We start from the raw sequence: 60,948 nt of genomic DNA, 5'->3' as shown, positions 1-60,948 counted from the left end.
CTTGCAATGCGTAATAAAATACGGAAAATTTTAACCATATTTATCAGCACACTAGCACCGCGCAACGGGGGCATAACGATATACTTCAAAATGGCCAGTACAAACATTAACACAACCACGCAAATGAAGATGAACGTCTGTTCTCTGTGCTCCAGGTTCACCAGTTACAACGGATTACGATAGGTCCGCAATGTGTCATGCCGGTTGAACGATTGAAAACTCTGCCAGAATGAACCCGCGAGCAGAAAGTACGTTCAAATGTGCTGCTAGCTCGGATTTAAAATAAAAACGAGGAAATAAAAACAATGCATTTGAACACACAGCCTACTTTTCAATGGTTATAGGTTGCCGTAGCAACCCACGCTATGATTCACGTTTGATGGCATCTATAAATCTAATCGGAAAAGTAGTGGGGTGAAAACAGCCGGCCATCATTTAATGTAGGGTAAGTGTACCCGGTTTGGCCACCTTAGTGCCTAAATTGGCCAACCCTAAAAAATGAGCATTTTCCAAAAAATGTCGATCAGTTTTAACAGCGAAGAAAGATAAGTGTAGCGAACAAAATTTTTCGGTAACGCGTCGAGGTTTGAAAATTGTGGAATTCAAGCACCTCTATGAAAAACCAGAGGTCAATGTATTGAAACCATCACATTAAGTCAACATCGGAAGACATCTGCACACATTCCTGCCAAGTCGTGCGAAAAACAAAAATCATGCAGCATGCAACACAGTTAGCCAATAACGTTTTCAAACAATTCCATGTGAAATAAAAATTCTAACGTCACTCGAAATACGGGAGTAGATCCACAAACTTAGCAACTGCTGCCAGTCCTTTAAAAATAGTAAATGAGAAAATAAAACACAAATATACGCTTCAATACAGGTTATATTTCTTCCTGAGTGATTAGGGTCGGTGACGATATAGTGCAGAAAAGGGAGTAGCATAAACAGATTTAAGGCATAGGAATGATTTGAAGCAAGAAAGGAAATTGTAAATATTTTGGACAGTTGTATCGGTAAACCTAGATTTTGTTTAGTCAGTCAATATAACACTTTTTTGTTGTGTTTTGTATATCTGTAGAGAATTGAGAGATTTTTGTTACATGATTGATACTCGTTTATTTTTGCCTCATGCAGCACCTTAAATGTGTGGTCGATACATAGTTCACAAAATTTAACATATCCGAAAGCTAATATTTTGTTTGACGAAACAACAGTACGTTGCATTCTATGAGTTGAATTTAATTCTATCTTTACAAGATGGACCAATATTTACTTCCAGTTCAGGAACTTTACACAACCGACGCGAAATGCATTTTCTACGATCTTAAGCTATTTACATTTGAAAGAAACTTGAAGAATGCCGTCTAAAAAGAGCAAATATTTTACCAAGAAATCACACCAACACGAGGTACGATGCTTACTTGCAAAGAATACAATCCATAAAGTGCTTGAGAATGAGACGATTTACTTTTTGAAATGCCGCTGAAATCTTATTTCCAGTTCGTGCAATTATTCTGTTGACTCATACAGCAAGATAACTATATCAACCGAAAATATAACAGAAAATATCACTACTCGTATAATCGATTTCCCCAGTTTAGAAAACCACTTAGAAGCAGACAACCGACTCAATCTTGTAGTGGAAAATCGGCATCATTTCTCGTATGTAGTAGTCGTACAAACCACTGATAAAGCCCGCAAAACACCCACAACAGTGCAACATCAGTAGCGTCATCCCTACGTACCCATCGCAAAAAAAATATATTCACCTAAGTCACGCGTGTAAATGTAAATATATAAAACAGAAAATCCAAAAAAACATTTCTTGCCTTCAAAACCAACAACACAAGTATGTATGCTAAAAATATAAAAGACATGGAAGAAATAGTTGTAGCAACAAAAGTATATTTATAACACGTAAGAGCAAAACAAATATTATTTTCATCTAGGAGCTTTTTGTGACATGTTAGTGAACGCAAGCAGAATCTTGAAGGGGATCGGAAACCAAAAAGAAAGGAATGCGTTTTATTTTTTATTGACAGCGGGGGGAAAGAAAAGGCGAGGCGTTATGGTCACCCCGAATCCAGTGATATTTCGTATCAATTGCTTTGTTAAACCAAGCACGATTTTGTTATGGGCGCTTTGTTCGAAGATCAACCGGGAGAATGATAATCTCACGTTGACATAGTTGGGATAACAGGCACAGATAGCAGATTAAACAAATCGCAATGTTAAATATAATGCAACCCTCGAAGGCGCGGGAAGAAAACCAAGTAAAAAGCAACGCTGAAGCTGAAGTAAACCAATGATCACAAATTCGCTAAAGGCAAAACGAACAGCATTATGTAATCCTACCAAATCAGTAAACTAACTACGTATGGCTTGCTTCTTGCACTTGTGCACAATTATAATCAGACTAACAAAACAAACCAAAATACCGAAGCAAATCTTAACAAAATCGCTGCTACAGCAAAACGCTTGAAGTAAAGTATTGAGAGAAAAAAAAAAATAAAAGCTAAGATGTTTAATGAATGCAAACGATACAAACCACAAAACACACAAAGGATTGTTTTGCTCTACTGCGGAGGATTGCCTTATGCTTACGGTATGATATCCATTCTCGGTCGATTGTGTGTCGATTGAAAAAACGTTTGAATGATTGACCGAAAAATGGGCAATATGCTAATATTGACTGTATCAGTGAGTTCATTTTTCCATTTTAAACTTAATTGAATTGTTTCAGTAAATTCCTTATTTCTTATATTACTGTAAAAAAGCTATACAGTCAGTATGAACTATTATTTAAGTAGGTGATAATTATATGAGCTCGTAGGTAGACCTCTATGACATAGTTTTTGTGTTTGTATCGAAAAGGTTGATTCGACCAAATGACCATTCAGCCAAACGTTTGCAAACTGATAATCTATAATGGAGAACAACAGATTACCATACAAATTTAATACAAATACTAAAAAACATAGCACTCAAAGCACTATTAGTGTGCCACAATTGATAACTGACTGCGTTCAATTAGTGGTGGATAACAGCCATGGCCGTTCCAGTTGAGTAGCCCTTTGTTCGGGTTTGACTGTTGTTGATTGATTATAGATTTGCAATCGACAATGCTTCAGCGTACCGAGAACTGATGTGCATCGTTAAGTAGCTAGGTGATCTTCTAGCGGTTGGAAGAGAAATGTGTGCTGCGATGAGGAAAAAAATACTCACAGCACGATAATAAGCGGCTTCGGCTACATTGAGCTAAAGTGAGAACAGAACGTTAAAAAATAGTTGAAAGCAAAACTATAATAAAACAAGAAAATGACTGCATCGCTTTTGATTACTATGTAAATTGTAAAAAAATATATATGAAAAATTAAAAAAAAGTGCAATCTTATCATTGAATATCACAATCAATCAGTGCAAATCATCTCATGTCATGTTTGCTTAGTTTAGTTTAGCTTAGACTGACTGTACATATCAATGGTTGCTATTCCGTGATTGATCAGAACTGGTGCAAATTGCACTACGATCCAAGTGAGCAGTGGTTGGGATTTACCATCTATTCTCGAAGTGCACGTTTCAGCAGCTCGCAAATGGCGCCGGTCAAATCCTTACAGATAGTTAGATAAGGGAGGGAATGTTAATGTGTGGTTATTGTTGCTACTAGAGACCGAGAATACCTCTGCATCTCCACAATTCCTACGGGAAGAAAGTTGTGTTAGTTGGGAGGGGTTATCAGTAACATAGATCGGGATTCACAATGCAAAGTGATGTGACCTATGCAACTTCTATACAACTGTATTAGCATTTTCTTATTATTATTGTCAGACTAAGACCGGAGTGGCCTGTGCAGTGCATAGAAGTCTTTTCCATTCAACTCGGTCCATAGCTACACGTCGCCAACCACGCAGTCTGCGGAGGGACCGCAAATCGTCCTCCACCTGATTGATCCACCTTGGTCACTGTGCACCTCGCCTTCTTGTTCCCGTCGGATCGTTGTCGAGAACCATTTTCTATCTTGTTCAATTGTTCATCTTTCGCGAGGATAAACATTCAATCGCTTAAAGTGAGCAGAGGATTATCCTGGTGCAAAGTTTATCAAGAGACCCGACGACGATGCGGATCAAGAATTCATTCTAGAGATTCATTCTACATCCTAAATAACAAAATCCTACGAAAACAAAGAATCTAATGAAGGAATGGATGGAGCATGACAAAATCCGACGGTGGATCTCCATTATAAACAACAACGGATCCACAAGTTCTACCCACTTCTCTCAAAGAACTGGCATTTAACAGCTAAGTGATTACTTTTTATTTGATTTGTTTTTTAGCTGATTTTCTTGAAGAATACTGGAAAAGGACCATTTCTAAACCTTCTCTAATCTCTCATTTCAACACGATTATTATGGACGGAAGACTGAAAAAGTGCTCTTTCGGGGAAAGATGTGCTCTTTTGCAGGGGTGTGGGACTGCCTACTAAGGGTATGCGATAACACATTTTTTCCTAACGAAACGAAACGAAACGAAATTTAAAATGTATGTGTTGATTCGGATCGAAACGAAACGAAATATAGATTTCTTTCGAGAATTTGGAACAATACGAAATCAAGGTTCATTTAATTCGAAATTTTTCGAAACGAAACGGAATATTTTTTTCCGCGGAATTTTTATTAAATTGGTTTTGTACGCAATTCTGATTTCACTTTTTCGAAGTCGAATAACTGTTTTGCGACCAAAAGAGTTATAATAACAGAAGCGGCAATCTGTGATAAATCGCCACATTCTCGCCGCATATACCATTGGCGATAAGGCAATACCCCAACATTTGTGCCGCTTTCAAAGGAATTCATCGTGGAGCGTGTGCTCCCGAATCTGATCAATTTTATATCAGATTTATTTCAGGGCCCTTCTTAGCCGTGCGGTAAGACGCGCTACTACAAAGCAAGACCATGCTAAGGGTGGCTGGGTTCGATTCCCGGTGACGGTCTAGGCAATTTTCGGTTTGGAAATTGTCTCGACTTCCTTGGGCATAAAAGTATCATCGTGCTAGCCTCATGATATACGAATGCAAAAATGGTAACTTGGCTTAGAAACCTCGCAGGTAATAACTGTGGAAGTGCTTAATGAACACTAAGCTGCGAGGCGGCTCTGTCCCAGTGTGGGGATGTAATGCCAATAAGAAGAAGAAGAAGTTATATCAGTGTTCTTGGGCTCACTGGTGACTGCCGAAAATGATACCAGCAGAGAAATTCGGAGACGCATAGTGGCTGGAAATGGTACATACTTTGGACTCCGCAAGACGCTCCGATCGAATGCGAACTCTATTCGCCGTACCAAACTGACAATCTACAAAACGCTCATTAGACCGGTAGTCCTCTACGGACACGAGACCTGGACGATGCTCGCGGAGGACCAACGCGCACTCGGAGTTTTCGAAAGGAAAGTGCTGCGTACCATCTATGGTGGGGTGCAGATGGCGGACGGTACGTGGAGGAGGCGAATGAACCACGAGTTGCATCAGCTGTTGGGAGAACCATCCATCGTTCACACCGCGAAAATCGGACGACTGCGGTGGGCCGGGCACGTAGCCAGAATCTTGGACAGTAATCAGGTGAAAATGGTTCTCGACAACGATCCGACGGGCCCAAGAAGGCGAGGTGCGCAGCGGACAAGGTGGATCGATCAGGTGGAAGATGACTTGCGGACCCTCCGTAGACTGCGTGGTTGGCGACGTGTAGCCATGGACCGAGCCGAATGAAGAAGACTCTTATATACCCCAGGTTTTTTTTACGCGGTTGAATTTCTTTAATTTCTCGGTTAACCCGAACTTTCACAGCTTTTTAAATACCACCTGAATTTTCTTTGATTTTTTATGAATTTTTTCGTGGGGTTAACTCATTGTTTCATTGACGCTGAAGGTCTTAAACGACTTAAACCAAACCGTGTAAAAAAAAACCTGGGTGTACCGCACAGGCCACTTCGGCCTTAGTCTGAATAAATAATGATAAAATAATTATATCAGTAAGTATATAAAAATAAAGAAATTGTGAGATTTTTCATATACGGATTCAAATTTCGTTGAAAACCTTAGTTCACTTAAGAATTAGCGTGGTTTTACAGTATTGACTTAGTCAAAATTAGAAAATGAATGTCTAGATTTTTTTATTTAGTTAGGACTCAATTACGTATCCTCTGCCAGGCTTATAAGCAGTTAGAGAATTGATATTACTGGATCAACATTTGAAAAGGACGTATCAGCCAAAATTTATTCCTTCTTATTCTTTGTCTACATATATGGCATACATTTGCTCACTAGAAGAATCCTGTGCACCGTTCTGAAATGCACAAAGATATGTATTTCAGATTGAATTTCACAGACCCATAGTCTTATATACAATCAGCTCGACAAACTAAGCTATTGTCTGTGTGTCCTTGGCATATGAGAATAGCTGTTATGGTCAGCAATCAAAAGTACCTAAAGAACTTTCAGAAATTTATTTTATTTTTTTGTATTTTTTTTTTGCAAATTCCATTCCATCTCGAAATACCCACAAATCTGCAATGTTCCTTACATATTGTACAAATAGTCAAAGAAAAGCTTATTAGCTTGATTAATTATACTACACATCGTAGTTGCTAATCATGATTGGCCGAGAAAAAACAAATATGCACAGCACATTAATTAAATAATATTCTTGGGATACCAAAAAGTTATTTTTATTGTATACTAGCAGACCCGACGAACTTTGTTTCGCCTTAAATTGATTTATTCTCTGCTTAGTTCTCGTGTTGTGTAGAAATTTCTGTTTCATTTGTATGGGAGCCCCCCTTTCCAAAGGAGGGATGGGTCTCGAAACATCTTAAGAACATTCCCTGGTCCCAAAAACCTCTGCATACAAATTTTCACGCCGATCGGTTCAGTAGTTTCGGAGTCTATAAGGTTCAGACAGACCGAAATTCATTTTTATGTATATAGAAGAAGAAGAAGATTGCTTCGGAGTTTCAAATTCATGGCCAATAACGATTAGGAGAGGAAAATTAGTTTAATACTCATTGTTATAAGAGACCGAGGAATGCTCTGCATCTGCGTGAGCGTTACGGGAAAGGAATCATTGGTTAGTTGAGAAGGTAATTCATTTGAAACCTCGTGGTAATGGTAAGCGACAAAATATTTATTGTATACGAAGTTATTTTGAAAACAAGAAAAGAAAACTGTGTTTCAAATCAATCTAACGCAAGATCAATGTGCTTCGTTTAATAATCTACGATAAACACGATCGATTCCGCACTAAATAATTTTAAGCTCTTCGATGCAGACATTAGTTTTATCACTTCTCGTTTTCCCACACTAGCTGGCGTGATTAGCATCAACACGATCGATTGCACACTGGTTAAACAAATGTCTGCTACGACAGGCAGATTTTTTTCACTTCGCGTTCTCCTGGACTAGCTGCCGTCTCATAACCAGCAGCAACACGATCGATTCCGCATTCATATTGTGCAAATGCAAACAAATATCACAAAATTTAAATTTGGATCATGGAAACACTGAAGACGTTTTATAGAAGAAAACTACATACGTCTTTGTCGATTAAGAATGGAATTATGTAGTAAGCGTTAATAGAAAAAAATGTATAACCAAAAGTTTTGAAAACAACTTTACGATTTTGTTTAGCGGTGCAGCCAAAATTTTTGATAATATAAAATATGGTTTAAGTTTAAATTTGTTTCGAAATTTCGCGGAATTCCGTTAAATTTCGTTAGAAGCTAGTTTTTCCTGGCGAAATTTTTGTAATATTACGAAACGAAACGAAATCAAGAAATCAGATTTCGCCATGCTCAAATTCCGCGAAATTCCGCGGAATTTCGTTTCGAACCACCTGAAACGAAATTTTTCGAAATACCGCATATGCTTACTGCCTACAGGGGGTAGGATTTAATGCATAAATGCATAGTATTTACACATTTTCCCGTTGCTGTTTATTAAAATAAGTCATTTGTGAATCATATTTTCGCATAATATTTGTGCCTTTTTGTGAGTGTAATCGTTATCTCACAAATAACCGTATTTTGGAGTCATAATTGAGTAGTTTTTAGTCACAGGAGAAAACTTTAGTGGCTTCAGTGTGATTTTTTCCAATTTGGGGCATAAAAACGAATCACCCTACTTATCAATGTGTCACGTGACTCACGGATGTTCCGGATAATTCAGCATCACTTTAAGGAATCCAAGTTTCAAAGTGCTCGCGTTTTCGGGGTCACAACACTCGATACGGAAGAAACGTACATTTTTCTATTTTCACGCATGCTGCGACGCAGCAAAGCTAAATCAACAAAAATGACAGTTGTGCACCGCCTCCGTATCGAGTGAGTGGTGTGCCCCCAAAAACGCGAGCACTTTGAAACTTGGATTCCGTCAGGAGTGAAAAGTATTACTCATATTAAATTTCAGCACACTGCCTTTCAATCGATAAATAGCTGGAGGCTTAAAAAATATGGATTTTTTAGGACAGATTTAATATCAAAATCTTAATGCAACTCAAATGAGATAAATATCGTTCTTGCTTTTATTACGCATATCTGTTCCAATTATATTTCCGAATACCAGCATGGATTCCTGACAACGAGATCAACTTGCACAAATCTCGTATCTTATACTTCGTTCAGCAGGGACTATGTCCAAGGGCTTGACGATCCCTCCCCAGGCCATCTGCGAGCTGTGGGGCTTGCCTAGGATGTGGTGGGGTTTGACAGTGGGCCCTGTTAAATTCCTATAAAAAGCAGCATGTATCCGCAAGTAGACCCCACCAAAGTGACCGTGTGCCGCTCAAAGCGCACAAGCCCAAGTCCTGGTGTTAGGTGGGACGCTAAACAGCCCTGACACGATGAATTACATCCCCGCAACTTCGACGTCGTGTCGCTGCAGGATGTTTGCTGGACAGGACAGAAAGTGTGGAAAAGCGGGCATCGAGCGGCTACCTTCTATCAAAGCTGTGGCACCACTCATAGTCAGCTGGGTAAGATTCGCAGCATCATAGTGCTGGGTAAGATTCGCCATCGTGTGATTGGGTAGCAGTCAATCAACGCAAGGATGTGCAAGCTGAGGATTAAAGGCCGTTTCTTCAACTATAACATCATCAACGTGCACTGCCCACACGAAGGCGACGAGAAAGAAGCGTTCTACGCACAGCTGGAGCAGACATATGACGGATGCCCAATGCGGGACGTCAAAATCGTCATCGGTGACATGAACGCACAGGTAGGAAAGGAGGAAATGTATAGACCGGTCATCGGACCGGATCCCGCGGAATGGTAGTCCGAAGCACCTTCTTTCCCCGCAAAAATATCCACAAGGCCACATGGAGATCACCTAACCAAGAAACGGAAAACCAAATCGACGGTAAATTCTTCTCCGACATCACGAACGTCCGCACTTACCGCAGTGCGAATATTGAATCTGACCACTGCCTCGTTGCAGTATGCCTGCGCTCAAAACTCTCGACGGTGTACAACACGCGTCGAAGTCGGACGCCGCGGCTTAACATTGGGCGGCTACAAGACGGTGGACTAGCCCAAGAATACGCGCAGCAGCTGGAAGTGACACTCCCAACGGAAGAGCAGCTAGGCGCAGCGTCTCTTGAAGATGGCTGGAGAGATATTCGATCCGCCATTGGTAGCACCGCAACCACTGCACTTGGCACGGTGCCCCCGGATCAGAGAAACGACTGGTATGACGGCGAATGTGAGCAGTAAGTGGAAGAGAAGAATGCAGCATGGGCGAGATTGCTGCAACACCGCACGAGGGCGAACGAGGCACGATGTAAACAGGCGCGACCAGACAAAACTCGATTTTCCGCAGGAAAAAGCGCCAGCAGGAAGATCGAGACCGTGAAGAGACAGAGGAACTGTACCGCGCTAATAACACATGAAAGTTCTATGAGAAGTTAAACCGTTCACGTAAGGGCCACGTACCACAACCTTTGAATTGTTAAGGACATAAACGGGAACCTTCTTACGACCGAGCGTGAGGTGATCCAAAGGTGGCGGCAGCACTACGAGAGCACCTGAATGGCGATGTAGCAGACGAAGATGGCGGTATGGTGATGGACCGGGAGAACGCGCGCAGGACATAATTTTATCGGCTCCGGATCTCCAGGAAATCCAGGAGGAGATTGGCCGGCTGAAGAACAACAAAGCCCCTGGGGTTGACCAACTACCAGGAGAGCTATTTAAACACGCTGTTGAGGCCCTAGCTAGAGCGCTGCACTGGGTCATTACCAAGATTTGGGAGAAGGAAGTTTTGCCGCAGGAGTGAATGGAAGGTGTCGTGTGTCCCATCTACAAAAAGGGCGATGAACTGGATTGTAGCAACTACCGCGCAATCACATTGCTGAACTCTCCCAAATTTTATGCCGTCGACTAGCACCAATTTCAAGGGAGTTCATGGGGCAGTACCAGGCGGGTTTTATGGGCGAACGCTCCACCACGGACCAGGTGTTCGCCATTCGCCAAGTACTGCAGAAATGCCACGAATACAACGTGCCCACACATCATCTATTCATCGACTTCAAAGCCGCATATGATACAGCTATGGCAGCTAATGCACGAAAACGGATTTCAGGATAAACTGACACGGTTGATCAAAGCGACGATGGATCGGGTGATGTACGTAGTTCGAATTTCAGGGACATTCTCGCGTCCCTTCAAAACCCGCAGAGGGTTACGGCAAGGTGATGGTCTTTCGTGTCTGCTATTCAACATCGCTTTGGAAGGGGTAATACGAAGAGCAGGGATTGACACGAGTGGTACAATTTTCAATAAGTCCGTCCAGCTATTTGGCTTCGCCGGCGACATAGATACTATCGCACATAACTTTGAGAAGATGGAGGAAGCCTACATCAGACTGATGAGGGAAGCCAAGCAGATCGGACTAGTCATCAACACGTCGAAGACGAAGTACATAATAGGAAGAGGTTCAAGAGAAGACAATGTGAGCCACCCACCGCGAGTTTGCATCAGTGGTGACGACATCGAGGTGTTAGAAGAATGTCTGTACTTGGGCTCACTGGTGACTGCCGAAAATGATACCAGCAGAAAAATTCGGAGACGCATAGTGGCTGGAAATCGTACGTACTGTGGACTCCACAAGACGCCTCGATCGAATAGAGTTCGCCGCCGTACCAAACTTACAATCTACAAAACGCTCATTAGACCGGTAGTCCTCTACGGGCACGAGACCTGGACGATGCTCGTGGAGGACCAACGCGCACTTGGAGTTTTCGAAAGAAAGTGCTGCGTACCATCTATGGTGGGGTGCAGATGGCGGACAGTACGTGGAGGAGGCGAATGAACCACGAGTTGCATCAGCTGTTGGGAGAACCATCCATCGTTCACACCGCGAAAATCGGAAGACTGCGGTGGGCCGGGCACGTAGCCAGAATGTCGGACAGTAATCAGGTGAAAATGGTTCTCGACAATGATCCAACGGGAACAAGAAGGCGAGGTGCACAACTATTAACTTATAGCATAGCATAGCATAGCATAGCATATGTGATTGTACAAATCGTGGGTGGCTATACAATGCTCAATTGAGCAATCTACTGTATATTGTCGCCAATTGGTACTTGAGATTAGTACCTTTTCCTATACAGTAGCAGTTGTATACCTGGCCACGTCCTTACAATCACGGAAGGAAGGGAAGGAATGTTAGTTCAACATCTACTAGTGAAGATGCGGGGAACCCATACTACCTTCATAGATGTCTCGGGAAGGAAAATTTGTGTTAGTGGGTAGGGTGAATAATAGGGAGCTCTATTCGACAATTTAGAGCGTTTGTCAATAACAGTATATGCTGAAAAAATATTAAAATATATTTATCAATTTACTTACGAACCGTCCAAAAGAGGACAAAGTAAACTGGATTTTACAAATGTTCGCATTATATACAAAACACGTTCAACCGCACACTTATTCACCGAACATTAAAATCAGAACCAAAAACTCGGATTTTACGAATGTTCTAAATCCTACCTGAAACACGTCCGATCACGCACCAATTGTTTACTCGCTCGGCCGCGCGAACTATCTGCTTACTGAGCAGAAGCACGACAAAACAGGCACTGACGGCCGCGCAATGCAGAACACAATATTTCGGCCCATCGCGCGATCGTTCTGCCGTCCGAAACAAGAGCCAACACGCACTGAACTAATTAACTTTATTACCGGCCGCGCAATGCAAAACACAAAATTCCTGTAAATCGCGCGATCGTTCTGCCGTCTGAAACAAGAGCCAACACGCACTGAACTAGGTGCACAACTATTAACTTATATACTGAAAATATGAAAGGTTGAAATACTGATAGATTGGAGAGCTGGAAGTCTGGAAGTTTGAATTATTGTAAAACTGAAAGATTGAAAAACCAATTACTGAAAGACTGAAAGTCTGAAAGATTAAAAGATTCAAGGATTGTAAAACTGAAAGTTTCAAAGACTGAAAGAAATGAAAGATTGAAAGACTGAAACATCAAAAAAATATAATTCAAAAAAACAGAAAAGACTGAAAAACTGAACAACTGAAAATCTGAAAGATTAGAAGACAAAAAACTGAAAGATTGAAGGACTGAAATTCGAAAAGATTGAAAGACTGAGAGACTGAGAGTCTGAAGGACTTAAGGACTGCAGGACTGAAAACTGAAATACCGAAAGAGTCTAAGAGTCTAAGAGGTGAATGAATAAGAAATTAGTTTAAAGCCTCCTAAATAAACAAAAAAAAAATACTGAAAGACTAGAGACTGAAAGTATGAAGGACTGAGAGACGAAAGATCAAAAGACCGAAAGACTGGAAAACTTAGAAAACGGAAAATAGAAAACTGAAAGAAAGAAGTGAAGAATTGAAAGACTTAAATACTTCAATATTGAAAAAGCGAAAAACTGAATAACTGAAACGCTGAAGCACTGATAAACCGAAAGAAATACAGAAGAACTTGTTCGCTAAAATTCTAACTAAAAATACTGTAGTATGAAGAAGCTTTCATACTTTCCTATATGTGTAACTCTCAAAGAACTGTTCATCCATAACACGAATCCCCATCAAAAGAATTATTTCTTCTTGACGTGAGGTAGTTGTTGCTTCAATCCAAAACCCCCTTCTCTGTCCACAGCTAAACACATCGCATCAAAATCACAACATATCTACACGCTGTCACCCAACTGCCAAGGTCTCTCATGTTTTAATGCAAAAGAAAAAAGTGGGATTTTTTTTTGAATAGCCTTTTGGTCGGGGTAACGGTTCGGCACTTCATCCCAAAGCTTTATTTCCATCCCTTCAAAAACAAAGCAATGAAAAGGAATTTGGTTTGTTTATTATTTTTATGTTTTTTTCACCAGTGAGCACGCGTGTTAGCAAAATGAAGTGACGAGATTGGTGCTGTATTTCTTTGTTTTGTGATGACATGAATATATATTCAGTGAGATGGAAAACGGAACAGATCCCCTATTACATTGTTCTAAAGAAAATTCTCTCAGATTACATAATCACCATTATTTTTGTTTACGTTCGAACGCTTATTCTATGGAAAGTTGATGCGCATTTCCGCCAGCAAAATCGAATGTTGGAACGAATTGCATAAAATGAATACCGTCTACGGGGGTGTCATTGGGCCAAAATGTGGTTTGCTCCAAGTAAATGTTACAAAGATCTAGTAGTTAATATTGGAATGAAGTTGTTATTAGTAAGGTACAAGCTTGAACAATAAATTTACCACTGTGTGGGGAAAAAATAATAAATGAAAGAAATTCTCCAAAGTTATATGTTGTTGAAAATTGGCCCATTCTCACCTCTCACAGGGGGTGACATTGGGACACATACAATAAAGTTCAGCGGTAGGTACATTGATCCCAGCCGTCAATTTGACAACAAAAAAAAAAAAAAAAAGTTCAGCTGTGACGATGCAACGATTCAATCGTTCAATAAAAATAATTGCCTACATTACGGCTTTTACCAACTATGTATGGCAAATCAACCAAAGGCTTAGCCCATTCTCACCCCTTTTTAGCATGCATTGCTCGTTGCTACGAAAAAGCAAGACCGCTAAATAAATATTCATAAAATTCGATAAAACAACAAACAGATTATCGTAACATGATCACCAGGTATCCATCCATCTAAAATTTAGTTATGTAGGGGAAAGTGGGGTAATATGCACCCCCGGGGCAAAACGACCCTTTGGCATTTTTGAGTACATTTTCGGCAGTTTTTCGATAGTATTTACTACAGAGCATCTAGTTCGGATCTCGAACTACCAACTCAGTAGTAAACATTCTTGAAAATATTCCTGAAACACCGCTAAAAGAGCCAAAAGGTCATTTTGCCCCGGGGGTGCATATTACCCCAGTTTACCCTAATATAATTGTGGGTATTACTGACACTATTTTAATACGGGTTCATTCGATCAATAGTTTTACATTCAAATTCCAAGCATTATGGTACGAGCACAATTAATCCTTTGAATTTGTTTTGTGATTTCCTAGACGTGAATTTCAATATATTTTCGAACCGTTTGAAGTTTTCATCAAAATTCGTAACAGTTTCTGAGATATTAGGAGTTGAAACATTTTTCGTTTTTGGCCCAATCTTACCCACTAGGCCCAATGTCACCCCGAACGACGGTATATCGAAAATCGTTAATTACTCATAATATTTGTTGTTCCAGGAGAGACCCGTTTTGCGTTAATATAAAACAAAATTGTGTTCATCATTTTAAACGTGTGTACTCTTAAGCCATCACGAGATCGCTTGGCGAATGATCCGGTGAGAGAAGATGTTGAACCAGATCGCATGACAACTCCTCCATTGTACAACATTTCGGTGGATTGACAAGCAATTATTGATACAGAATGAGGTATACTAGAGCTATTGTTTACTGACAAAATTGATTTTCAAATTACATTTCTACAGAGTTCTTTGAAAGTAATATCCCATTATCCACTGCTCTAGGAAGCTCTATTTATTGAATTGGTATGTTTCACGGATCCAACGGAATAATTTTACAATCCGAAAAATAAAAGATTTAACTGCGAACACTACGTAGCTTAAGTAGTGTCGCACATCCCTTCAGAGCTGATACTTGACACAATGATACTTGATGCCCTGGGACGTCTTAAATCGGGCCGGGGATTCAATCCAGCCACCTTCAGCATGGACCTGCATTGTAGCTACGAATCTTACCGCACAGCTAAGGAAGGCCCCGACTTTTCTAAAGTATACAATACATAATTTGTTGTACGTTTTTCGCTTTATGTTACCATCAAAATAAGCTTTTTTGCATCATACCATCTTAACTATGTGAATCGTGCCTTTAGTATATCCGTGCCCACCAGAAGTTATATATAGCCGATTAGAATCCTTGTCCCAGGTTTAGTCTCACTTCCATTGCGGTCGACACAGCACCTATGCACTACTAAGTGCACTTACGCGCGCGCACCATCCTACCATCCCAATGTTCGACGCGTTGTTTCGCGGCCGGCGAAATGACCGCCGTGCTCGCGAAATTGCCTGCATTGGCGAGTACGAATCCCGTGCGGCAGAAGTACTGGAGCGGAACGCGCATGACTTCTTCCGCAGCGGTGCCGGTTGTGAGCAGACGATGCGCTTGAACAGATCGTGCTTCGAAAAGATACGGATCAGACCTCGGTGCCTGGCGCGGGTCGGAAATCGCAGTTTAACGGTCAACGCAATGGGATCCACCTTCGCCATGCCGATCGGAATTGGGCCGGTGGCCCTGGCCAAGTTGGCGCACAGCGATGGCGAGAAGGCTTTGGCCCGTGCTGCAAGATCGATGGGGGTGCCGTTTGTGATTAGTGCATTGTCGAGTGTTTCGCTGGAGGATGTGGCGGAAGCTGTACCGAGAAGTCCGAAATGGTTTCAGTTGTTCATATTTAAAGATCGAGAAATGACTGAAAACTTGGTGCGAAGAGCCGAGCGTGCTCGTTACAGGGCCATAGTGGTGACAGTTGATTCGCCGGTAATTGGGCTGAGAAGGGCAGAACTGAAAAACCCTACAAATTTGCCATCCAAAGTAACATTGGCGAACTTTTGCCCCCCTCATAATAATGTGTGCTCGAAGAATTTAACCGAATACGTGAGAAATCAATTTGATCCAACCGTGGGATGGGATTCACTGCGATGGTTATTGAGTATAACCGATCTTCCTGTCATATTGAAGGGTGTTTTGACCCGAGAGGATGCTCTGATGGCTGCCGATTTAGGTGTACAAGGAATTATAGTATCCAATCATGGAGGAAGGCAGCTTGATTGTGCTCCAGCAACGGTATGTAGATTCGGGGAGCTGAATGTCATATATGAATCATTTGGCGCGATAAATTGAGGTGCTATCAATATGGGCGAGTAGTTATTTAAGTATATGTGATAGTATCAGAAGGAGTTTAAATGTGTAAATGTTTAAATGTTTGCGGTTTCAGGCAGTTAAAAATTCAAAGAAGATCGGAAAATTGATTTATTTATTTATTACCACCGGCTAGAAAGTATTAACAATTATTCTAGTTTTAGGCTAATGTGTATTATCCTTAACCTAAAGCCCTAATCCATATTTTAACCTTATGTTTGGATATATTAAATCATGACATGACTGTGAACCAAACAGAGACATTTATCGAATGTGTTGTTGAATTGTTGAAATTCCCTGGGCTATGGATTATAATTCTTCAGGAGACGCATATGGTGGAAATCATTCCGTGTTACAGTCGGTCTCGTGGGGATGTAATGCCAATAAGAAGAAGAGTCGGTCTCGTGGGTAATTGAAGTTCAGGCAAAGAAATTTGTTTTAAACATCTTCAACATGATCTTCAGTAGCTTTATGGTGATTGAGTAATGCAGAGTGGTTCATCGGCATGGTTTTGCTTCGGGAGCATGTAATCCTTTGGTGGTAGGATTGTACGAACTGGGCTTAATTGGAACGCATCTAGTACCGTAGATGGAATAAAGCTGTGTAAATTTGAAAATTACATTGTTCGTAACGGGTGGCAACTAAAAAGTTGGAATGAAAAGAATGGCTCGGGATAAAAAATACAAAGAAGTACAGTTCAATCTGATATATGTTATACAAAGAGTTGTCTTTAGTCTCCAAACTTAGACTAATGAATATTGGCATATGGTCCGTGGTTCGCTTCGTGGCTTTGGCCTTACAATTACAAGACTGCAAACGACATTTTCAAGAAACTCATCGTCGAGATGAAACCGGGCGGTTTATCGTTCAATTGCCTTTGAAAAAGGATGTTGCTGAGTTAAGTGGTTCCCGTTCGATGGCTCTTAAAAGATTTTACATTCTGGAAAGCAGACTCGAACAAGATCCTGAGTTGAAACGACAGTATGCCGAGTTTATGGAAGACTACGAGCGGCTCGGCCACTGTGAAGAGATTAAGGAAGGCGATGATCCCGAAGGTGTTATTTGGTACCTGCCACATCACGCCATCTTACGTCCGTCGAATACCACCACTAAATGCCGAGTGGTATTTGATGCATCCGCTAAAGTGAAGGGCTTATCATTAAATGACATCATGATTATAGGATCTTTTAATCAGTGTAAATTGGACGAGACGTAGCAAAAATGTATCGTCAGGTGATTCTGGAGAAGGAACATAGGCGTCTGCAAAGAATATTCTTTCGCCTGAATCCATCGGACCCGCTTAGAGTGTTGGAGTTAAAAACTGTTACGTATGGTACAGCTTCGGCACCATTCCTTGCAACCGGAGTGATGCTACAGTTGGCACAAATATCCACTTGCGGCAGAAATCGTAAAACGTTGCTTTTACGTGGATAACGTGTGTGTGTGTGTGTGTGTGTGTGTGTGTGTGTGTGTGTTTTTTTTTTTTTTAGTAGGGTTAAAGGCCATCAAAAATCTGCGCGACAGACACCTCGAGCATCCACACTATGCTCGAAGGCGAACAGGGATGGGCTCCTCCCGACCTGCTAAAAATGTGTCTCCCGGATAAACCGGGTCCCTTATCCTCCTTGCCTCGATCCCCCCGGGACCACTGGATGCTGCGACTACTTCGGGTCTGTGCTCATGCACTTCTTCTAAAATTCCGGCCCCTAGCTTAGGCTAGTTCGCCGACTGGCTTGCTGAGATCCACTGCTACGTTGTCTCGATCCCTCGGCGGTCGTGCCGCAAACTTCCTCACTCGAATCCTCCTCCTGACTTCCCCGGCGTCGAGGGTGGTCCACCAGTTCCGGTGAAGGAAACTTCCGCACTGATGGTGCCCTGACTACCGGCGGCTATCGCAGGACGCTTTCGCGCGCATTGCGCCGACTTCGTCTTCGGGTTGCAGAGGTGGTCCGACAGTTCCGGTGGTGGATAACGTCCGCACTGGCGGTGCCCTACATACCCGAAGCACTTCCTTCTTCTTTCTTCTTTCTTCAGCAGGTTGACTGATCGAGTGCCGAAGTCGGTCCGACGATTCCGGTTGTGCAGATATTGGCGGAAACAACCGTGTCCGGATAGGAACTGAGTGAGGTGAAAGTTCACCTCTCCATGCTCCCTGTTCACCCACGTCGACACATTGGGGATGAGCCGGTGGGTCCACCTTCCATTGTCTGCATTGTCCCACTCCTGCTGCCACTTCACCATTGAGTCCAGTCTCATCGTCTCCCTCACATTTCTGGTACCTCTCCGTTGGTAGCACTCGATATCCTCTGCTAAGGTTATGCAGATTGGAATCATCCCTGCGATAACGCAAACTGCCTCTGACGAAATTGTTCGGTACGCACTCGCCACTCGAATGGCCATTAGACGAAACACGCTATTCAACTTCCTGCGATTACGTTTCGTCTTGAGCGCAGCTCCCCAGGCTGGAACGCCGTACCTAAGTATTGAGGATGATACGGTCGCCAGAAGACGCCTACAGCTGCCTCTCGGTCCGCCAACGTTCGGCATGATCCGAGCAAGCGCACTGACCATCTTTGCCGCCTTCTCGCAGGAATAGTCGACATGGGTGTTGAAATTCAAACGGTCGTCGATCATCACTCCTAGATGTCTCAAAGCCCGCACGGACGGTATGTCGTGCTCTCCGACGATAATCTGCATTCGCTGTATGATTCGGCAGTTGCTGACCAGCATCACTTCCGTTTTGTGGTGAGCAAGCTGCAGCTTGACCCCATACATCCAGTTTTCAACTGCGTCGGTCGTCTCCGCCACCAGCATATCTACCTCTTCCAGCGACTCTCCGGTTATCGTTAGAACGACATCATCCGCGAATCCGAAGATCTGCACGCCTTCGGGCAACTTCAGCTTTAGCACTCCGTTGTACATAACATTCCACAGCATTGGGCCAAGTATGGAGCCTTGCGGAACACCCGCCGTAACCCTAATCGACTTCTGCCCCGAGTTCGTATCGTAGACCAGAATCCGGTTTTCGAAGTAGCTCTTAAGGATTCTACACAAATAGCCAGGAACCCGCATTCCATGCAGCGCTACGGCGATGGCCTCCCAGCTGGCACTGTTGAACGCGTTTTTGACGTCAATTGTTACTACGGCGCAGAACCGATTGCCGCACCTCTTTTCTTGGATGCTTTCTGCAACTTCAACGACCGCCTTAATTGCATCCACCGTCGATCTGCCTTTCGGAATCCAAACTGCTTCTCCGACAAGCCGATCTCACCCTCCGTGAACTGCGTCAGCCTGTTAAGGATAATCCTTTCCAGAAGCTTCCCAGTGTATCCAGCAGGCATATGGGCCTATACGAAGCTGGACTCCCCAACGGTTTTCCTGGTTTCGGCAGTAACACCAGTTTCTGAATCTTCCACTTATTCGGAAAGTAACCATCTGCTAGGCATTTCTGCAGCACCCTCCTGAACAAATCTGGAAACGCCAGTATCGCAGTTTTAAAGCCACGTTTGGAATTCCATCCGACCCGGAGCTTTCTTCTTCTTCAGACCTTTCGCCACTGATGACAGCTCGTCGTTGGAGACTTGCATACCTGCAATGGTGACACGGTCTTCATCTTCGTACGGTGCAGGCGGCCACATCGTAGAATCATGTTGCGGGAAAAGACCGTCCACGATGATCTTCAGCTTGTCCGGACACATCTCCGTTGGCGTCGCTGGACCCTTGATTTTCGTTATTGCCACCCGATAAGCATTGCCCCAAGGATCAGCGTCAGCTTCTTGGCACAACTGCTTGAAGCAGTTGGACTTGCTGACTTTGATCTCCCGTTTGAAAGCCGCTCTAGCTTCCCGGAAAACTATCTTACGTTCTTCTCTTACCGTTTCAGACCTTGCCCTCTGAAAACGTCTCCTGGCCCTGAGACAGGCAGCACGAAGATTGGCAAGAGATTCGTTCCACCAGTAATTTGGGCGTCGGCTGTCTAATGGCTCCAGTTTTCTTGGCATCGACGCATCGCAAGCCCTCGCTAACGTTTCCGTCAGTTCATCTGCTTCCAGATTTATTGCGCCGCTGTCAACTCGAAGTGCTTCGATGAAAAGCTCCTTGTCAAACCCATATATCGCGAGTTTCCAAACTATTTGTCATTTTATCTTAACGACATTGTTCTAAAATTGTGTTTATCTCTTCACTGTGGATCCACAGAAGGGCACTAAATATATTTTGTTGGTAAAAGTTGGAAATTTAAGGGATTTTGGGGTCAAATAAGCATCAAAGTGCATTTTATGTGCAATTTTCATGTATTCTGTAAAAAATAGTAATATTTACAGATAAGTGTTGATATTATTGTCTCAAAGTGTTGAACAGATATTGACAAACGTTTGCCGAACAAAAATTAATGAAATAAATCGTTGCACAAATGTTTTATTTGGTTATTTATTGAGTAAAAAATGATTCTTAAAAACTTTTGAATAGCACCGATGCCAAACATTTCCAAACCATACCCGATCGCACAACTAGACAAGAATAGTCATATGTTATGAGTCTTGATGTGATTATAGATAGGAGGTGATGGGAGATACACTTTTTTTTACCTTTTTGCCCAAATTCCCCTATGAAGCAATATAACTCAATGATTTTGAGCAAGGAAATGATGTAGTATTGTTAATTTAATTGATATTTTCCAATGTTATAATTAAAATAACAAATAATCATATAATTCATTAAAAATATTGAATTATAGGGGATTTAGGGGTCATACAGCTCATTCAATGTAATTTTTTATTCAAAATAGCATAACATTTTTCACAGACGATGCACATAGAAGATAAAGGGCTTATTCGAGAGGGAGTTTTCCAAGAAATTCAGTGAGACATCTTTTATAGACGTGAGACACTTCTGTATGTAGTTATTAAGCTAGTTTTGCCCCAATGTCCCATACATCACAGTTTATCAAATTTTTCGTGCTTTTATCTTCCATGTATTGTACTAAAGATGTGTTCTCCTCTCCATTATAGATCAATATAAAAGCACTATACATGCTTTGTTGGTAAAAGTTGAAAATTTAAAGGATTTTGGGGTCAAATAAATATTAAATTGCACTTTACGTGAATTTTTCATTTTTCAATTACTAATGTAGTAAATCATTTCGCAACTGTTTTGTTTTGTGATTTATTGGGTAAACCCCGATTTTTTAAATGCCATACCAAACCATACCCGTTTGCACAACTAGATAACAACTAGATTTTTAAATACATAATTAATTAATTTTTTCACTTATTTGTCCCAAAATGCCTTATAAATGTATTTTAATGTAATATATTGATATTTGTTTTTTTTATGGTATCAATTTCTGTTTAAAAAAATGTATGATTATAATATTAACTATTATCTGTAAATATCTGAATAATCAATAGGCTATAGATTTCGCCAAAATTGACCATATGTAGAGCTACATCAATGCTTACAAGTTTTTAAATCACCGTAAATTAACCCTAAATGATCATTCGACGTAATATAGTGCAAATGACTTTTTGGGTATTATTATTTTTTACAGAGTACATGAAAAATTCACATAGATGCAGTTTGATGATTATTTGACTCCAAAATCCCTTAAATTTACAACTTTTTCCAACAGAATATGTATAGTGCTTTTCTATTGATCTATAATGAAGAGGAGAACACATCTTTAGTACAATACTTGGAAGATAAAAGCACGAAGAATTTGATAAACTGTGATGTATGGGACATTGGGGCAAAACTAGCTTAATAACTACATACAGAAGTGTCTCACGTCTATAAAAGATGTCTCACTGAATTTCTTGGAAAACTCCCTCCTGAATAAGCCCTTTATCTCCTATGTTCGTCGTCTGTGAAAAATGTTATGCTATTTTGAATAAAAAATTACATTGAATGAGCTGTATGACCCCTAAATCCCCTATAATTCAATATTTTAATGAATTATATGATTATTTGTTATTTTAATTATATCATTGGAAAACATCAATTAAATTAACAATACTACATCATTTCCTTGCTCAAAATCATTGAGTTATATTGCTTCATAGGGAATTTGGGCAAAAGGTAAAAAAGTGTATCTCCCATCACCTCCTATCTATGATCAAATCAAGACTCATAACATATGACTATTCTTGTCTAGTTGTGCGATCGGGTATGGTTTGGAAATGTTTGGCATCGGTGCTATTCAAAAGTTTTTAAAAATCGTTTTTTACTCAATAAATAACCAAATAAAACATTTGTGCAACGATTTATTTCATTAATTTTTGTTCGGCAAACGTTTGTCAATATCTGTTCAACACTTTGAGACAATAATATCAACACTTATCTGTAAATATTACTATTTTTCACAGAATACATGAAAATTGCACATAAAATGCACTTTAATGCTTATTTGACCCCAAAATCCCTTAAATTTCCAACTTTTACCAACAAAATATATTTAGTGCGCTTCTGTGGATCCACAGTGAAAAGATAAACACAATTTTAGAACAATGTCTTAAAGATAAAATGACAAATAGTTTGGAAACTCGCGATATATGGGGCATTAGGGCAAAACGAGCTCGATAACTACATACAGAAGCGTTCCACGTCCATGAAACAGCACTCACTGAATTCTTTGCAAAATTCCCTTTCGAATAAGCTCTTGATCTCTTCTGTAAGTTGTTCGTGAAGAAAGTTATCATTTTTTTCCACCTTTGGAATCGAATTTCCCCATTGTACGATGGGTCCACCTACCGTTCTGTGCATTATCCCACTGCTGTTGCCATCTACTTATCGTTTCAGTTCTTTTTCTATTTCGAACACCTCTGACGCCTCGATCTACAAAGCATTCGCTATCCTCCTCTAGTAACAGAACAATTGGAATCATACCTGCTATCACGCATGCAGCTTCCGACGATATTGTTCGATAAGCACTCGTGACCCTCATGGCCATTAGTCTGTACGTACTGCTTAATCGAAGTCTGTTCCTCTGCGTCTTCAACGCTGTTATCCAGACAGGGCTCGCGTATCGCAGGATGGACGTGGACACACTTGCAAGCAGCTGTCTCTTACTACTGGTTATAGCTCAATTGTTCGTCATGATCCTTGAGAGTGACTTGATGACCTTTGATGCCTTCTCGCAAGCATATTCCACATGACTATTAAAACTAAGCCTATCGTCGATAATTACACCTAAGTGTTTCACCGATCGCTTCGAATCAATAGTGCACTCTCCGACTGTGATACAAACCTGCTTTACTGTTTTGCAGTTGCTTATTAACACCATTTCGGTTTTGCTATGGGCTATTGCCAGCTTCTTCTCAAGCATCCATCTTTCCACTGTTGCAACGGCTTCTGTTGCAAGGATTTCTATCTCATCCTGTGACTCGCCCTTTACAAGCAGCTCAATGTCGTCAGCAAACCCGACGATCCTTACTCCGCTGGGAAGAGCTAGCTTCAAAACCCCATCATACATAGCGTTCCAGAGCGTCGGACCAAGTATGGACCCCTGTGGAACACCTGATGTAACCGATTTCCACTTTTGGCCTTCACTGGTATCGTAGATAAGTGTCCGGTTTTCGAAATAACTTTTAAGCATTCTGCACAGATAGTCAGGTACCTTCAATTCGTGTAGCGATTTAGCAATTGCTACCCAACTTGCACTGTTGAAAGCGTTTCTTACGTCGATTGTGACGATGGCGCAATAACGTTTTCCTCGTCTCTTCGTTGTTCTTGCTTCTTCAGCTGTGTCAACGACGACTTTAATGGCATCGACCGTCGACTTGCCTTTTCTGAATCCAAATTGCATATTCGATAGCCCTTGTTCGCACTCCGTGAAGGTGGACAGCCTGTTGAGAATAACTCGCTCCAAAAGCTTTCCGATGGTGTCCAGCAGGCAAATAGGCCTGTAAGAACTTGGATCTCCCAGTGGTTTGCCCGGTTTTGGAAGCAATATAAGCTTTTGTCTCTTCCACTGCGGCGGAAATATTCCATCATCCAAGCATTTCTGTAACGACGTCCTGAATATGGTGGGGTTCGCCGCTATTGCTGCTTTCAGCGCTACATTGGGAATCCCATCTGGACCACATGCTTTCTTCGTCTTCAACGTTTGGGCAACCGCCAAAAGCTCCTCGTTAGTAATCGATATCCTTACTTCATCTTCTTGGTAGTCTGGCGTTGGAGGCCAGACAGTTGGGTCGTGTTGCGGGAATAACCCCTCGACGATAGCTTCCAGTTTTTTTGGACACATTTCGGAAGGCAGTACTGGACCTCTAACTCTTGCCATAGCGACTTTATATGCACCTCCCCATGGATCTGCATTTGCTTCTTGGCAAAGCTCCTTGAAGCACTCTTTTTTGCGCAAGTATATTTCTTTCTTCAAAGCGGCTTTAGCGGCTCTGAAAATTATATTACGCTCTTCTCTAACGTCAACGTTTCTTGCTCTTTGCATTCTTCTCCTTGCCTTAAGGCATTTAGCACGGAGAGTACCAATAGTTTCAGTCCACCAGTACACTGGTCGACGTCTATGCTTCGGCTCCACTTTCCGTGGCATCGTGGTATCGCATGCGCGTACCATCATATCCGTTAGATCCTGTGGACTAAGAATCAAGGCCGGATTTTCCCTTTGGAGTGCTTCGACAAAGAGTTCTTTGCTGAACAATTTTGTCTGCCACTTTCGCTCTTGTGGGCCTCTTCCACGTTGCCGGTTTACGATGTGTGGGCCTATAGTATACCTGACTGCTTGGTGGTCACTATAAGTGAACCCTTCACACACTCTCCAGTTCATGCCGGCTGTCAACCCTGGGCTGCAAAAAGTAACGTCAATGACTGATTCTCGACCGTCCCTGCGAAAAGTACTAGTTGAACCTTCATTAGCGATTTCTACGTTGAGCCTTGCCAGTAGGCTACGCCCCCGTGGATTGGTGGAACGACTACCCCATTCAACTGCCCAGGCATTAAAGTCGCCGGCTATGACAACAGGTCTCCGATCAGTTATATCGTTTGTTAGCTTGTCCAACATCTGGTTAAACTGCTCTATCGTCCATCTAGGAGGTGCGTAGCAACTGCATATAAAGACGTCTTTTATTTTGACTATAACGAAACCTTCATTTGAATGAGACACAATTTCTTGGACAGGGTATTTTCCTGTCGTCCATATTGCTGCTGTTTTGGTACTATCGGCGATCCAATTACCGTTTCCAGGGGGGATACGATACGGCTCTGCGATAATAGCTACATCACACTTCATCTCCGTTACAGATTGCCACAACAGTTGTTGTGCCACCTCACAGTGATTGAGGTTTATTTGTGTTACCTCCACCTCGATTTCGCAGCCGACGCTTGTTTAAAAGCCGGACATTTCGGGCCTCCTGTAACATGATCATTGCTATCCTCACTCGCACAAATAAGGCATTTTGCTGGCTTCTTACAGTCTCGCGCAATGTGATCAGACTCTCCACACCTCCTGCACAAGCTACTTCGATCTGGTCCCTTACAATTCCATGACAGATGACCGAATTCAAAGCATCTGAAGCACACTGTCGGTTGCTGATGAATACTCAGCGGGCAAACCGACCAGCCAACTTTGATTTTACCGATAGCCAGTGCTTTGTTCGCTGCTTCTACTGGAAGCTTCATCGTCGCTATTTGCGTCCCCATAGGACCCCTCCTTAACCGAACCGTCAAATCAATATCTCCCAGATCGCATTGCTCTCTTAGGGCTGTAACCAGATCGTCATCTGTTGTGACTTCGTCCAAGTCTTTACATTGGACAAGTACTTCCGAACTCAATGCTCTCACCTTCACTTCACTACCCAAGACTTCTTCAGTGAGCTCTTTGTAGCGAGAACTCTTGATTGTCGAGCCTTCTTTGAAAACAAACATCATTTCACCGTTTCGTGTGCGCCGGACCTTCTGTACTTCCGAGCCTAGCTCCTTAAGTTTTGGGTCTGTTCGCATGGTCTTCAAGACCTCAATATACTTCTCGTCGCTTGTTTTCACAACAAGAGCTTCGCCTTTCTTCTTCCCTCGGATTGGTCTGGTGTGCTGATTTCTGTCCGTTCGACTTTTTTGTACTTTCTTATTGTGCACCACTTGCCATGGGGTGCTTCTTCTTCCGGCTTCTGCGCTTGTCAATGCTGCGCTAGTGTCAACAGGGATTTTGTGTTTTTTTGATCCACCCGGTCTTGTTTCTTCAGGTGAGGATCTGGGCCTTTTGGGAGTGAAACTGTCAGTTTTCGCAGCTTTCACTCGTAGCTTCTGCTCTTTGCTCGATACTTTGTCTTGCGTTAGTTGTTGTGGCGTAACTGTTGTTGATGTAGTTGGGGCATTTTTGAGCGCATCTAGTTCACGCTCGATTAGCTCAACTCGCTGCATCAGCTTTTCCCAATCTTTGACAGCTGCTCCGAGAATCCCGCGCAGCTTAAGGGCAAACTCCTTGATGTCCTTGTGGACATTGTGCTTCCTGTCGACGAACTCATGGAGCTCGTCCGCCACTTTCTTCGCAGCTTCCACTTTCGTTTTTGTTCGTGCTTGCATTTCATTTGGCGCTTGCTGAGGTGGTGACCTCACAAGGCCACGACTGGCGAATGGATTCGCCGCGCCTTCACTATGGGTGTTTGTTTTGTGTTTGATTGAATTTCCTTCTTCCATGCTATAGGGTCGCAACTCCGAGCCGTTGTCTGCATCCGTATGAAATAGTCGCCTTCATGATCCCATGGTTACCTTTGCAAGCAGTGAGGCCATGCGAGGGTTGACACCACTGCTCTTATAAGCAAGGTGTTCAGAGCCGAATCAGCGTTAATCAGGAATGTGCATCTGAACCTACTTCCACCACCCAAGGTGACGATTGCAGAGCGTTCTGAAGTCCTGCCAAGGTTTTATTGCGACGGGGGGCAACCGTACCATTAGCCTACTCGCCGTTTCGGGGAGGTGTCACCCATCCTTACTAGGGAAGTAGAATGACATGGTTGTCAGCTCGTTAGCTAGTATAAGTGTTTTCCAGGTACGAGTCAGTATATGTAAGACCAGTTTGCCATAATTAGAATCTCACTGGTATCAATTCTAATGTGCCGGTTGGCACTCCCGATGTTGGGCTGAAGTGCTTTGGAAGCGGCACGAGTCGCTTGTACAGGGCTGCTTGTAGACCTGTGGTTTTTTGTAGAGATTGAACAGAGCCCACTGTTAAACCTCCGCCACGTCCCCTAGGCAGATTCTGCTTGGGCTGACTGGAAACCAGTGAACTGGTTCCAGGGCCCGGTCACCTCCAGAAGGAAGCGCCGAATGGTGGTTTTCCATTGGCGCTCGGGAACATGTCCCGAGCTCCCACCTCCTATGTGTGTGTGTGTGTGTGTGTGTGCTTTTTTTTTTTTTTTTTTTTTTTTTTTTTAGAGAGATGAAGGCAAATCTGCTTACAGACACCTGAAATTATCACTCAGGGAGTGGGGTTGGCGCGGTCGGCAGAAGGCCGGCCCGCCGAACCCACTAAACCCACCCAAGTAACAGAAGGTTACTTGAGTTACCCTCTCTCCACATGCCCTGTTCCCCCCGGGACTTACTGGATGTCAATACTTCGGAGGGGGGCTGTGCTCATGCACTTCACGTGTTCAGCCTCTAGCTAGCACAGCTAGTTCGCTACATTTTCTCATCGAAGCATTTTTTATTCGGTTTGCGCGTCTCTTAATCTTTGACGCTCACTGTCTCTCTTCCTCATGCCATTCAGCACCACTGTATCTTTGAGCCATTTAGCTCTCGACGTGTTCGCAGTCTACTCGGATAGTCCCCGGCGGCGAATCTATCCTACTCCGACGGAAGTCCCCGGCGGCGAGAGCTTCCCGAAAACCGACGACCCGTGGAAGTTTATTGCGTGTCCAACACTAATGTCTCACCTAGATAGTCCGGAGGCACTTTCTCACTTCAACGGGAAACCGGTTGGGTGCCAAAGTCGGTCCAGAGATTCCGGGTGGAGCATAACGTCCGGTTCACTGGCGCTTCGACTACCCAAAACCGATTATTCGACGCGTCACGAACTACTCAGCATAGTCCCCGGCGGTGGATCTAGCCTACTCCGACTAGAAGCTTCCCGGTAGCGGAAACTCTCCCGAACGGAACTTTTGTTAACATTGAGCCGTTCGGCTCCCAGCATAGTTTCCTTGACTTTTGCTGCACTTTTTCGTTGAGCCATTTAGCTCCCAGCTAAATCGCGGGCTACTCGGATGATCCCCGGCGGCAGATCTATCCTACTCCGACAGGAGTTCCCGACGTTGAATTTCCCTCGGAACCGACGACTCGCTTCTGTGTAAGACTTGTTTTTACCACTTTTAACATTTCTGGTGTTTTCCAGATCAGCGCAGGACGGGAGGCCTTTCTTACTTCAGCGAGTGACCGGTCCGAGTGCCAAAGTCGATCCAGAGATTCCGGGTGGAGCATAGCGTCCGGTTCAATGGTGCTCCGACGACCCGAAACCAGTTCTACCAACGCGTCACGTTCTACTCGGCCTAGTCCCCGACGATGGATCTAGCCTACTCCGACTAGAGGCTCCCCGGCGGCGGAAACTCTTCGATATTAATCTTCTGTATTCTTGAGCCATTAAGCTCCCAACTGGATCGCGATTTACTCAGATAGTCCCCGGCGGCGGATCTATCCTACACCGACAAGAAGTTCCCCGACGACGGAAGCTTCCCCGTGACCGACCGACCGATTATGATCGCTTCCAGACACCCTCTGGTCTTCACGCCATTTTCGATGCAGCGATTTCATGATCTGCGTTACCACTCTTCCTATTTCGTTCCACGTATTCCCATTTTTGCACATTTCTTGCACGATGTTCTCGGGGTTTATATTACTAGCGCTGCCTACTGAGAGCACACTTCGCTCTGTCCTGACTCGAGGACAGTCGAAGAAGTCGTGCTCCAGTGTCTCCTCGCAGTTCGGGCAGGCCGGGCAAAGGGGGGGACTCTGCGTGTCCGAATCTGTGCAGATACTTCCGAAATCATCCATGGCCCGACAAGAATTGTGTCAGGAAGAAGTTGACTTCCCGTGTTTTCTGTCCACCCACAGCGACAGGTTCGGAATGAGCCGATATGTCCACCTTCCTTTCGAACTACTGTCCCAAGCCAGCTGCCACTTCCTCATCGAATCGGCTCTCGCAATCATGCGAGCACCAACCGTTCCTCGCAGTCTGTAGCACTCACAGTCCTCCTCCAATAAGATGTTTATGGGGGTCATTCCTACTATGGCACAGACCGCATCCATCGATATGGTACGGTATGCACTTGCCACTCTCATGGCCATCAGCCTATAGGTGCTATTGAGCCGAGTAAGGTTCCTTCTCGTGATTTCACCAGCCGCCCAGACAGGAGCTCCGTATCTGAGAATTGACGTAGATACGCTGGCCAGGAGTCTTCTCTTACTGCTACTAATCGCGGAACTGTTTGACATGATTCTGGTCAAAGCTGTGATCGCTTTAGTTGCCTTCTCGCAAGCATAATCAACGTGGCTATTGAAATTGAGCTGGTCGTCGATCATTACCCCGAGGTGCTTTACCTCTCGTTTTGAGGCGATGGTGGCTTCTCCGGCCGTAATCGTACTATGCTGTACTGCTTTTCGGTTGCTGATCATCATCACTTCGGTTTTGTGATGGGCCAATGCCAGCTTTTTCCCGCACATCCAGTTTTCGATTATTTCTATCGCCTGCCCTGCTCGTACTTCTGCCTCTTCTATTGTTTCACCTAATACCATGAGAGCCACGTCGTCCGCAAACCCAACGATCTTCACACCTCTTGGTAGTGTTAGCTGCAACAGCCCATCGTACATCGCGTTCCACAACGTCGGCCCCAGAATGGAGCCTTGGGGAACACCCGCTGTTATGCCTATTCTCTTCAGGCCTTCGTGTGTTTCGTAGACCAACGTCCTATTCTCGAAGTAACTCTACAGAATTCTGCACAGGTACCCTGTGTAGGGAGCTGGCTATTGCTTCCCAGCTGGCACTGTTGAACGCATTTTTCACGTCTAAGGTTACCACAGCGCAGTAACGGTTTCCTCTCCTCTTTTGCTTCTTGGCTGCTTCAGCTGCTTCGACGACTATCCGGATGGCGTCAACTGTGGACCTGCTCTTCCGAAACCCGAACTGCATGCTTGATAATCCGTTTGCACCTTCTGTGTGGATCGCCAGTCTGTTAAGGATGACTCTCTCAAGGAGTTTTCCGACCGTGTCTAGCAGGCAAATAGGCCTGTAGGCCGATGGATCTCCGGGTGGCTTACCCGGCTTCGGCAACAGTACTAACTTTTGCCGCTCCCAGCAATCGAGGAAGTTTCCTTCGTCTATGCACTTTGTAATGTGGTGCGAAACATGTCCGGGTTGACCTGGATCGCCGTTTTCAAGACCAGATTGGGGATGCCATCTAGTCCCGGAGCCTTATTAGTTTTAGGCTTTTTGCTGCCGTAACTAGTTCGAGGTTAGTGACACGGGCTTCATCTCTGCTGGTGTTGGCCTCACCATAAGGTGTGGGAGGCCAGACTGGTGCTTCGTGATACGGAAACAGTCCCTCAATAATTGCTTTGAGTTTTTCTGGCTCCTCTAGCGGTATCGCTGGGCCTTTAATCTTAGCCATAGCGACCCTGTATGCATCCCCCCATGGGTTTGCATTCGCGTTGTGGCAGAGCTCTTTCATGCAAGCTGCCTTACTGAGCCTAATTTCCTTTTTAAGAGCGGCTTTGGCCGCCCTAAACACTGGTCTGCGGTCTTCTCTCTCTACATCGCTGCGGGCTCTCTGCATCCTCCTCCTTGCTCGAAAACAGCTACGACGGAGTTCTGCGATCGTTTCATTCCACCAATAGATTTGCCTACGTGCATACCGTGGCTGTACCTTTCTCGGCATGGTTGCATCGCAGGCTCGGGTCAATGCTGCAACCAGCTCGTCTGGACTCAGATTTTGAAGATTGCGCTCGAATCGCATTGCTTCCGCAAACACATCCTTGTCAAAGGATTCTGTCTTCCACTTTCGCTCCTTGATACTGCTCTCGCGTGGTTCCGAGTGTACCCTCCCTCCGACACAATACAGGACCGCTTGATGGTCGCTATGCGTATAGTCCTCGCAGACTCTCCAGTTCGTGTTCCTTGCTAAGGCAGGACTGCAGAAGGTAACATCAATGATGGACTCTCTGCCATCCCTTCGATATGTGCTCGTCGAACCTTCATTAATCAAGTCTACATTGAGCCTGGCAAATGCTTCTAGTAGACTCCAACCTCTAGGGTTAGTGCAACGACTGCCCCACTCTACTGCCCAGGCGTTGAAGTCCCCAGCAATGACGACTGGCCTCCTGTCGATAAGTTCCTCTGCTACCTTATCCAGCATCCGGTTGAACTGATCAATCGTCCAACGTGGCGGTGCGTAGCAGCTACATATATAGATTCCGTTAACTTTGGCGATCACGAAGCCTTCAGCTGCGCGATACACAATTTCTTGGTATGGGTATCTTCCTACCGTACATATAGCGGTGGTTCCTGCTTCATCCGCTACCCAATTACCGTTTCCTGGTGGGATCCGGTATGGATCAGAGATGATTGCAACGTCGCATTTCGAATCCTCGCAGATTGCCACAGCAGGTGCTGCGCAGTATCACAGTGGTTGAGGTTAATTTGTATCACGTCCACAGCAATTTCCTTGACATCGCATGTTTGAACGCTGGACATTTTGGATCACCAGTAACGTGGTCTCTGCGCTCATCGCTTCTACAGATCTGGCATTTCGGTGGCTTTTGCAGCTTTGTGCCTTATGACCTTCTTCACCGCATCTTCTACAAAGTTTTGACCTATCAGGGCCCTTGCAGTTCCGTGCCAGGTGGCCAAACTCTTGGCACCTGAAGCACACCTCTGGTTGCTGAGAGAGGCTCAACGAACACACCGACCAACCGACTTTTATTCTGCCGATTCGCAGTGCTTTGTCAGCAGCATCTGCCGGAAGTTTTATAGCAGCGATCTGCGTGCCTGATGGACCCCTTCTTAGTCGGATTGTTATGTCAACATCGCCCAACTCGAGTTGCTCCTTCATTGCGGTAGTTACCGCAGTTACGTCCGCCGTGGTAATTTCATCCAGGTCCACACATTGGAGGCACGCTTCAGGCGTCATCGCTCTCACCTGTGCCTTATCGCCAACCACCTTCTCCGTTAGCTCCTTATATGATGAGCTCTTATTCTTGGAGTCCTTTTTCAGCTCAAAGATCATGTCACCCGCCCGTGTGCGCCTGATTCTCTGTACATCTGCGCCAAAGTCCTTCAATTCCGGAGCTGTCCTTATTGTTCGCAGGACCTCCAAATACCCTTCCTCGCTAGTCTTCACCACCAGTGCTTCGCCCTTCTTCTTCACGCTTCTTTTGGTGATTTTTGCCGCTCATCTATTTTGCTGCGGCTCTTTTTCGTCTTTTTTTGGACCACCTGGCAGGGGGTCCGTAAGTTGCCGTCACCGGCTTGGTCCGGCTGTGCGGCAACCATTTGTTTGCGTAGAGCCTCCCTTTGTTTTTTGGAGCCTCCTGGTCGCTCGTCTCCTGACGAGGATCTGTTCCTCTTAGGCACAGAGACCGGTGTGTCTTCCGGCCGCCCCAGCTTCCTTTCTCCGTTATTGCCAAGTCCCCCAGGGACCAATCCAGGTGTTTCCTGTAATGGCACCGCTGATAAAAGAACGTTTTTGGCTGTAGCCAGTTCGCTCTCGGCATTTTCTGCTCTCTGCGTCAGATTATTCCAATCTGTCATTGCTGACCCGAGGGCTTTTCGGATCTTTAACACCAGCTCTTTGATATCCTTGTGCACGTTGTGTTTCTTATCGATGAACTCGTGGAGCTCTTCTGCCCATTTCTTTGCGATAAGAACCTTCGGCTGTTGTTGGGCTATGTTCCACCCATGGCTCGTGGGCAACTGCTGTTGCGATTTGTCGCGTTGTTGCTTCTGCTCCTTTATCTGCTGATGCTCGCTTTTATGATCTTGGCTGCTCACTCTAGTGGTTTTTCGCTGTAGTACCTCTCGATGCTGTTCTTCTTCTTCTTCTTCTTCTTGGGTTTGCTGAGGCGGAGACCTCGTCAGCCCGCTTTTGGCGAACGGGTTCGCCCCACTTGCTCCTTCGTTGCTTTCTGGAATTTTATTCATGATAAAAGGGGGGTCCGGGCCGTTATCTCCACCTGCTGTAGGTAGTCGCCTGTTGTGATCCCATGGGTCCCTATGTAAACAGTGAGGTCCATGCAAGGGTTGACTCCGGTGCCTTATAGCACCGTGTTCAGAGCCGGATCGGCGTAAATCAGGAATGCTACATCTGAACCTACTACCCACCGATATTGGTGGCAGATTTTGAGCGTTACCGGAGGCCTGCCAGGTTGTTTATCGGGACGGAGGCAGTCGAACTATTAGCAGAATAGCTCGACCGTCAGCTCATAGACACCTAATCCTATCCATAAATCAAGATTCATCCGATGACGTTTGCCGTTGACCAGTATACCATAATCAGGATCTTACTGGTATCAATCCTGATGTGCCGGTTGGCACTCCTGCTGGGCTTGTGTGCTTTGAGCGGCGCACGGTCGCTTTGGTAAAGCCTGCTTACGGACTCATGCAGCTTTTTATAGAGGTTTAACAGAGCCCACTGTCAAACCCCACCACGTCCTAGGCAAGCTCTCTAAATCGCAGAGGCCGTGGGGAGAGTTCGTCAAGCCCTTGGACATAGTCCCTGCTGCCCGTGTGTGTGTGTGTGTGTGTGTGTGTGTGTGTGTGTGTGTGTGTGTGTGTGTGTGTGTGTGTGTGTGTGTGTGTGTGTGTGTGTGTGTGTGTGTGTGTGTGTGTGTGTGTGTGTGTGTGTGTGTGTGTGTGTGTGTGTGTGTGTTTTTTTTTTTTTTTATAGAGGGATGAAGGCAAATCTGCTTACAGACACCTGAAATTATCACTCAGGGAGTGGGGTTGGCGCGGTCGGCAGAAGGCCGGCCCGCCGGACCCACTAAACCCACCCAAGTAACAGAAGGTTACTTGAGTTACCCTCTCTTCACATGCCCTGTTCCCCCCGGGACTTACTGGATGTCAATACTTCGGAGGGGGGCTGTGCTCATGCACTTCACGTGTTCAGCCTCTAGCTAGCACAGCTAGTTCGCTACATTTTCTCATCGAAGCATTTTCATTCGGTTTGCGCGTCTCTTAATCTTTGACGCTCACTGTCTCTCTTCCTCATGCCATTCAGCACCACTGTATCTTTGAGCTATTTAGCTCTCGACGTGTTCGCAGTCTACTCAGATAGTCCCCGGCTGCAAATCTATCCTACTCCGACAGGAAGTCCCCGGCGGCGAGCTTCCCGAAACCGACGACCCGTGGAAGTTTATTGCGTGTCCAACACTAATGTCTCACCTAGATAGTCCGAGGCACTTTCTCACTTCAACGGGAAACCGGTTGGGTGCCAAAGTCGGTCCAGAGATTCCGGGTGGAGCATAACGTCCGGTTGACTGGCGCTTCGACTACCCAAAACCGATTATTCGACGCGTCACGAACTACTCAGCATAGTCCCCGGCGGTGGATCTAGCCTACTCCAACTAGAAGCTTCCCGGTAGCGGAAACTCTCCCGAACGGAACTTTTGTTAACATTGAGCCGTTCGGCTCCCAGCATAGTTTCCTTGACTTTTTGCTGCACTTTTTCGTTGAGCCATTTAGCTCCCAGCTAAATCGCGGGCTACTCGGATGATCCCCGGCGGCAGATCTATCCTACTCCGACAGGGAGTTCCCCGACGTTGGAATTTCCCTCGGAACCGACGACTCGCTTCTGTGTAAGACTTGTTTCTACCACTTTTAACATTTCTGATGTTTTCCAGATCAGCGCAGGACGGGAGGCCTTTCTTACTTCAGCGAGTGACCGGTCCGAGTGCCGAAGTCGATCCAGAGATTCCGGGTGGAGCATAGCGTCCGGTTCAATGGTGCTCCGACGACCCGAAACCAGTTCTACCAACGCGTCACGTTCTACTCGGCCTAGTCCCCGACGATGGTTCTAGCCTACTCCGACTAGAGGCTCCCCGGCGGCGGAAACACTTTGATATTAATCTTCTGTATTCTTGAGCCATTAAGCTCCCAACTGGATCGCGATTTACTCAGATAGTCCCCGGAGGCGGATCTATCCTACACCGACAGGAAGTTCCCCGACGACGGAAGCTTCCCCGTGACCGACCGACCGATTATGATCGCTTCCAGACACCCTCTGGTCTTCACGCCATTTTCGCTGCAGCGATTTCATGATCTGCGTTACCACTCTTCCTATTTCGTTCCACGTATTCTCATTCTTGCACATTTCTTGCACGATGTTCTCGGGGTTTATATTACTAGCGCTGCCTACTGAGAGCACACTTCGCTCTGTCCTGAATCGAGGACAGTCGAAGAACACGTGCTCCGGTGTCTCCTCGCAGTTCGGGCAGGCCGGGCAAAGGGGGGACTCTGCGTGTCCGAATCTGTGCAGATACTTCCGAAAACATCCATGGCCCGACAAGAATTGTGTCAGGAAGAAGTTCACTTCCCCGTGTTTTCTGTCCACCCACAGCGACAGGTTCGGAATGAGCCGATATGTCCACCTTCCTTTCGAACTACTGTCCCAAGCCAGCTGCCACTTCCTCATCGAATCGGCTCTCGCAATCATGCGAGCACCAACCGTTCCTCGCAGTCTGTAGCACTCACAGTCCTCCTCCAATAAGATGTTTATGGGGTCATTCCTACTATGGCACAGACCGCATCCATCGATATGGTACGGTATGCACTTGCCACTCTCATGGCCATCAGCCTATAGGTGCTATTGAGCCGAGTAAGGTTCCTTCTCGTGATTTCACCAGCCGCCCAGACAGGAGCTCCGTATCTGAGAATTGACGTAGATACGCTGGCCAGGAGTCTTCTCTTACTGCTACTAATCGCGGAACTGTTTGACATGATTCTGGTCAAAGCTGTGATCGCTTTAGTTGCCTTCTCGCAAGCATAATCAACGTGGCTATTGAAATTGAGCCGGTCGTCGATCATTACCCCGAGATGCTTTACCTCTCGTTTTGAGGCGATGGTGGCTTCTCCGGCCGTAATCGTACTATGCTGTACTGCTTTTCGGTTGCTGATCATCATCACTTCGGTTTTGTGATGGGCCAATGCCAGCTTTTTCCCGCACATCCAGTTTTCGATTATATGTGTGTGTGTGTGTGTGTGTGTGTGTGTGTGTGTGTGTGTGTGTGTGTGTGTGTGTGTGTGTGTGTGTGTGTGTGTGTGTGTGTGTGTGTGTGTGTGTGTGTGTGTGTGTGTGTGTGTGTGTGTGTGTGTGTGTGTGTGTGTGTGTGTGTTTTTTTTTGGCATAGATAAACCGACGAAGCGTCAAGTGCTGACGTTGGTTGCCAGCATATTCGATCCGTTGGGACCGGCTGCTCCAGTGATTCTCGTATAAGAGACGCTGATGAAGAAGATATGGAGTGACCAGATCGATTGGGATGAAGAATTAAGTGAAGAATTAAAAAAGTGTTGGAATTACTTCCTAAAGTGCTTGAGTGATGTGAAGAATATCCAAATTCCTCGTCAAGTAGTGGCACAAGATGCAATCGCTTTCGAACTTCATGGATTGCTTCTGTGGAGGCGTACGGAGCTTGTGTCTACATAAGATCAATTGTTCCTGGAAAGCCATATGATGTGAAACTTTTGACTGCAAAGTCGAAGATAGTGCCAAAATCGATGTTAACGATTCCGCGTCAAGAACTTTTAGCGGCGTTACTGTTATATCGTCTAGTGGTGATGGCCACGTTGAAGATCTCCTTCCAGCGTGTTATACTATGGTCGGACAATCAAATAGTCCTTGCTGGGCAAAGAAGAAACCAGAACAATTAGAAGGGTTTGTAAGAAACAGAGTGTGTGAGATTACCTCTAACGGTTCTGACTTTGAGTGGTGTTATGTGAACACTTCAAACAATCCAGCTGGCATTGTTTCACGCGAGCTTTCTGCTGAGAGTTGGCTGTTTGGTTATTTATGGTGGAATGGTACAATGTTCTTGAGAGAGGAATTTCCGATGGTCGCTGGGCAATTTATGGGAGACCTTCATCAAGCCGTTCCGATCGAGCCCCGGCATTCCAGAAGGTGGGATTAGATTTTGCTGGTCCTTTTCTAATCAAGCAAACTGCACCAGTTAAGGGATATGTTTGTGTTTTTATCTGTATGGTGGCAATAGGAATTCACCTAGAGGCTGTTGAGAATTTGACTTCGGATGCATTCCTCGCTGCACTTCATCGATTTGTGTCTCGACGCGGCATTCCGGAAGAGGTGTTTCCGGACAACGGGACCAATTTTTTTGTGCCACGAAGGAATTGCGGGAGTTGTCCAATCTGTTTAAGGAGCCAGTAACGTAAACCAAATTATATGAATTTTGTCAACCACGTGAAATCAGTTGAAAAGTGACTCCACCCAGTTCACCCCATATGGGTGGGCTGTTGGGAAGCTGGTGTAAAGAGCATGGAGGTCATATTGAAGAAAACATGTAACACCGCTTCCCTAATCATGATGGAATTTCCGACATTGCTATGCAAAATTGAAGCTCTGCTAAACTCTTGGCCAGTTTATGCTCATTAGGAAGATGCTATGGACCCGGAACCTCTCACTCCCGGTAATGTTTTGATCGATCGTCCGTTAAATGCAATACCAGAACCGACATATGAAGAAATACCAATCAATCGTTTATCCCGCTGGCAGTACGTACAGAAACTTCGAGACAACTTTTGGAAGCGTCCGGGATGGTGGTAATGATAAAAGGAGGACAACAAAGTGCTGGAATTACTTCCTGAAGTGCTTGAGTGATGTGAAGAATGTCCAAATTCCTCGTCAAGTAGTGGCACAAGGTGCAATCGCTTTCGAACTTCATGGATTGCTTCTGTGGAGGCGTACGGAGCTTGTGTCTACATAAGATCAATTGTTCCTGGAAAGCCATATGATGTGAAGCTTTTGACTGCAAAGTCGAAAATAGTGCCAAAATCGGTGTTGACGACGCATTGTACACACCATTTGTGGACAAGGGCTAGAACAAATTTGTGTTTCGTCTACAATCAAAGGTAGGAGAGTTATTTTGTGCGCAATCTACATTTCACCGGACAAAAGTCGTGATGTAGATGTAATTAATGACCATGTTTCATCCGTGAATGAGCTGTGCGAGAAATGTTCATGCTGTGTTAATCTGTGGGGATTATAACCAGCCACGCATACGATGGCGTGATCGAGCGTATATCTGAATCTATCGTCTGCTGCGTCTACCGATGAGTCCTGCAAACTGTTTGCCGAGCATTTCACATCCATATTCGCATCGAGTAAGACTTCAAAGTTGGAAATCGATGAAGCCATCCGGGATGTTCCTGTTAATATGGTGGAGCTTGGATTATTTGCCATCAATCCAGAAATGGTTTCATTAGCAGCAAAAAAACTGAAACGTTCATTCGTAGCTGGTCCAGATGGTTTTCCTGCAGTTGTAATATGCCGGTGAATTGACGCTTTAGCACAACCATTGTGTGATATTTTCGACTGTTTACTCCGCCAGGCAAAATTTCCTGGCATTTGGAAGCAGTCGTTCGTAACACCAGTCTTCAAACGCGGTGATAGCCACAATGTTACAAATTATCGAGGTATCACAAGCCTCTAGGCCGCTTCAAAATTATTTGAGATTATAATGTGCTGAGCAATAAGGAATAAGCGCAAATCGATACTGTCTACACTGATTTGAAAGCAGCTTTTGATAAAATCGACCACGAAATTCTGCTACACAAGTTATCTCACCTCGGAATATCTACGCAACTGGCATCTTGGTTGAAATCCTATCTTATGGATCGGCAACTTTGGGTGAAGATCGATGGTTATGTGTCAGCGCCTTTCACAAACAGATCTGCTGTACCGCTACTTTTCGTTCTTTTCTTCAATGATGCTGATTTGGGTCTTGGTGAATGTTTCAAACTTGTGTGCGCCGATGATATGAAGCTTTACATTGTTGTACGAACGTTGGATGATTGCCAGGCTCTACAAGTATCGTTAACTCTATTTGCCGACTGGTGCCGTAGGAATAAACTGACTGTCAGCGTGGAAAAATGCCAAGTGATAACATTTCACCGTACCGCATCTCCAATATTGTTCGACTATCATATTAATGGCAAAATTATTGACAGGGTCTCAAGTGTGACTATCCTTGGAATCATGCTGGACTCAAGAATGACTTTTGATTTGCACCGTTCAGCGATAATTTCGAAGGCAACAAGGCAGCTAGGCTTCATTTCTAAGGTTGCGAAGGATTTCTCTGATCCACACTGCTGGAAATCATTGTACTGTGTACTCGTCCGTCCAATTTTGGAAACTGTGTCTGTTGTTTGGCACCCCCATCAGGTCACGTGGTGCTTAAGACTCGAGCGAATACAAAGGAGATTCATACGATTAGCGCTAAAATCTTTGCCGTGGAGTGATCCTGAAAACTTGCTGCCGTATCCGGATAGATGTCGATTTGTCGATTGCTAGGTTTACACACGCTGGAAAACCGACGAAAAATACAGCAATCTTTGTTTGTTGCTAAACTATTAGCTGCTGAAACTGATGCCCGATCTTCTATCCATGATGTACTTCCGTGTACCGAATAGATCACTGCGGAATACTACTTTACTACAACCACGCTACCATCGAACGGTGTTTGGATACAATGAACCATTCTCAGCATGTATTCGCGCATTCACGGCTATCGAAGATTTATTCGATTTCAACGAGCCAACTACACGTATCGTAAATCGGGTTGAACGTTTGTTAAACAAGTAATAAGTTTTATTTCTTTATTTTATTTTTATTTCTATTAAGGTCACTCCTGACAGAATCCAAGTTTGAAAGTGCTCGCGTTTTCGGGGGCACACCACTCGATACGGAAGCAACGCACAACTGTCATTTTTATTTTTTCACGCATGCTGCGACGCAGCAAAGCTGAATCAACAAAATGACAGTTGTCCGCCGCCTCCGTATCGAGTGGTGTGCTCCCGAAAACGCGAGCACTTTGAAACTTGGATTCTGTCAGGAATGACCTTAAGACTTAAGACCTTAAATACATACAAATACAAATACAAAGAGCTGTTGTTGTTTGAGCCTGTTTGAGCTATGAATGACCCGCTCACTTCGATTTGTTTGACAGCACGGATGAGGGAGCTTTTTCTTCTTTTTTTTTACAGACAGGCAGATATCATTACTAACTAATCTTATTTCTAAACATACATTTTGATAAATTAAAATCGAAATTAAAAGAGACTTCATTGAAACGTCGACAACAGACATCTAACGGATTATTCTGCCCAAATAGAGTGCGATGCATAGGTAAACGAAGAAAATCGGTTTGGCGAGTCGTTCTGGCGGGGACGTTCAGATTAATGCTGTTCAAAAGCATCGGACAATCTACGTTGTCACACAGTATGTCAAACAAGAACAGGCGTTGTAGCAATGTTCTCCTGCTAGTCAAAGTCGGCAAATTAACAAGAATGCAGCTTTTCGTCGAACAGGATCATTCCACGGCAGCAAGCGAAGGGCAAATCGAATACAGTTGCGTTGTATTCGTTCCATTCACTCGATTTGCACCGCGGGTCCCGCACCTTTGGAAGCATCAATTCCTTGAAGCTTGAGTTGTACATCCTCGACAGAAAAGTAAAAATGTGGCACGTTCAGATCATATTGGGGCAAACTATTCAAGTACGCATCCGACGAAGGGGATCGATTATTACTTAGCACTCTTCGAAAGAACGACGAGAACAAATTTGTCGAATCAGATGGGGTTTCAGCTGGAATATCGTTATAATGCACACGTTGAGGAATTCCGTTGCTCCGCTTTCGGCCAGAATGATTTGGGATCCTGCTTAATATTCTCTTCAGTGCGATGAATGTAGTATCTCAAGCATTGCGCATGTAAAGAATTATATTCGCTTTCTATGACACGGCTCAACTTTTTGCTGTTCATTCCTCGAACGCAAGTATTTTTTTCCGGGCCTTGCGTAGACGATTTCGAAGATGTTGAAGCTCGTTGTTCCACCACGGCTGCCTTTTACTCAAAGCTCGACGACCTTTTTTCAGCGGAACAGCATTTCGAAGAATTTCATATATTCGATGATATAAATTATCAACCGCGTTGTTGATGCTGCAGCCCGTCAGATAATCTTCCCAGCGAGGTACCCGTCCTTCAGATAATCTTCCCTACAAGGTACCACGTACAGGGTAATCTCCCGAGTTCTGTTTAGAAGATTGCGTTCGTTTGCGGAGTCTTTTATCGGTGAATACCAAACCGGTTTTCGAGAAGGGAAGGGAACTTTGCAGGAAGGAGAATTTTAGCGCATGAAGCAGGGAGAAAAAGTTTTGTGTGCGATCAGTTAGCATACAGCCACATACAGTGTCACGTCAGGAGCAAAAAGATTTAATTAAATTTTCAATAGATTTTTTTCGAAATACCCATATGGAATTTTATCCGAATTGAATGTTTTGCTGTAATGGTTATTAGATCGAAATTGATATGCGGTCGAACTGTTAGTTTGGTCGAAAAAAACATGTTTCCTTAACGGATCGTTTGGCCGAAATGGTTATTTTTTGCAGAAAATGTTATTTGCTAAAATTGTCGACCCATTCGGCCAAACGGGCCTATTTGCTAAAAGGCATTTTCGGTCGAATGATCTATTTGATGAATTTGTGTTCAGCCTAACGAATTTTTCGGCCAAAGGATTAGTTTGTCCAAAATGGTCGTTTGACTCTCTCCCCGTGAAACGCAATATAATCAAACTCACGCGTCTTTAAATTACTTGGCAAACAGTCTATTTTTTCTAGTTGGGCGTATTTTAGCTGTGACTATAAGCTCTTATACCAGCGCTGGTTTTATTTTCACGTTGCGATGATGCGCTGGGAGTTGGATAATGATTATGTCTTCTTCTTCCTATTGGCATTACATCCCCACACTGGGACATAGCCGCTTCGCAGCTTAGTGTTCATTAAGCACTTCCACAGTTATTAACTGCGAGGTTTCTAAGCCAAGTTACCATTTTTGCATTCGTATATCATGAGGCTAACACTATGATACTTTCATGCCCAGGGAAGTCGAGACCATTTCCAATCCGAAAATTGTCTAGACCGGCACCGGGAATCGAACCCAGCCACCCTCAGCATGGTCTTGCTTTGTAGCCGCGCGTTTTACCGCACGGCCAAGGAGAGCATGATTATATGTAATTTCCAATGTATTCATTTATTCCTTCTGATTCTTCGCCTATATATAGCTCTATATATGTGGACAAAGAATCAGAAGGAATACATTTTGGCTGTTATGCACTTTTCAAATGTTGGTCTAGAACTAATGATCCATAATAAACCATCAATAAAATTAATCTTTTTCAATTTATTTTACACAGATAGAAGTTCTCCCGGAAATAGTCGAAGCTGTTGGGAATCGCCTCACGGTAATGCACGATGGTGGTATAACGCAGGGCTCCGATGTCTTCAAAGCTTTGGCGTTGGGTGCCAAGCTGGTATTCGTTGGACGAGCTGCCTTATGGGGCCTAGCAGTGAGTGGACAGCACGGTGTAGAAGATGTTCTGGATTTGCTTCGGCTAGAGCTGGACTCTGCCATGGCAATAGCCGGCTGCAAAACCACGAAACACATTACCGAAAATCGTGTACGATACGAATCCGAATATCTGATGCCGCGGTTGCGGATTCTGGAGCGACTCGAAAATAATTTCGATGATGAGGAAAATGAGGTGCCGCACGTTGAGATACACGACGTCAAAAATGGAGAGGATCCACAGCCGGTTGATCGAGCCGTGGAAGTACTGATACCGACTGGCGAAGATGGTTTGGCAAAGTTCCCGATAGGAAACGATGGCGTGGACGATTGTGGAAAGACCTCTAGTCCGTGGTGCAAGACAGTAAATAGTGAGGCGGTGGTAGAAGTGGTACGAGCGCCACCGAGAGTTACAAGGGAAGTTCGCGTTGTTCCGGAGGTTGTAAAAGTGATCAACAGAAATATAAAAGCAGACATAGCACGTCGAGATTATCTGAAGAATCGTTACTCCAGTAGAAAGGCTGCATCGTTGCACAATTTACCCAGTATTGCAAAACCAACAGAAGATTGCCGGTGCATTATGTAGCAACCAATAAAAAGTATTATTTTAGATTGTATTATTTGTAAGGAATGATAAGTTGATGTTGTTCAAATAGGAAAGATAAATCACAGCCGTGTATATATATATTTATTTTTTTGAGCTGCACATTTCAATGTTTTCAAAGCATTGATTATCCACTTGTGAGCAGCGCACATGTACCAATGCGATATACTAATATTAAACTAGCCCTCCTAATCGCCAGTACGTCTAGCCTCCACGTTAAAGTGCAAATACTATGTGCTTCGTCGTCTTCTCGACGTTCTCACATTTCAGGAACAACTTTTAAGTAGCATGCGTGAACAAGTGCAGGTAGCTAAAGCATAAATGGCCCGACAGGAACTTGCCAGGTAAAAATATACTTCGCCATGCTGTCTGTTTACCCAAGTCGATAAATTTGGAATAAGCTGAACAGTCCGACTTCCTCTCCAAGTACTGTTCCATTCCTGCTACTTCGCCAAAGAACAGATTTTCAAATGGGTTACATCCCTTCCGGCGATAATGCATACTGCTTCCGACAACATCGTTCTGTAGACGTGACTGTTGAAGCTCAAACGGTCATAATCACTGCCAGGTAGTACTGCAATTTCTCATTTTTAATAAAAGGTGTCAGGCGATGTTTACATACCTGCTCTTCCAATATCTATAGAAATGCGGAGGATGAAAGGCATGCTACAAAAATCTCAAAAAATATTTGAAAGTTTGCAATATCTGCTTTATTTTTTTGTTTATTACCACTTTAACTTAGTGAATTAAGGTGGTTATACAACAAAGCCACAAATCGGCCATCTTGGAAACCACGTGCTTTTTATAGTGATTTTTCAAGAGCACGAATTGAAAGAACAACAACGCCCATGGGGATCGCAACAACTGTAGATCGTTTGATTACTCATACAAAGCAAACGACTTTAATTTCAACATTGTACAACAAATATTACGCTGGTTTTGAACTTTTGATAATAGGAGTAGAACAACGTGTGGTGAATTTGAAATTCACCACATGGCTTGATTGTATAATCACCTTAAAGAAATATAATCTATTTATCGATTAGTCATTATTGTTATTATAGTAGCATTAAAATTTTTTAGAAATTCCAATTATAAAACAAAGCAGAACGTCCTTTCATGACTGTCTTTCATGCAAAATTGATCAAAGAACCGACGATCCTCCAACTCTCATTTGCTCGCCTGAGATAGAAAAAGGCGCTTTGTTCCTTGTCTCATGACGATCAACCACATGGCCTTGTTGCAACCACATGTCCTCTGACATTGATTTCTATTGTTTGAATCACCTTGCCTGGTAAATTGCACCTTCGTTTGGAGGGGGGGGTCTCTTTAGCTTTATGTTTACGTCCGACCACGAAGACTTTACTGCTACTTGGATAGGGAACCTGCCCATAACTTGTATCGCTACCATTCTCGTTCTGCATACCACCTAGTTGCCGTTGCTGTACCATACGTTGTACTCAAATTATCTATGCCATGGGCGATTTTAAACAGTTGAATATTATTTGGTTCCGAGACATAAAAAGTTGGTCTATCCCAACCGCACGCTACGGCGCTGATCGTCGGTATTATGTTTACGTGTGCTTCAATTAAAATCATCAAAAATGTGTTCAGTTTTACCGTTATTTTATTTTTTGGAAGATATAAATAAATACTCATTTACAAAGAGCTTCTCATGTCGCTCGCGCTGGTGAGCTAATTTAAGCCCACCCACGAATGAAAGAAGAGGATTCATGTACCCATTTGATTTTGCTATGCAAATAGGTATATGGATCATGACAGTTCAGCGAAATTATTCCTAAAAAAAATCTGTTCGGCTGTAGGGTAACGGTACCAATAGTGGAGGTATTAGAAGATTCACAAAAGAAAATATTTTTAAAAAATGGATAATCATGAGAAATTTACAGCTTCATTATCTTAGCCAATAGATAGACTAATAAACATCAACAACTACCAAATATTGCTTGCACCACTAATGGGTACACTGTTCTTTTAGTGGCGGTAAAAATTATTTTGGTTACCATTGTGGTGCTATCCATTGATTTCTTATGAGACTCGCCACAGTTGCACCACTATAGGTGCAAGGGAGTCAATTTAATTAAAGAAAATTATTGTTTTCAATAGTTTTCCAAGCGAAATCTTAGGAAAAGTTGCATTAAACAGGATATTTAAAACACGATGCATCCACTGAAACCATCATAAAGCGTATAATTATGATAAATTTCATTAAAACCCCACTACCTCCACTACTGGTGCTACCTCTAAGGGTATGCGATAACACACTTTTTCCTAACAAAACGAAACGAAACGAAAATTGAAATGTCTATGTTGATTCGAAACGGAACGAAACGAAATATAGATTTTCTTTCGAGACTTTGAAACGATACGAAATCAAGGTTCATTTAATTCAAAATTTTACGAAACGAAACGAAATTTTAATTTTTTTTCCGCGGAATTTTTATTAAATTGATTTTACATTATGTACGGAATTTTGATTTCACTTTTCATAAAGCTTGAGTCATTTAATATTGGGATGCAAAAAAAACTAATTTATTTCGGAGCTATATTATTGAAATAAAAATGTTTGGTAATGAAAATAAAGTTTGTTTATTGACCTTTAAAGGAAAAATAGCGAAAAAATTATTCCGATTTCGTTTTTATGAAATCTCGAACTTTTCTTCGAACACCACTCATCATTTTTTGGACACTCTGTTGGATTACCTGAGCAGCCTTTTTTTCCACCATCTCTTCATCTCTGTTGCATCCTTAGACACCTTTACACTCTCCTTCAACTTCTGCTTGACAATTGCCCAATATTTCTTAATTGGGCGACACCAAGGGCAGTTGGGTGGATTGCCGTCCTTTTCGAAGAAATTCACCCCGTTATCTCGATACCACTGTAGCACTACTCTGCTGTAATGTCAGCTTGCCAAATCATGCCAAAACTTTACAGGTCCTTTGTGGGCTTTAATGTATGGAAGAATACGATGTTTTAGACACTTCTGCTTGGGAATTCATAGTTTTGTTTGTCACGAAAACCTGGGATTTTTGTCCGTAGCAGCAAATACCTTGCCAGATCATTAGTTTTCTTGCAAACTTATCGGCAAAAACTTGCTCGGGACATCACCTCGTCTAGTAGCTTTATGAAACTTTTGTCCGGGAAGCTGCACAAAATCCAATTTCAACGATTTTGCGATTTTTTAACCTGGCTTCCATTGCGTATAACTTCCTTCAAACAAAATGAATCGCGACGAAATTTTCAGTACTGAAAGAGGAGACATTTCACAACAAACTGCTGTCAAAACATTCCAAATCCGACCACTAGGAGCCTAACAGTAAAATAAACAGTGCTTCCCAATATTAAATGACTCAAGCTTTAGTCAAATAACTGTTTTGCGACCAATAGTGTTATTATAACAGAAGAAGCAGTTTGTGATAAATCGCTGCGTTCCCGTTTATATACAATTGGCGATAAAGGAATCACCCAGCATTTGTGTCGCTTTAAAATGCATACATCGTGAAGCGTGTGCTCCAGAAACTAATCAATCAGTTCAGTTTAATATTAGTAAGTATTTAAAAATATAGAAATTGTGTGATTTTTCGTTTCAAATTTCATTAAAAACCTTATTTCACTTAAGAAGTATGTGATATACAGAAGCATACTTCATATTCACTTATCAGCGTGGTTTTATGGTATTGAGCTAACTTGAAATTAGAAAACGAATGTATAGATTTTATTGTTTGTACAATGGGATACGCGGCGTGAATATACGCAGATAGAGAATTGATACATTTGCTCACTAGAAGAATCCTGTGAACCTTTCTAAAATGCACAAAGATATGTATTTCAGATTGTATTTCACAAATTTCTCATACAAAAAGTTGAATCAAAAAGCTATCATTCATTCCAATTTCAAACTTTTTATAAAAGGCTCGGTCCATAGTCTTATAAACACGATTCTTTTTTTACACGATTCTTTTTTTACACGATTTTTTTCGCTCGTTTGACTTTAATTTGTCATCAAAATCTTTGCAACATGTTTCAAAAAATCCTAAATAATTCAAAGAAAAAACACATGATAATTAATATGCGTTAAACATTCAGGATAGGTGCAAAATTGAGAAAGTGTAAATCGTGTAAAAAAGAATCCAGTGTATACAATCAACTCGACGAACTGAGCTATTGTCTGTTTGTCCTTGTATATGTGTTTCTACATATGAGACATGCAAAAATTGTTGCCAAATTTTCATCATCAATCGACTTCAATTCGATGCAAGAAACAGCTGTTATGGTCAGTATGAGCTGAAAGCAATCATGAGTAAAGAACTTTCAGCAATTTTAATGATCTTCCAACCCGCTTTTTTTTTGCAAATTTAATGCTTGAAATGCCCACGAATCTGCAATGTTCCGTACATATTGTGCAAAAAGTCAAAGAAGAGCTTAGCTTAGCTTGTTTAACCGTCATTTTTTTGGGCCATCATTTTATACAAAAGAAGGCCAATCCGATATAAATTTTCTTCAAAGTGCAAAACTTAATCGTTTTGCGACGGCAGAAAGCTACTCTTCGGTAGCAGAATCACAAGCGCTCGATGAAAAATTCTTTGAATGGATGAAATCACTCACAGCAACCAAGCTACCACACCAAACGCTGATGCCACCAAAACAGACCATTTTTGCTATCAATCCTGAGAAGAACTATTTTTTTTGTCTTTATTAGCGAGACTTTCAGCCCTGGGGGTTGAGAAGAACTAATTTTCTTTTCCCAATACCTAACTGTATCCAAATGTTTTTCGAAACCTTGCGTTTAAATAGTCCGACAGCCACTCGCTATGAGTTTTCGCTAAGCCTCCACCATTTGAAATAAATTTTCAGAATTTCCATTGGTGCTACCCACGGCTTCGTGCTGCTGTGTCCGCTCCGTTGCATAAAATCTTGTTCAACCGCTCTTTGCGGAATCCCGATCAAAATGGCTCGCGCGCGCCGAAAAGCAAATTTCTTGTATTCAATATATTAGGCCCGTTAGCCGCGCCCCTTTGCGATCCGATATGGGTGTAAATATAATGTGCACTCATAACAATTAATGAAGGGGCGGGGCTAATGGAATTACATCATTATATGTATATGATAAAGCAGCTTTCCGGCGCGCGCGAGCCATTTTGATCGGCATTCCACAGACAACGGTCCGAACGACAAATTCCAAGAATCTCATGAAATTTTCTAGCAAGATTCTGAATTTGGTTATGAGCTGTAGGTTATCTAAGATGTGTATTGTTGTGCGTGAAATCTGAGAATAAGATCCAAACCCGCAAGTGATTGATTTTTTATGTCTGTTCTAGTGATGCATGTACGTGATTGGTTGGTTTACCTATTTCTAAACTTTTTATCAATTATCGATAATAAATAGTTGAAAATCAATATTTTCATATAAATACAAAGAAGCGTTGACTCATCCTTGATCGAATGGTCCAAAAAAATTGAAAATCCGTCGAGAAACGGTTGAGATATTAAAGTTTAAAGTCTATCATATTTTCGTGACGGTCCCCGATTTTCGTAATCGTAAAGTGTACCCCAATATAGAAAAAGACAGACGTAGTCCTACGTCAAATAAAAGTTATTCTCATCGTACTTGCTTAGGAGTTTCCATTTCATAATCAATAATGATGCCGGTCACGTGCTTACAATCAATTCATTCCTTAGTGCCTTCTTAACTCTCAGTTCTTAACCATGTGCTTAAACGTGGTTTGAGGCCTAAGCGGAGGTGAAGAAATCGGTCTTTAATACGAAAGAGACGCTCAAAAAAGTCTTCACAAGGGCCCTTGGCATCCACGCCGCCACGGCTTTGCCTCTTTGACAAAGTTCTACAGATCTGATTCATTTACACAAATAGGATAGAATAGTTGAAGATACACTTCGTTTTATGATAGATATTTCATACAAAATACTGGAGACGTTTTATAGAAGAAAACTCAATACGTATTTGTTGACTCAGAATGGGGTTATATAGCGTCTCAAGTAGCCTTACGAGCATAGCTAATTCGAGTTCAGTTTTCAGTCTGGTTTAGGATGTTTTCGGGTTGGAAACATTCTCGACACCCTGGGCATAGTGTGTCCATTGTACTTGCCACACAAGATACATATTCATGTAATGACGGGCATAGTAAAGCTTTCAGTTAATAACTATAGAAGGGCTAATGAATTACTGAGTTGAAAAGCAGGCCAAGTTCCAGTTGAAATGTAGAATTAAAGAAGAAGAGGTATGCATTATTAAAAACGAAATGTGTAACAAAAAGTTTTGATAATAGATTTATGATTTAGTTCAGCGGCGCAGCCAAAATTTTTGATTATATAAAGTGTGGTTTAAGTTTGAATTTGTTTCGAAATTCCGCGGAATTCCGTTAAATTTCGTTAGAAGCTTGTTTTTTCTAGCGACATTTTTGAAGTTTTACGAAACGGAACGAAATCAAGAAATCAAATTTCGCCATGCTCAAATTCCGCGAAAATCCGCGGAATTTCGTTTCGAACCACCTGAAACGATTTTTTTCGAAATACCGCATATGCTTAGCTACCTTCACTAAGGGTACGGTTACCCTATATCCAATTCGAGCGAATTAGTCCATTCGGGCAAATGATTTTTTCGGACTTTAGGTCTTTTCGGGGTTCTATCGCAAACGCCCGAATGACATAAACCCGAATAACATTCGCCCAAATGACAAACGCCCAGATGCCCGAAAAGATCGAACACCCGAAAAGACCATTTTCCCGAATGAACTATTGACCCGAATGTATCAAATGCCCGAACAAATCGTTCAGTTAAGTTGAGTTGTTATTCGATTGTCATCATGGGAAGTGTGAATGATTACGTAACTCCAACTTTCTGCAGTTCGCGAGCCAGAAGACTCCCTCGTCCAGGTTCATTTAGGGTCCTGTCATTCCAGGTACGGAGCTTCCAATCATAGTCCTTATTGCGTTGCCAGGTCTATTGCCAAACATAACGTTCTATTCGTCTTCTTCCTCCATTTTTGTAGTATTTGAAAGGCTTCAGTGAGCTACCTTATCGGGGTCGCGTTATCAACATCGCGCTGGCGGGGCTGCCACCTTAGGTGCCCGCCAGAGTAGACGCGACGTGCGATGCGACGCGACGCGACTCACGTAAAAGAATAACAATCATTATCAACAGGCTGTCAAATTGCACTGTCGCGTCGCGTCGCATCGCACGTCGCGTTTACTCTGGCATCGCCCTTAGATATAGCTGACGCGATACAGCGTTCCGTGTATCAGCCGCTGGATAACAGGCAGACGCTGTTTGAACTGCACCTCCTGGTTGACAGACGTCCAGGACGTACCTTCTCACTCTAGCTGATGTCAGAAGCACTACCAGCTAAGTACGCAACCCATAGCTGGGGCGGTCTTGTCATCAGTCGACATGTGGAAGCGTGAGATAGGAACTTGTGGAAACCAGAGCTTCCTTGATGCCAATCCACCATTTTGCAACCCATAATTACTTATTCCATCTTAATGCGCATTTGTCCTAAATGAAGCACATAAGAATTTGGTTCCTTCTTCAATTGCACCTACACACTTAAAAGCCATATTTTATTTCGGTAAAAGAATTTAACGAACATGTTCTGTAAAATCGCTTTTAACCGGAATGTCGTCAAAAAAAATTGTTTCACCGAATTATTGTACATTGAATTACCGAGAATCAGCTAAATAAACGTTTTACTGAGATTCGGATATATGTTTTGCGATCTTCATCGGTATACTACCCACTTTACCGAATTTCGGAGAAGTTTACTTGTCAAACGTCACGTGACAAAAGCACGTGTTAGAAAAAATGAGAACATTTACTTGTTTGATTTTAGACAACGGCCGCAGAAAAAAAACTTCATGTAAGTTATTAAAGTTACATTTTAGCAGGCATTTTACTTTATCCCGTGCTTGAACTTTTATTTTATAGAACATATACCATCATGGAATAGAATGGAGAGGACGATTATTGTAACTCAATGAGTAATGTCAGCTTGCAATGGGTGTGACTTCTCGTGACGGATTCTTGGATGTGGAAGAGTATTCCAGCTCGCCATATACTAAGTGCAGCCAGAGTAGTGTTATCATATCTTAGGTGGTCGAAATAGGTACAATGATACTCTCGATAATGTCAAGCGTTATTCAATTTTGTAAAAAAAAATTCCATTGTTTTTTTTTAATTCATTTCACATTTTCCATATACAAAATATATTTGATGCTACCTCACGCTTTTGTTGTTTTTATTATTTTCAACTGGAAAATAAAACAAATTAAAATATGAATTTACATTATCTCGGTAATGCACTCCGCCGAGCACTTCGGTAACGTATTACCGAACAGCACGGTAAATTTTGACAGCTGGACGTTTGCGCACATTTTACGACCAGTCGGTAATTTGAACTTTTGACGAGATTTTTACCGACATCTCAGCTGTTGGATTCTCGGTAATTTATTTTGCCGGCCTCGGCGAAAAAAATTAAGTGTGTAGTAAAAAATCACATGAAATAAGGTAAGGAAACAAAAGGCTTTTGAATGATTTCAATTTCGTGGAGCAATTGAGTAAACGGCACATATACGGCAAATATAGAATAGATTTTGCCACACTGTTTTAATATGTACTTACGAGACGAGCCAGCCTCGGGCTGAAAGTCTCGATAATAAACTTAATAGCGAAATCCTCTAGGATTTCATTCTAGAATTCGTTTCGCAAATACTTCAGAATATCCTTCAAGAATTCCTCTACAAATTTCTTTGAGAATTTCTCAAGGAGTTCGTCCAAGTATTTCCCTGGAAATTCTTCCAGGTATTTTTCTGGGAATTCCTCCAGGTACTTCTCCTGGAATTCCCTCAGGAATTATTCCGGAAATTTTTTCGCAGAATTGTCCTAGAATTCTTTCCGGACTTCACTCGGAATATACTCCAGAATTTCATTCGGAAATTAATTTGAGAGTTCCTCCAGGACATCTTCCATTGACTTTTTCCAGGAATTTCTTCAGAACAAACACCCGGGAATACATCCAGTAGTTTCATCAGCAATTCATCTGGGAATACTTTCAGGATTTCATCTGGGAATTTCGGCAATAATTCCTCCTGGTATTTTATCCGGGAATTATTTCTTATATTTCTCCGGAAATTCCTTCAGGAACTTCTCCAAGAATTATTTCAGGACTTCCTTGTGGGAATTCCTCCGGAAGTGCTTATGGGAGTACCTCCGAGAGCACCTCCAGGAGTTTTACCAAGAGTTCCTCCGGAAATCCCTCCAGGAACTTCACAGGGAATTCCTGGATTCGATGTGAGCCAGCCTTGGACTGAAAACTTCCCAAATAAAGATAATAATATTTGAGGTTATGGCTTTCAGTCTTCTTATGCTCAAAAACGGGTTTTACGTTTTTGTCCGACGTTTCGATTACATTTTACATATATTGTACCTTTATCAAGGAGTTAACTAAGGCCGATTTTATTGCTACATTGTCTTAGCATTTCCTAATAAAACGGGACTTAGTTAACTAAGCGACTTAGAATTCCTCTGATAATTTCTACGGGAATTCCTCTGGATGTTCCTCCGGAAATTACTCTGGGAATTCCTCTTCTGAGGTGTATATCCCGAAGGAACTGCCGGAGGAGCTCCCGTAAGAACTCTCGAAAGAATTTCAGGAGGAACTCCTAGAAGAATTCCTAGAGGACCTCCCGGAGGAACTCCCACAGAAACTATCGGAAGAACTTCAGGAGGAATTTCCATTTAAATTTCTGAAGAAAACCTAAATGATTTCCTGAAAAAAGCTTGAATGAGTTCCTGGCAGAGCTGCTGGTGGAATTCCCGAAGGAGCACTTGGAGGAATTCTCGTAGGAACTTCCGTAGGAATTTCTGAAGAAACTCCCGGGAGAATTTTCAAAAGAACCCTCGGAGGAAATGCCAGTGAAACTATCAGAAGAATCCTCGGAAAAAATCGTGGAAAATTCATCTTATAGACAAATGTCATCTAGCTGAAACCTTTGTAGGGGTATATAGCTGGACCATCGTCATCGTCAGAGGACATCACGGAGAATTCCATGAGGAGCTCCCAGAGAAATTCTCGGAGGAGCTTCTGAGTGAATTTCTATATAAATTCCTGAAGAAAACTAAATGAATTCCAGAAAGAAAGCCTGAATGAATTCCCAGAGGAAATTCTGGAGAATTTCCCGGAAGAATTTTCAGAGGAACCCCCGTAGGAACTGCCAATAGAACTACTGGAATAATTCTCGGAAGAAATCCTGAAGGAACTCTTGGAGGAACTGCCGGCGGAACTCCTGGAAGAATTCCCGGAGGAGTTTTTGGAGAAACTACTGGACGATCTCCCAGTGGATATCTTGATGTTTTCACCGGAATTCTTTCAGGATTACTATGGGAATTAATCTAGGAATTCCTCCGAAAATTTCATTTTCAGTATAATTTCTGTATAAATGTTCGGTGGAATTCCAGGAGAAATTCTTTGAAATTTCCACAAGAAATTATTTGAAACTTTCAGGGAAAATTTTATGGAATTTACACAAGAAATTTGAAGGTTTTTTGCGAAATTCTCAGGAATGCTTACTGGCAGTTCTGCGGAATTTCCACGGAATATTCTTAGGAACTTCACGGTGCAATTTTTCAGATTTTTTTATGAGAAACAGCACGAAGAATTATCGGAAGAATTCCCTGCAGAACTTATAAAGGAGCTCGTGGAAGATTTCTTGGAGTAAATAATGGTGAAATTTTTGGATTAATTCCCGGCGAAATTAATGGTGAAATTCCTGAAGACATTGCCGAAGAAGTTGCTGGAGGCATTCTTAAAGAATTCCTGATAGAACTTCGGATAGAATGACTGGAGCAATTGTCGAAGGAATTCCTGGAGGAAGCTTGCATATTGTTTTTTTCTGCCTATTTGATAATAAATATTATTTCAGAGCGGATTTGTTTAGAAATTCAAATATCATTATTGTTGTTTAATAAACGCACAACGCGAACGTTGCATTGTGGGCATGAATGCGTCACGTTTATTAGCGTTGCGTTCTAGTACAAAACGCTGACTTCAACGCCCAGCGCAACGTGCTATTGTGATCCAGCCTTTACTGTTGGTTGTGGATTTCGTTTCAAAGTTTTTGGAACTTAGAAGGAAATAGTGCCATAAAACCACTATAAAACTACGAATTAGAAGACCCAAAAAGTTGCCCCCCCTGCTCGAAATCCTGGCTACGCTACATTAGCTGAATCTACACGCAAAAAAAATTTTGCGATCGAAACTTCCATTCCGAGGGTTAATTTGAGAATACGCACCGAAGATTTTCAGCGGACAACAAACCCGTTTGATTTTACCATGCGCGCAGTAAAAATCAACTGTGGTCGTGGTGGAATGTTGTTACATGAACTGAATCAGTGGTGAATTTGTCCGAATGCATGGTTAATTTAACTGAAAATTTGTGGTGGTTTCAAAAACAGGGCGTTGTCTACAAAATAGTAATTATTACCATGGAATTTTTTTCTGTGTACGAATTTAATTTCCTCATTGTTGATTTTCAAGACAGGTTTTTCTGATATTGATTTTCTGCTGATACATATTGCGTTTGTTTTAGCTGCATTTAATTTAAGAGAATTATCGGTCAAATGACCTATTCGGATAAACGACCTTTTCGGCAAATTGACCTATTCGGCCTTTTGACCTATACGGCCAAATAACCTGTTCGGCAAATGACCTGTTCGGCCAAATGACATATACGGTCAAATGACCTATTCGGATAAACGACCTTTTCGGCCAATTTGAATATTTGGTCAATTGACCTACACAGAAAAAATAAAGAACCTAAAAATAAAAGTTTAAAGAACTCAACTTTGAGTACGAAGTTCAAATTTTCAACTTAAAAGTAAGTAGTTTTCTCACTCTCTCTTCCTTATTATAAACAAAGAGAGCACCTTCAACCCAACGTGTGCTGTTCCGTGGAAGAAGCCAAATTTGGGTTGTTTTCGCCATAGTCTCGGGTGAGTAAAAATAACATAAATTTGAGTTGATGAAACTTCATATTGGGTGAAAATTCAACATGGGAGTAATTTTTTCGCATTCTACTTATTTTTGGCTTCTTCCACGCAAGGGCGGATTTGAGTGAAGGAATCATAAAGTGAGTTGTTTCGCGGTTCCGTGTATACAGCAAAATAACCGTTTTGGCCAAATGAGCTATTCGGCTAAATGACCTGTTCGGCAAATTACCTGTTTGGCCAAATGACCTGTACGGCCAAATGACAATTCCGCCAAATAACCTGTTCGGCCAAACGACCTATTCGTCCCAATAACCTGTGGCCAATTGGCCTATTCGGCCAATTGACCTATACAGCCAAATGACCTGTTTGACCAAAAGACCTATTCGGTCAAATGACCTATTCGTTCAAATGACCTGTTCGGCCAAATGACCTGTTCGGAAAATGACCTGTTCGGCAAATGACCTTTTCGGCCAAATGACCTTATCGGCCAAATGACCTGTTCGGCCAAATGACAATTCGGCCAAATGACCAATTCTGCCAAATGATCTGTTCAGTCATGTGAACAGTATTTCACAATAATTGTATTATAATCGCCAGAAAACCATTTACCAGGAAGTAAGGGAATGTCTCCGGTTGTAGGCCTAGTTGCGTGTTTCGCTCAAAACTTTTTTTTTCAAGTCAACATTATGCAGTAATATAAACACCAATGGAAAGCTATAGTCTTTAGCTAACTTTTCTCCGAAGTAAGGTACACTTGGGAAAGTGGAAAAAGGGGGTAAGTGTAAAAATCGACTCGATAAATTGGAATTGTACATACTTTATAGTTTTTACCACATCATAACACTATGTAAGAATATACTTTGATGCTCACACTAATACTGTGTTGAAATTAGTTTAATACATACACTAACACGGTTAACGCATAAATTGTAATTTTAGGTTCGCGAAAAGTTAATTTTTGCATTCATAAAATCAATTCTTATTTGCACCAATTGTCCCTTTTTCAAGTGAATTTATATCACAGGTGACCATTGTAATGTAATTAAATTAATCCCATTCAATTGGTAGTGGTTTGTACCTAAAAAGGAAATAATTCAGATTTTACACTTATCCCAGGTATCAAAAACTGCGGAGGAAGTGGATAATGTTCTAATTACGCAATTTTTGTCTTCCCTCCAGGGTTTATTTCGATAGCTGTGAATCCTTATATGTTCCTTCTTTGTTATCATTGTGGTTCCAGTGGTGATTGGACTAATATAAAGTAGGCCTCATTAATCCACCTATCGGTATTGATGCCACATGTTTTACATATGAAAAAAAATGTATAAGAAAGTTAAAAATAGCACTGATAGGTAAATATATTCTATAATTCACATTAATTTTTATTCATAACAAGTTTCGCCGTTGAAGCCCTTGAGCCCTCCCCTAGCTATTACGAGATTTCCTTGAGGATCTGTTCCGTTAAGGTAATGAAAATATTCCACAAAAGATACTCAGAGCAATTATCGTATTGATTTTAGTTATATGTAACTACTCATCACTATTGAAGGTCAAGGTAACATGGGTTTTTCACTTACCCCATCCCACTAGGGTAAGTGGAAAAACAACTCCAAATTCTAAAATCTTTTTCCATAAATTTCAAGCGACCAAAATGGTATGAATTACTGCACAGTTGGTGCAAAATTGACTGTTTTTAATTGCCCATTTTGATTGAACGCATTTAGATCATTTAAACTGGTATTACACTAATTCAAACAGGCACTATTGATTTTCCCTTTTCCACTTCCCCCAGTGTACCTTAACTATATTGTTTTACACAAACGAAACTTATTTACGGCTATTTGGATAGAGTGTTTGTTTTTGGCCAAAAAAATTGTACCCGGTTGTAAGACAAGGTGGCTGCTAAAACCGCTAAAATTTGAAAATATGAAGTAAAGTGCAAAAAACCAAAAATAATAATGGTTTTCAACTGCAAAATGAAAAAAAATTGCATATGAAATAGTTGGTAGTCATGCCAGCGCACTTCAAATGCACGGGACGTTCGCAACCGTTATTGTAATGGACTACATTTGGGTACATTCAGTGGTCCACAACCAGGATTGGTTAAAAATTTTCTTTTGTTTAGCAAATTAACTCGACACAAACATTTCACTGGAATTTGACATCATTAGCATTAGCATTTAGCAGTTCGCACAAATTCGTAGGTGGTACAAGCCAAGACTATTGTATGAGAGTAGCATCACTTTCATCCGTTACCACAGATATTGATTTGGGACTAATCACTAACTCTTAGATGGAAGCAATGCACTCCCCAATAGTCGAGATCTGTTCTGGCCACGTCCTTGCGAATGCTGAGGTAGGGGAAGGATGGTTTGTTGGACACCTACTTAAAAAAGATGCAGAGAACTCTACGACCTCTCATAGGTGCCACGGGAGGTTTTGGGATTGTGTGGAAGGTTATAACAGTAGGAATCGTTTTGGTAGAACGTGAAACACAGAAAGAACTAAGATAGAAATACAAAGTAGGAAATTGACGAGCCTGGAATTGAACCCACGACCTCCTGCTTATAAGGCAGAAGCGATAGCCACTAGACCACCGAGCTCGTCTACATTTCACTGGAATTTGACATCACATCACAAAGTACATTTAATGTACTGAATGATAAAGTATAACACCCATCTCTTTCCAATGTTTTGCCTCGATTTATCGCTTTTAAAAAATGAAAAAAATTGAAACACAGTCCAATTTTTTCGATTTTTGTTTGTTTGCTCTCGGCAATAAACCATATGCTTGTTACGCTTCGATATTGGCTCTGAATATGTAGGTATGCTGTCAAACTACAAGTTTGACATTGCTCAGATTTGTCGTATTCATATCTATCAAGTGTCAAAAAATATTCAGGATGGCCCATAAACAGAGACATATCTCTAACGTTCTCATATATTTCATTACCATGTTATAAATTGCTTGTTTAAATTATAAAATTGGAATAATAAAAATCTCCCGAAAATTGAAATGGGAGGCTATTGTGCTCGAGTCTTTAGTTTAAGACTATAAACGATTCATTCAAAAGACGTTTACTCGAAAAATAGTATCATCCTTGATTAACATTAACCTCAAGGAAGCGGCCAATGGAAACTAGACACTCTAAACCATTGCTGCTTATAATATTGTATCATATTAACATTAGTCTCTTGATTGTGCATCATGATGTGCAATCAACCGTGACTTCCAATGCCTTCAAAGGTACACAATAAATAGTCTCATTACCCACTCAGACGGTTTAGTTCTAGTTCCTACCTTACCGAACCATGTCGGAACTGATAACAGTCGAAGATTTCGAAGACCGCGCCGCAGTCATTATTCCGAAGGAAGCGTTGGACTATTATCAAAGTGGCGCCGACGATGAGCAGACGCGAAAATTGAATCGCTCCAGCTACGAGATGTTGCGCATTCGACCGCGAATGCTGCGGAACGTATCCAACCGTGACATGAAAGTGAAGTTGTTCGGAGAGGAATATGCGATGCCCATCGGGATAGCTCCGACTGCTTTTCAGAAGATGGCTCACCCGGAGGGGGAAGTGGCGAATGCTCGTGCTGCAGCCAATCGTAAGGTGCTGTTTACCTTAAGTACACTATCCAACAGCTCTGTGGAGGAAGTAGCGGGAGCCGTTCCCAAATCACCAAAGTGGTTCCAAGTGTACATTTACAAGGAGCGAAAATTGACCGAGAGATTGGTTCAAAGGGCAAAAAAGGCTGGATTCAAGGCCTTTGTTGTCACTGTTGATAGTCCATTGTTTGGCAAACGTCGGGCAGATATTCGGAATCGATTTTCGTTGCCGCCTGGATTAAAGTAGGTTCGAGTTTGTGGCCATGAATGTGATGGAAAACATAATTGAAATTTTAGAGTTGCCAACTTCGAAGGAGAGCAAGCTGCTGGACTACAAGGACAGGGTGGATCAGGACTCAACCAGTACGGTGAACAACAGTTAGATCCTTCGCTCGTGTGGGATGACATTAAGTGGCTGATCAAACTTGCCAAGTTACCGGTACTTGTAAAGGGGATCCTCACGAAAGAAGACGCTGTGATTGCAGTTGACAAGGGAGTTAGCGGCATTTGGGTGTCCAATCACGGAGGTCGTCAACTGGATTCTGCTCCATCCACGGTAAAATCTCCTAATTGAAAAACGGTATTTGATTACATGGTATTATGTTTGTAGATAGAAGCTCTTCCTGAAATAGTAGCTGCGGTGGGAGACCGTACGACCATAATAGTAGATGGTGGCGTAAGAGGTGGAAATGATGTTTTCAAAGCAATTGCACTCGGTGCAAAACTGGTTATGATTGGTCGGCCTGCGCTGTGGGGACTTGCTGTTAATGGTCAACAAGGTGTGGAACGCGTTTTGGATATTCTTAAGGAAGAGTTGGATACAACAATGGCCTTGGCTGGGTGCCAAAAGGTTTCCGATATCACGCCTCTACATGTGATACATCAAGAGTATTACACGAAAATTAATATGGAGCAAACACAGGCTAAAGGTAAATCCAAAGGTATGAGTTGGTTTAAATAAATGTTTTAGAAAAAATCCATACAGATGTGTTTGACAGCTCCTAAACAAGCGTTTAAAGTTATTTAGAAAGATTGGCAATGTTATGCATTCATGTCAAACGAAAACGATTTCTTTTATTTAAAATCGGAATGAAATCAAGTTGTTTAGTGTATGTACCGAAAGGCTATATGTTAGATTCATAATCACACTTTTGATAGAAAGCCTGGGGACCTAAGATGTTATATAAAATCAGCTTGACGTCCTTGGCCGATTTACTCGCAACAAGTTGCACACGATGTGGAATCCGATCCCATTGTTTCCAATTGAAAAATTGCTAGAACGGTCATTACGTTCTGATGTTATGGCCAAACCACAGTTTTCCCTTTGGAAAACAAAAATTTAAATTCTAAATGAAGTTTTTTTATGTTTTAGATCGTAAATGTACAGATGTCAAAAGAAAAAAGAAAATTTGTCAACCATTTTCTTTGACCTTGGTCTAAATGTTTTACACTGCTTGATTAGATGATTTGACTGCATTATTGTGTATCGCATTTAATATTTTTTTAACAATTGCACACTTGTTACAAACAATGCTCTTTCGACAAATTAACAGTACCAAAAGCGTTTCCAGGAAATATTTCTTCATAGTACATACATCGACCATCTGCATTCAAAATTTTGAAGTAGAAATGGAAATTCTTCGAGAAGGTTCTACCTGAGAAAATACTTGGCATAAGTGACCAAAACTAATGAAAAGCTATAAAAACGAAGTGTATTATTCATTTATGTAGGTAATGAAGACAAGGCGAAA

The 60,948-nt window shown here is 42.5% G+C and overlaps 2 protein-coding genes across 2 annotated transcripts; both read left to right on the top strand.

Annotated features, from left to right (window-relative positions):
- The first annotated feature begins 15,457 nt into the window (after window positions 1-15,457).
- On the top strand, window positions 15,458-43,592 carry LOC134222451 (2-Hydroxyacid oxidase 1-like). Its single transcript, XM_062701595.1, is given in 3 exon segments — window positions 15,458-16,334; window positions 42,814-43,486; window positions 43,489-43,592. Coding segments are annotated over 3 exon segments (1,608 nt in total). The 5' UTR covers window positions 15,458-15,503.
- Window positions 43,593-58,898: 15,306 nt separating this feature from the next.
- LOC134219575 (uncharacterized) lies at window positions 58,899-60,167 on the top strand. Its single transcript, XM_062698350.1, has 3 exons — window positions 58,899-59,440; window positions 59,495-59,753; window positions 59,808-60,167. Exons 1-3 carry the CDS (start codon window positions 58,899-58,901, stop codon window positions 60,156-60,158), a joined length of 1,152 nt encoding a protein of 383 aa, XP_062554334.1. The 3' UTR covers window positions 60,159-60,167.
- Window positions 60,168-60,948: the final 781 nt, after the last annotated feature.

The sequence above is a fragment of the Armigeres subalbatus genome, chromosome 3 (assembly GCF_024139115.2).
Source record: "Armigeres subalbatus isolate Guangzhou_Male chromosome 3, GZ_Asu_2, whole genome shotgun sequence".
Taxonomy (NCBI): domain Eukaryota; kingdom Metazoa; phylum Arthropoda; class Insecta; order Diptera; family Culicidae; genus Armigeres; species Armigeres subalbatus.
The sequence above is the reverse complement of the archived record's forward strand: the minus strand, read 5'-3'. Positions and strand labels throughout refer to the sequence as shown.

Bases quoted from the DNA above. Each gene is read 5' to 3' on its own strand.
- LOC134219575 (XM_062698350.1), top strand. From the start codon at position 58,899: ATGTCGGAACTGATAACAGTCGAAGATTTCGAAGACCGCGCCGCAGTC. The intron at 59,441-59,494 runs GTAGGTTCGAGT...TTGAAATTTTAG, and splicing joins TCGTTGCCGCCTGGATTAAA to AGTTGCCAACTTCGAAGGAG. The intron at 59,754-59,807 runs GTAAAATCTCCT...TTATGTTTGTAG, and splicing joins TGGATTCTGCTCCATCCACG to ATAGAAGCTCTTCCTGAAAT.